The sequence below is a fragment of the Arachis hypogaea genome, chromosome 3 (genome assembly GCF_003086295.3).
Source record: "Arachis hypogaea cultivar Tifrunner chromosome 3, arahy.Tifrunner.gnm2.J5K5, whole genome shotgun sequence".
NCBI lineage: Eukaryota > Viridiplantae > Streptophyta > Magnoliopsida > Fabales > Fabaceae > Arachis > Arachis hypogaea.
The window spans coordinates 140,233,504-140,303,411 of record NC_092038.1 but is presented as its reverse complement, the minus strand read 5'-3'; the positions used below and the strand labels follow the sequence as shown (position 1 = coordinate 140,303,411).

General features: G+C 34.1%; 8 protein-coding genes and 1 long non-coding RNA gene across 14 annotated transcripts; 4 read left to right on the top strand and 5 right to left on the bottom strand.

Moving 5' to 3' along the window:
- The first annotated feature begins 15,676 nt into the window (after positions 1 to 15,676).
- Positions 15,677 to 18,521, top strand: LOC112734653 (isoflavone 3'-hydroxylase). Its single transcript, XM_025784067.3, has 2 exons — positions 15,677 to 16,653; positions 17,558 to 18,521. Exons 1-2 carry the CDS (start codon positions 15,748 to 15,750, stop codon positions 18,167 to 18,169), a joined length of 1,518 nt encoding a protein of 505 aa, XP_025639852.1. The 5' UTR covers positions 15,677 to 15,747; the 3' UTR covers positions 18,170 to 18,521.
- A 1,398-nt stretch (positions 18,522 to 19,919) lies between these two features.
- LOC112734652 (homeobox-leucine zipper protein HDG8-like) lies at positions 19,920 to 27,148 on the bottom strand. The gene is made up of 7 exons (XM_025784066.2): positions 26,522 to 27,148; positions 22,085 to 22,186; positions 21,809 to 22,006; positions 21,516 to 21,693; positions 21,169 to 21,431; positions 20,980 to 21,069; positions 19,920 to 20,496 (listed from the first exon to the last, which is right to left on the bottom strand). Exons 1-7 carry the CDS (start codon positions 27,146 to 27,148, stop codon positions 20,119 to 20,121), a joined length of 1,836 nt encoding a protein of 611 aa, XP_025639851.1. The 3' UTR covers positions 19,920 to 20,118.
- A 126-nt stretch (positions 27,149 to 27,274) lies between these two features.
- LOC112735636 (homeobox-leucine zipper protein ROC8-like) lies at positions 27,275 to 29,299 on the bottom strand. The gene is made up of 3 exons (XM_025785164.2): positions 29,144 to 29,299; positions 27,567 to 27,684; positions 27,275 to 27,484 (listed from the first exon to the last, which is right to left on the bottom strand). Exons 1-3 carry the CDS (start codon positions 29,278 to 29,280, stop codon positions 27,275 to 27,277), a joined length of 465 nt encoding a protein of 154 aa, XP_025640949.1. The 5' UTR covers positions 29,281 to 29,299.
- An 11,011-nt stretch (positions 29,300 to 40,310) lies between these two features.
- LOC112734648 (transcription factor bHLH89-like) lies at positions 40,311 to 42,572 on the top strand. Its single transcript, XM_025784058.3, has 4 exons — positions 40,311 to 40,450; positions 40,733 to 41,768; positions 41,841 to 42,236; positions 42,341 to 42,572. Exons 2-4 carry the CDS (start codon positions 40,743 to 40,745, stop codon positions 42,443 to 42,445), a joined length of 1,527 nt encoding a protein of 508 aa, XP_025639843.1. The 5' UTR covers positions 40,311 to 40,450; positions 40,733 to 40,742; the 3' UTR covers positions 42,446 to 42,572.
- A 484-nt stretch (positions 42,573 to 43,056) lies between these two features.
- Positions 43,057 to 46,943, bottom strand: LOC112734649 (uncharacterized). Of its 3 annotated transcripts, none has more exons than XM_025784059.2 (11): positions 46,507 to 46,943; positions 46,152 to 46,387; positions 45,925 to 45,981; positions 45,696 to 45,758; positions 45,484 to 45,552; positions 45,231 to 45,323; positions 44,838 to 44,942; positions 44,686 to 44,763; positions 43,978 to 44,106; positions 43,783 to 43,882; positions 43,057 to 43,547 (listed from the first exon to the last, which is right to left on the bottom strand). In XM_025784059.2, the coding sequence occupies exons 2-11, from the start codon at positions 46,266 to 46,268 to the stop codon at positions 43,357 to 43,359; spliced, it is 1,002 nt and encodes a 333-aa protein (XP_025639844.1). In that variant the 5' UTR covers positions 46,269 to 46,387; positions 46,507 to 46,943; the 3' UTR covers positions 43,057 to 43,356. The 3 variants fall into 3 exon arrangements, with proteins under 3 accessions (XP_025639844.1, XP_072089809.1, XP_072089810.1); XM_072233708.1 differs by having other exon boundaries at positions 46,152 to 46,382; positions 46,507 to 46,885; XM_072233709.1 differs by having other exon boundaries at positions 45,231 to 45,336; positions 46,152 to 46,382; positions 46,507 to 46,729.
- A 557-nt stretch (positions 46,944 to 47,500) lies between these two features.
- Positions 47,501 to 52,675, bottom strand: LOC112734647 (DNA polymerase eta). 2 transcript variants are annotated; one of them, XM_025784056.3, is made up of 16 exons: positions 52,535 to 52,675; positions 52,314 to 52,434; positions 52,074 to 52,185; positions 51,814 to 51,984; positions 51,481 to 51,645; positions 51,250 to 51,353; positions 50,952 to 51,071; positions 50,572 to 50,695; positions 50,266 to 50,379; positions 49,888 to 50,103; positions 49,530 to 49,638; positions 49,338 to 49,438; positions 48,798 to 48,867; positions 48,578 to 48,705; positions 48,087 to 48,195; positions 47,501 to 48,012 (listed from the first exon to the last, which is right to left on the bottom strand). In XM_025784056.3, the coding sequence occupies exons 1-16, from the start codon at positions 52,608 to 52,610 to the stop codon at positions 47,714 to 47,716; spliced, it is 2,139 nt and encodes a 712-aa protein (XP_025639841.1). In that variant the 5' UTR covers positions 52,611 to 52,675; the 3' UTR covers positions 47,501 to 47,713. The 2 variants fall into 2 exon arrangements, with proteins under 2 accessions (XP_025639841.1, XP_072089808.1); XM_072233707.1 differs by lacking the exon at positions 48,087 to 48,195.
- Positions 48,191 to 49,168, top strand: LOC140183908 (uncharacterized). The gene is made up of 3 exons (XR_011880457.1): positions 48,191 to 48,461; positions 48,543 to 48,660; positions 48,795 to 49,168. It is a non-coding gene; the product is annotated as an uncharacterized lncRNA (long non-coding RNA).
- Positions 52,676 to 52,804: 129 nt separating the features above from the next.
- Positions 52,805 to 53,789, top strand: LOC112734651 (uncharacterized). Of its 3 annotated transcripts, none has more exons than XM_025784062.3 (3): positions 52,805 to 52,947; positions 53,137 to 53,329; positions 53,419 to 53,789. In XM_025784062.3, exons 2-3 carry the CDS (start codon positions 53,159 to 53,161, stop codon positions 53,488 to 53,490), a joined length of 243 nt encoding a protein of 80 aa, XP_025639847.1. In that variant the 5' UTR covers positions 52,805 to 52,947; positions 53,137 to 53,158; the 3' UTR covers positions 53,491 to 53,789. The 3 variants fall into 3 exon arrangements, with proteins under 3 accessions (XP_025639847.1, XP_025639848.1, XP_025639850.1); XM_025784063.3 differs by having other exon boundaries at positions 52,808 to 52,947; positions 53,145 to 53,329; XM_025784065.3 differs by having other exon boundaries at positions 52,816 to 52,947; positions 53,142 to 53,329.
- Positions 53,790 to 55,725: 1,936 nt separating this feature from the next.
- LOC112735635 (uncharacterized) lies at positions 55,726 to 57,406 on the bottom strand. Its single transcript, XM_025785163.1, has 3 exons — positions 56,764 to 57,406; positions 56,169 to 56,683; positions 55,726 to 55,770 (listed from the first exon to the last, which is right to left on the bottom strand). The coding sequence occupies exons 1-3, from the start codon at positions 57,404 to 57,406 to the stop codon at positions 55,726 to 55,728; spliced, it is 1,203 nt and encodes a 400-aa protein (XP_025640948.1).
- Between the last annotated feature and the right edge of the window lie 12,502 nt (positions 57,407 to 69,908).

The window sequence follows — 69,908 nt, the reverse complement described above, 5'->3', positions numbered from 1 at the left end:
TATGCTCGTTAGAACTTTATTTTAACTTTATAAATTCAGACTATGACTTATTTTCTTCTTTTACATTTATATTTGAATGCAAATTTAAATGATAATAAAGTAAACGAGAAAATCTTATTGGTAAATTTGTTCACATGAGTTAACATATATAACTTATGAATCTCGCTAGGGAGCCAATGGGGTGTTTGTACAATATATACAATGGGCTAATTATTTAGCCCAATAGGAATAAATAATAAAAACCCGTCCACTCTAAATTCAAAACTTCTTATTCAGTTATTTTACATCAAATTTCAAATTTCAAATTTCAAATCCCCTAATTTTAAATTTCAAATTTTTAAAAAATCCAATTAATTATTTCAAAAAAATAACCATCCAAAATTCTAATTTACTAAAACATTTCATTTCAATACCCTCTTCTTTTTCAACCGGCGGCCACCCTCACCTTCATCAATAATCATTCCACTCCACCTTCGCTGCTTGGCTTGCCACACGCCACTCACCCTTAGTAAAAATAACCATCCACTTAAGAATAAAAATAATCATCTGCATCCCTAATGAATTGAACATCCAACATATTTTAATTATATATAACTAAATTCAATCCAGTCAAAATAATCATCTACATAAAAATTAAAATAATTACCCATATATCTACTAAAATGACCATCCTAAATTGACCATTAAATACATTAAAATATCCCATTTACATTAAAAATAAACATCTCATTTACATGAAAAATAAACATCTACATGCATATATAAAACTTCGGCTGCATACTGTTTCCCAACAAAGAATTTCTTCCGATTGGTTGCTTCAAAGGAAGTGCCACTGCAAGTAGGTTTATGTAAAGGACTTTTGAAGATACCAACATTACTTCTTGGCATTTTTCTTCTCTGGCCTTCGCTTAAAGCACCACAGCATAAAAATATAAACGCCTAACAAAATAAATATCAAAAGACCAGCACTAGCAATCTAAATGATATTCTTATCCATAAATGACTTCCTAGCATTTGCAAGCATTGATGCAGTTGGGGAAGAAGGACTATTCGCTACTCTCCATGGTGATTTCTCAGGGGATGGAGCTATATCCATATGATGTATGATCATATGTGTATTCTAATCTAAACATGCAGGAAGTATTTACTTTTCTTGCCTATTTAATTTTCTTTTTGAAATATAATTTCAATAATAATAATACCATTAGCTGTATTTCATATTCAATATACAGCACTACTAATATTCCACGGATCTATTGCCATCATGCACAGGAACATAGGTGCTTACTTATTGGGTGTCAAGGTCTCCAAAGTATTCAAGTCTCATGCTTGTACATGCAATTTAAATTTAGTCAAATAAATTCATATATCAATAAAAGATAGTCCAATAAATATCTAGTTTCATCCAGCGTCAACGCAATATGCCATGATCAATTAATACAAACCAAGGGCTTCATACATATAAGCATATCATGAATATAAAATCATCCCAGATATGGTTGAATCATGAATGTTTATGATGCATCTGGGTAAGCATAAAACATAAAACTAAACATGCCACTTGGATTGATTATAAACATCTAAATTGCTTGAAAATAACCATCCATTATCAATGCTTTCAACGTACGTTGCTCACCTTATTACATTGCTTACCCTCGACGATGGAGTGGTTGGCTACGTTTTCATGTGGATGTGATGAATTCTCATTACCTCTGGAAGATGGAACACGACACAGCGGTTCAACCAAACTAACCTCCATTAAGGAACTTCCGCAGAGTGATGAACGTGAAAGATGAAACACACTCGAGAGCCCTTTCTCTTGCGATGTCGACGTCGGGAAGAAGGCACACACCGGCTGCGATAGAGTCGCTGGACATCTGGGTTGCTGCGGTGCCGCGCATTCGGCGCACACAATATGCGAGTCCTCCCATCGCGTTAGGTGTTAGCGGATGATGGCACGAGTCAGAACAATGGCGGGGTGATGTCCGACGCCGGCTGCTGATGGTGGCGGCGCTGTACCGGTGAGATTCAAGGAGAAAGGGAGAAAGGAGGTCACACCGTATTGAGAGAGGGAGGTCGTTTATTTGTTTCCATAACTGACAGTAATCCTAATTTGATTCAAATTTCAAAATACAAACTATTCAAAATTAACTAACTACCTATAAAACACATTGTACAAAACATATATTGGCTCCTCATACTTTCTCATAACTTATATAACTTGTGAACTTTTTTTACGTAAAACGAATCTAGAAAAAGTGTTACGAGTTTAAGTAACAATTATTTAAATATATGTAGTTTAAAAAAGTAGTGTTAACTTAACTAGATTATACCCAAATGGTTATTACTAAAGAAAACATTGAAATATGTGGTTATCCGCATTTTGCGGCGGTTGGAAGAAAACTGCCACAAAATGTAAAATGATAATTCACCCGACGTTACATATAGCGGCGATTCTAGGAAAACCGCTGCTAAATACAACGCTGATTACAATCCCACTCCTAACCGCCGCGATATGCGCCACAATTATTCATTTTGTGGCAGTTTTATAAAACCGTCGCAAAATTTTTGCTGCTATCTACCGAAATTCTTGTAGTGTTTTTTTGCGGTTCGATCTAGTTTTCGATTCTGACATTGAAAACCTTGATCGAACTGAATCGAACCAGTTCACTTAAAAAACCCTAACTAAGCCATTGAACCAACTCCCCAAATTAGATAATCTAACCTAAAGTCCTAAACCTAGTGCAGTGCCATAGCCTCAGTCTCTTAGTCTCTCAAAGAAACCTCAAGCCCCAGCGCGGCAGCCCCAGACCCCAGCACCGTCGTACTCTACCGTTGCTAGTCCTAAACCTAGCGCAGCGCCGCAGCCTCACTCTCGCGAAAAAACCTCAAGCCCTAGCACCGAACCCCAGCACTGTCGTCCTCCACAATCCACAGCACCATCACTGACTCGCCATACGACACCCTCGCGAATAGCACCCAGCCACCCACAACATTGTTTTCGTCGTCGCAGTCAGCACCTACAACAGCATCTCCTCCACGCCGTCTTCTCCATCATCTTCGCGCACAGCAGCCGCCGAGTCAGATATGGAGCCTCCGGGTCAGGTATTTAATTTTTGTTCAATGTATTTTTTTTAGTGTATTTGGTCAATGTATTTGTTGTTGGTTGTTGTTCATTGTTCAATGGATTTGTTGTGCTGAAATTGCTAGTAATTTATTTTGTTATTGATGTATTGTTGTGTTGATTGTTGTTCATTGTTCAATGTATTGTTGTGCTGAAATTGATAGTAATTTATTTTGTTGTTGATGTATTTGTTAATATTTTGTTGTTGATGTATTGTTGTGCTAATTGTTGTTCATTGTTCAATGTATTTTTTGTGCAAAAATTGCTAGTAATTTATTTTGGAAAAAACTACCAAAAGTACCTATGAAATTTATAAACCCTAACAAAAAGTACCCATAAACTAAGGAAATTAATGCTGTACCTATGGAAGATGGGTTCCATACGACAAAAGTATCCAAACCCTAATTTTTTGTTGATTTTTAAATAAAATTTCTAAACTACCTCCATCCTCAACCTCAACTCACTTTTTCAACCTTCTGTAACCCAACATGCACCTTTAAAACCCTTACCATGGAATCCGAAACTACTCCTACAACAGACCAGACCAAAATCAATGGTGGTGGTAGTGGTGGAAGACCTCAACCGGTTCCTAGCAGAGAAATTCGATATGGTGAGCTCTTTTTTTTTTTTTACCACATCCCTTCACACAAAGAAAGTCCCCAAATTAAGAAAAAAAAAGAAAAAATAAATAAAATGATTAAAAATTGTTCCTTTTTATAGTTTTTTATCTGATTCTTTATCGGTATTGGTTGATTTTGTTGTTAATCTTGGCACTGTAATCTTCTATTGCATTACTGTCTAGAATTTCCATCATAAAGGTTCATTTCTTCTGTCCCCAAAAGCACAACATCACCATTCAATTTGGTGTCGGCACTGTAGCCGCGTCGGAAAGAAGGTCCTCCGTTGCCTGCCGCACGTTTTCATCCGCGTCTTGGAGCTCTTGTTCGGTCCAACGATGATGTTACCATCGAGGAGGCCTTCGATTGCTTTCACTTTGTCATCGAGACCAAAGAGGAAGATGAAGAGGTTGAGAGGGTGGGTGATGCTCTGTGGCGAGCTAGAGGTTTTCGAGGTGGTTGAGGAAGAGCATGGAGACGATAGAGTGGGAGTAGAAAATGAAGGCTGTGAGTGCGATGGGGAAGGCCATAAGAAGGAGGAATTTGAGTGCAAAGAGGAAGGAGGGATTTGAGTGCAATGGGGAAGGCCAGGGAAAGGCCGATGGAGCTAAGTAGAAAATGAGGGATTTGTGGCGGTGGAGTTGAGGTTGAGGGTGGGGGTAGTTTGGAAATTTTATTAAAAAATCAACAAAAAATTAGAGTTTGGATACTTTTGTCATACGGAACCCATTTTCCATGGCTACAATGTTAATTTTCTTAATTTATGGATACTTTTGTCAGTATTCGTAAACTTCATGAGTACTTTTGGTAGTTTTTCCTTTATTTTTTTTGTTGATGTATTTGTTAGTATTTTGTTGTTGATGTATTTGTTAGTATTTTGTTTAATTATTTGTTCAGTGTATTTATTCATTGTAGTTGTTATTGATTTTTTAAAATTGCTAGTAATTTTATTTTGTTGTTCAATGATTTTGTTTATGCAGTTTGATATTAGTTCAAGTGAGAATATGGGGCGACACTGGAGGAGCAATAGGAGCTATTGTTGCTCTTCTGAATGAATCTGCAAGCATCAAATCTCCAATTGTATTGCCTACTGCGCCAGCTCCTCTTAAAAACACAAGGAAGCTTGCTAATAGAGGCCGAGGAAAGATGCAGGTTGTTGAAGAAGCTCTTGTTGATGACACCACTGAAACTAAGACCGACGAAGGTAAGATAAAGCCTTGTAGACCTAGATCTTGGACATGGGATCACTTTACTAAATATGAAACTAGTAATCCACAGTACTCTAGAGCTGAATGCAATTGGTGTGGGGCTAGTTATGCTTGTGATACACATAAAAATGGCATCAATAATTTGACATTTTAAACTAGTGAAAAGTGAATTCCACTAAATATCCAATTCTTGGGCAGATTGTACGAGATGTCTTAGCCATTCCAGTTTCTACAGTAACTTCAGAATCGATATTTAGTAATGGAGGAAGGGTGTTGAATAATTATAGGAGTTCTCTAACTCCGATGACAGCTGAGGCATTAATTTATACACAAAATTGGCTTTGGAATTAGGTATGGTCAAGCTTGGACTAATAATTTTTTTATTACCTTTGAATAATTTTCAATCTAGTTTTTATTTATATTATTTGTTATGATTGTTACTTGTTTTGTATGTTTTGTAGAAGTTACACCCACTCCTGATCCTAATGAAGAAGATTATGGTGTTGAATTTGATTGAGTACATCTTATCATGGTATAAATTATTCCCTTTAATATTAGAATGTATAACTAGATTAGAATATTTTTCTACTGGTGCTATATTATTATTATTATTGTTCTTATTATGTAACTGCCTTTTGATTTTAGGTTAGTTTGCTTAAAGAAGTTTCACTATTTTGCTAGAGGGGACGCCAAAATGTGGCTATCTATTGCTAAAAATTTATTTTTATGTTTTGTTATGTTGACTATTGAACTTTAAACTTCTTTAATTATCGTATTTTACTTTCTTTTGTCGTTGAATTTTATTGGATCAAGACTTTTGTTAGTTATTGGCATTTGTGTTCTATGATTTCAATGTTATGACTTTGTGAAACAGTATGACAGTTTTTTATTTGAATTGATTGAAAAAACTGAACATACCGAATCAAACCAATCCAATTTCAATTGGTTTGGTTTAGTTCGGATGGTCTCCGTAAAAAATTGAACTAAACTGAACCGCAGTTTAATTAAACGATTGAATCGGATGACTTTTCTCTAAAAAATTGAACCAAACCGCACTGCAAACACCTCTAATTCTTAAGCACACAACCAAGTCAAACAGAGAAGTTGGTCTCTCAAGAATATTAGCAAGAGTCTTTATATCATGAATCATCCTACAAGCGCTAACAGCCACCATTATGGGAGTCCATTATTCATTAGGATTAAAGATATATCATGGTTCCTATGCCTCCAAATCCACCACAATCCTGTGACGATGATCATCTCATTGTTCCTCATCAACAATTGAACCTAATATCTAAAACCAATAATTGTCGTTAGAATATCAATCATGAGACAATTCCAAATCTCTCTAGCTTTTTGATAAAGAAGCAAGCAATGGGTAACCATTTCTACCTCTCTGTCACACCTAGGATAGATATCATTCTCCGCCATGACTCGCCGATGATGGAAACTCATTGTTGGAAGCACATCAAGAGCACCTAACCAGATTAAGAATTTCACCTTCTCCAAAATATTGTTACACCATAACGAGGACCAATTAGAATTATCGCTTCTCTGAACTCTCCGATTCATCAACCATTAGTAATTAACTCCCTTTCAGGTGAGATTGGCAGAGTTCAGAAAGACGAAAAGTAAGAGAAGACATTTCTGTCAAGGTGGCGCTAAATGCCACATCACCGGCGTTTAGCGCCCACACCTTAAACCTTAATATCCAATTCAGCCATGTTGACGCCAAATGCCACGACCCAGGATTTAGCGTAGAGGACTTCGTATTGCATGCAACGCTCACTGGAAGGGTGGCACTAAATGCCATCAACCGGCGTTTAGCGCCAGGTGCGCTGAATAGAGTGGTCCCCATTGCGTGCAACAAATCCCAAGGAAGCTTTGATTTGATTTTTTTAATCAAATAAACAAAATAGAAAAGATTTGTTAGGTTTTAAATTAAGTTTTGAATCAACTAAGATTAGATATAAAAGGAAAAAAGATTTTCCCTGGGGGCTCTTCTCTTCCACTTCCGCACTTCCGTTTTGCACTCTTAGGATTTTCTCTGAGCCATGAGCAACTAAACCTCCATTGTTAAGGTTAGGAGCTCTGTTTATTTTGATGAATTAATAACTATTTATTCTTCTACTTTTGATTAATGCACTAATTTAAATTCAAGGATTGGTTTCGTTCTTCATCCTAGGGATTAGAGTATATCGGAAGATAACTCTTTTCTAAATTGAATTTCTTTTGAATCTTGGAAAATTTAAATCACTAAACTTACATCTTGAAACCCTTTCCTCATAGTTCTTCATTTATCTGGATTTAATGCGATGCGTGACATATAATTGAATCATTTTTTGGGTATTTAGGAACTGTGTAGCTTATAAATCAGAATTTGGATTTAACCTTCTAACGTAATTAAGTGATCAAGGAAATGACGGTTGACTAGGTTAGAAGAGATTGAATTGCCAGGGAATTGGAATTCAATTACTTAAGGTTTGCTATGAATTAAATCTTTGCATGATCAGGGTAGTTGACAAGATTTGTTAATCCAAAAATCTGAACATCTCTAAAGCCTTAACTTTTTTCTCATACTATTTCTCACACATGCTTTTTGTTTGCTTTCCTAAATTCTCTGATTTTATACTGTTTATGCTTTTTGTGCTTGAAAATTCTCATTTCAACTTGTCTGACTAGATTAATCATTTAACTATTGCTTGTTTAGTTCGTTAATCCTCATGAGATCGACACTCACTCACCGTGAGTTTATTATTTGATACGACGCGGTGCACTTACCGGTAGTTTGTGGTTTGAAAACATGCATCAACTCTTTCAAGACTTGTCTAATCTTTGTGTTGTTCTCCTCTAATATTCTCTCTTCTTTGTCTTCCTCATTGTCTTCAATTTCAAGCACATTGTACCTTGATTGGTTGGTTTTCTTGCCTTTTTTACTGATAGCATTGCTAGGGCCAGCTCCTTCTTTTTCTCCATCTCATCTTCTCCTTCTTTGTTTCTAAACCATCATCCAAGGACCATAGTTGTCTTCCTGTTCCAGGATAGCTTTCCCTTTGTCTTTAGCTCCTTCTCTTCCTTCGTATCTTTCTACTTGTAAACCTGTTGCCTTTTGGGTGCTCTTCTTTGTCTTTTTTTTATCTCTTCCTTATTTTACTCATCACTATTTGCATGTCCTTTTCTTTTCCAGATCAAACAGTTCTTTTGCTCATGATCAACCTTCCCATAAGTGAAACAAATTTGGTGAATTCTTCCATATTCTACTTGGTAGGATTTTTCATTAACCATATATTTTCTCATGAGAGACTTTGTTAAGTCAACTTCAACACAAAGCCTAGCAAAATTATCTCTGAAGAGATATGAGGTATTATAATCCACTTTTCAAGTTTTGCCCACCAAATCTCCTATATTTCTTAGGATTTTTCGTTTTAGAGTTCAATCGGGAGGTCGAGTAGTCTAATCCATGTTGTGATTTTGTTAATGAGGGTGAAGAGAGGATTAAAAAATGGTTCCCACATTCTGACAGCCAAATAGTGGTCATAAATCTTCTAAGGACCATCATGAAGGGCATGATCCATGTCTTCTTGAGCATAGTTATCAGAATCGGACCAGATCGGCCAATTTGACCGAAAAACTAGTAAATTGGTAGTCTGGCCAGTTCGGTTGGTGATTTGGACCAAACCTGCAGTTAATCCGGTCAACGGTGAATAAATCCGTTATAATTTTAATTTTATTTTTATAATTTTATATTTTTATTTACTTATGATCGCATCAACCGGGTGAATCAGCGACTCACTAGTTGACCCAATAACCTAATGACCCAGTCGTATAATCGGATTAATTTAGCATAAAATTTAGCCAAGTAAAAGTCGTTGCCCAAATGTATGACGTCTACACCACCAAATCTCCGTTTCATATCAGCATAACCAATTTTGCGACCCAGTAGTTTAACTATAAGCGATCTCCACCACGGTTTTCTTAATTCTGTTTTCGCTGCTTCGTTGATGATAATGTTAAAATGCCCTTCCCCCACATCAACCACTGTGATGTCTGGTTTGTCGGTCCGATTTTCCTGATCTTTGTTTTTGGTGTGTTCTGTTTCAGGGATGGCTTCCTGGTTGCTGCGCATTTCCTCATCTTCTGAGGAAAAAACATCATCTTCCATCTCCGGAATGTCCCCCGTCACCATATTTAATTTGCGTATGTTCTTTCTCTGGGAGCTTCTTCATCTTGATAACGGCTAGTTTTTTATGCAGAGGCTTGGGAGAGAACGTTTCGTGTACATTTTTGGTTTTATCACCCCATTAAATGGATCCTATTTATATACACGGACTAGCTCCACATCTTACACGAAATTATTTTTCTTTTCCAGGGTTTTGTGGAACCAGGGACTTTTTATTTTGGGCCAACAACTAGATGATTTATACACTTGAGTCCTCTATACATATCGTTTTGTGTAGATGATCAATTGTAAATATAAATGGGCTGTGGTGTCTTGAACTAATTGTGTATTCAAGTTACATGGGCTATCTCAACTCCGAGTGGATTGAAAGTCGAAACCACCTTATACTTTTTAAGCATCATAACCACTATGATTGTGCTTGACCAAAAACAAAACTAACATGTATTTGTGGGTATTATTTTTCCAGTAAACAAAATTGGTGGCTCTAAAGTAATATGTAAGTTATCCTCTCTGATGTGTCATATTTTAATTGGGTGTTTATTTTAACCCGAGTTACCTTCTCCACTTTTTTTTGTCGTCGTTGCGTTTCCCAAGCATCATTGTCTCATTGGTGTTTCGTTTTCTCTTCCCAAATCATTCTTTCAGAAAAAGGTACTCCAGTTCTCTCTAATTACGTTTACTCCTCCCCATTGTACTCCTTCATCATCGTTGTAATTCAGGTTAAAATAAACACTCAATTAAAATATGACACATAAAAGAGGATAACTTACATGTTACTTTAGAGAGGATAAGATAGCATTCACCTTATACTTTTTTATTTTTTATATCATAAAATAAAAGGAAAATTTAATACTATATATATGGATTGACTTTTAAACAACTAAAAAGTCGGTTCTTGAGTGACATCCCCCTTAATTACCTTTACCCGCCATCTCCCAAATAAATAAATTTGCCCTACCAAGTGACACATCCGGTTCCTACACATGTTTGAAACGATCAAACGAGAGAGAGATTCTTATGGCGGAAAGCGAAGCTAATTTGTGAAATAATTTGAATTTGAGTAGTTAACAATTTAATAAATTAACCTAATAAGTTTGTGAGCTAAACTTGAGTTTAAATTTAGATAAACTTAATCTATTGGCTCATAAGCTACATCAAATTATTTATATTAAGCATATATAATGTGTTTTATAATTTTAATTTATAATAATAATATATAATTTCATACATATAATTATCAGTCACCAAAAAAATAATACACATATAATTATCGTATTTATATATTAATATTTTGATATAAAATGTTATAGTTAGTCCTTTTTTACATATGATTTTCGTAGAGAATATAAATTATAACTTATTTAAAAATAATACATAAAGTTTATATTTTTTATTTATAAGTTTTATAATTTATTTATATAAAATTGTAAAATATCTTTATATCATTTGAGTTCGTTTATGAACTCAAATTACATTGTAGGTTTTTAGTAAATCAAACTTAAATTTTAATTTACAAATAAGTTTGATTTTTAATAAATGGAGTTGTGAATTAAACTTAATTTTTATTATGAGTGGAATTTGAATTAGATTTAACGTGACTTAAGTTGTTTTACTTTTGGCCATCTAAAATATGTTATCTATCCATCTAATCTTCATTCTTTCGCTACCCTCTTCAAGAATATGGTTTAATTCAACTTAGTTTATCTCACTCTTTGACAGTCTAAAAATTATCATCTATTTTGATTTGTTTTTTTGTGTCACTCCTCTACGAAAATGGTATATTGTTTATGGATCGGATTTGATCTGTATATTTGCGATATTTATCCGAATCTGATATAAAAAATTATGGATATTAATCTAATCCGCAAACTATCAAATTAGATTGAATTCAATCCGCAAATTAATAATATCAAATTTTAGATTTCATATTCGCATATTCGTAAATCCGTAAAAGCTAAATAAATAAATAAGTAAATATTTATTTATGTTTTATTTCAACTAATAATTATCATATATATTATTTTATTTTTATTATTTAAGAAAAGTATGTTTAATAATGTTTTGCGGATATATCTAATATCTAATCTGATTCGCAACAAATATGCAGATCAAATTCAAACTTAAAAATCCTGAATATTGAATCCGATCTGATTTAATGATTTTAGTACAGATTGAATCGAAATTTTGGTCATATCCAATCTGATCCGACGGTTAAAAATTGCCATCTATCTAAACTTTATTTCTTAGCCGCCGCCTGCCAATAAACACCCCGTCTCCTCCACGGATATGTTCATATTTAAAATCATATATAGCAGTATTCTTTTGGCAATTAATATATGAATCTGATCAAGAATAGTAATAGACTGTCGGTGTGAGGTTCTTCAATGCAACATACCCCATGTACTGCCATTCATTAAACATTTGATGTTAACACAAACCAAACTCTAGGCTCTAGAATCCCCCCTTCTCTCTCTTTTTTTTCTTTTTTGTAACTCTTGTCGCATGCAGTAACTCTACCACGACCTTTAATACGAGAGATGAACAATGAACAAATTAAACAGTTCCATAAAAGAACAAACATACCTAGAAATCAAAACCATATTAGTTAACACCACAAAGTACATACATTTACAATCTCTTTGGCAGTATTGTTGGTAACTTGCTATATCAAGATCAAAAGTAGAACAACATAGTGGTATTTTAAATATCACCGTTAGATCCCGACTATAAGAAAAATTATATTGCCAACTGAAGCACCGTACCCCTTAATTACTACCCCCTTATGATATATGGCCACTTTAAAATTATAATTTTACTGCAAATAATATTTATACAACCATTGGAAATGTTATTTTCTTGGAAAATAGATTATGTTAGATAAATAATTAAGAGTGGATATTATGAACCGGCTTACCACTTTGACCAATCTGATGTTTTATATATATTACATGTTGTTCTGATAACCAATTTAAATGTTTAGAGTGGATAATATTAATAAAAATGTTTACCTCTAATATTTTTTTTTAATTTTTTTAGATTAATATTAGAGGGTAAATTTTTTCCATCAAAATCAACTAAAAATTTTTAAATTATTTTATTTATATTAAATTATAAATTATAAACTTTTAATCCTAAATTTTAAATTATAAATTCTGAATCTTTAAAATAAAAATTTTTAGAATTAAAAATGAAAAACTGGCTAATGTTATTATTAACTAACTAAAAATTAATTTCTTCTATTTTTTAATGTTAAATTTGAAAAATAATATTATATAATAAATAACTAATGCGAGATTAGTCGATCAAAATGGTAAATTATTTAGCCTTATTATAAATTGGTCTTAAGTTTAAATCTTAGAATAAAAAACAAATTTTAAAAGAAAAGCCAAATAATACGAGAATAAGGAAGGTCTTGCGAATGTTACGTAAAGGGCAGACAAATGTTTTTTCCTTTTACTACTTTTATAATGGATAGAAGAGTAAAGACATAAAAAGCGAAAAAAAAGGTAGAGGAAAAAAAGAGTAAAAAAGTGGTAACAATTACGTATAATAAATATGCACGCATAGGCTGATATATATTTATTGATTAACTTTTCAAACCTAAAGCAGTTACATATTAATTGTGTCTTCTAATAAAGTAACACTGCACACACGAATAATATTTAATATTTTAAAATAATATCATGTGAATATCAAAATAAGACAGACTAAAATCGTCCCTGAAATTTCAATTGCATTAATTACGTTTCTGAGATTAGAAAAATTGTACTATAGTAGTTATTCACCCGTTTTTTATTAACGGCGTGCTGACGTGGCTTGATTACGTGGACTTTTGGTGACACGTGTCACCTCATAGTTTGATCACGTGTAACGGTATGATGATGTGTTGGTCAACGACACGTGGCACACTGACGTGGATGGGTATGCCACGTGTCACAATGCTATTTTGTCACGTATCAGATTATGTCACGTGTTGCAATGCTATTTGTCCACGTGTCATCCACTATGTCATCGTTATATGTGCACCAAATTGGTCCCCTTACTTTGCATCTAATAACTCGTTTTAGTCCCTGAAATTGAATATCGTGCACCAAATTAGTCTCTTCATCAATTTTTTCTCATTTTTTTATAAACTTAAAATTCTCATTATATATTTGAATACACTAATTTTAATTTTGTCTTTTTAGAAGTTATTTAAATACAAGTATTTTTATAAAATATTTTTAAAATATTAGTTTTAATTATACAATTTTTTTCTACAATATTTTATTAAAAGAGTTATGTGACATATTGATATTGATTTAATAAATAGTGTAAGTTAAGAGTATAATAATATGGTAGCTACTCCAATAAAAATTTAATGATTATCATCATGTGAAGATACATCATTTTGACCATTGGATGATAGATTGTAGGGCTTGATTTTATTTGAAGTAAAAGTGTTACCTTTATTTAAAGTGTTGCTAAATAAATAAGTTACACTTTTTAAACAAAGATCATCATGAGAAAATGTTTTTGGCATCTTCATGGGAGTAGTTGCCTAATAATATTCCTTAATATAATTTTTTTAATATTTAACACTTTAATAAATATTTTAGGAATACTTGATAAGGCACTTATTAACTAATATAAATTTATTATTCCCATCCATTTTAAGAATGTCCGATTTCCCATATAATTAACTTTTCACTAAATTAAAAAGATAGATTTATACTGTCGATTATAATAATTCATTTTATCTATAACTTGTGAGGCGATTTTTTCATATATTACACTATTAATTAATATAAGTATTTATTATAACCATGACTTGAACAATATTAAAGCAGATACAAATAAACACAAGAGGCAATAATAAAGTTTTGGTTTTAGTTAACATGTACACTAATGATACAAGTTAACATTATTAATTAAAAAATTTATTATAAAATATGTATAATAAAAAATATAATTAAAATTAGTGTATAAAAAAATATTGAAATTTTTAAATTTATAAAAGAATGAGAAAAAACTGATAAAGGGACTAATTTGGTGCACGACATTCAATTTTAAGGACTAAAATGAGTCATTTGATGCAAAGTAAGGGACCAATTTGATGCACATGTAACGATGATATAGTGGATGACACGTGGACAAATAGCATTGCGACACGTGGCATAATCTGACACATGACTAAATAGCATTGTGACACGTGGCATACATGTCTATGTCAGCATGCCACATGCTGTTGACTGACACGTCATCATACTGTTACACGTGGCCAAACCATGAGGTGACACGTGTCACCAAATGTTCACGTCATCAAGCCACGTCAGCGCGTTGTTAACGGAAAACGGGTCAAAGACCACTATAGTATAATTTTTCCAATCTCAAGGACATAATTAATGCAATTAAAATATCAATGATGATTTTGGTGCACGACGTCAATCTCAAGAGCCCCTTCTGGAAATTTAATTGACACTGTAAGCTCTATAATCAATTATTATATATTTATATTGAAAATTTTTTCTTCATATAACATTATTAAACCAACCGTACCTATAAATCCAAAGGATTAGTCATTATATTTAATTGATCTAGTTAGGAGCTATTGTTCATTAAAAATTTTAAAATTTACACTACCAAAATTAATAAAAAGTAGTGCACATCTAAAGTCTATTTAAAAAATAATAATTTAAAATTATTTTATAAATAAAGTATATTTTTTATTTTTAAAATTTGTTAAAATTTTTTAAAATATTCTTAATTTTTATTTTGTTTTAATTTTTTTTTTGAAATTTTTTATTTACATCAAAATATACTTTTAGCAACTAAATTTTTAAAAAATTTAAAACTAATTCAGTAATAATACATGACAATTATATCTAATTTACTTGTGTTAAAAATTATTTTTGTAAAATTGTTATTGAATTAGTTCTAATTTTATTCGAAAAATTAACCATTAGAAATATATTTAATACAAATAAAAAATTTTTAGGATAAAATTAAAATAGTTCGAACCTTAGAGTTATTTTTAGAACATTTAATAAATTTTAAAAATAAAAAATATATTTTATTTTTATTTTATTTAACTTAATATTTATAATTTTATATATATAATATCTATAATTACATACTTATTATATTTAATATTATGTCTTTATTCTACTGGTAATTAATAAATACAAACAAAAATAAAATAAAATAAATAATAGCTATTTATAATTCTCAATTTGCGATTGCGATTAAGATGTACAAATATTTTAATAAATAAAAATTTTATTTATATATTAAAATTAGTCATTATATATTTATGTATAATATATGTATGATTTAATTAATTTTTAATATATATTTTATATTTTAATATGTATTTTATTTTGGTGAGTGATTTTGATGATTAATTTTAATATATATACGTGTAAAGCTATATTGAAAGAATAATCTTTTATTATAAAGTGTCCGAATTTTATTCTCCAATTAATAATTATGGCGCCCCCGAAATCTTTGTGTAGGTGTCCTTGTCTCTTATTGGATAGCTATAAAGAGCAAGGAGGCAATCCAAGCAGATTATATAAGGCTAAATTAAGAGAAAACATTAGTATACAAATTAATAATAATAGTAGTAATTAAGCAACAATGGCAGCATTGCACTTTATCTATTACTCCCTCCTCTCACTTGCTTTGTTGGTATTCACTCTCAATAAGCTCTTGTTCAGAAAAACAAGTTCCTTGAACCTTCCACCTTGTCCACCCACCATTCCGATAATCGGCAACCTCCACCACCTCAAGTCCCCATTCCACCGCTCCTTCCACGCCCTATCACAAACCTACGGCCACATTTTCTCCCTTTGGATTGGTTCACAGCTTGTTGTTGTTGTCTCCTCCCAAACCCTAGCTCAACAATGCTTCACCAAGTACGACATCGTTTTAGCCAACAGAGCCCGTAACCTCGTTGGAAAGCACCTCTTTTACGACTGCACCAGCTTGGGCTGCTCCTCCTACGGCGATCACTGGCGGAACCTTCGCCGCATTGCCACCACCGAGATCCTCTCCACGCATCGCATCAACTCCTTCGCGGAAACACGCAAAGATGAAACCCTGAGAGTGATAAAGAATTTGGTTGAGCAAACCTGCACGGAGTTCACTAGGGTTAAATTGAGGCCATGGCTTTCCAAGATCTCGTTCAACAGCATGATGAGAATGATCTCCGGGAAGAGGTACTACGGGGACGATGATAGCGGCAATGACGTGGCGGATACCGAGGAAGCCATGAAATTCAGGGAGACCATCGCGGAGATACTGTCGTTGATAGGTGCAAGCAAGGTGGTTGACTTTTTCCCGTTACTACGGTGGTTTGACTTCGACGGTTTGGAGAAAAGGCTGAAGAGGGTTAACAAGAGTGCCGATAAATTCTTGCAGGGTCTAATTGATGAGCACCGTAATGGGGAGCATAATAAGAAAACCATGATTGGGAATCTCCTAACTCAGCAAAAATTGCAGCCTCAGTACTACTCTGATATTATCATCAAAGGGCTTATTCAGGTACCATCTATATTCGTTTAGGGTTTTTCTTTCGAAAGAAAATAGTTAAAATAATCTTTTAAGTAAAGATAATATATAATTGAGATGTAGACAGGTGTTTTGTATTAGATTATTTAATAAGTTGCATTAAAAGAGATCATAAATTGTATTAATAAGTTGCGAGAGAGAGAGAGAGAGAGAGAGAGAGAGAGAGAGAGAGAACAAACGTGACTTTAATAAGTTGCATTAGATAATGTATTGTAATCAACACTCATAAATTAAAAGATATCATATGAATGTGTATATTTTCAGTCAATTTATGTGCTTAAATTTTTATTTAATGTGAATACAACGTGTATATATAGGAACGTATATATAAAATATAAAATTTAACAAAATATATCCAACTGCTTACAAACAAATTTTTAACCCTGAAATTTTTAACTGCCTTTTCTACTAAAGTATCACTAAAATATTAATACTATAGCAACTAATTTCAACTAATACTATAGTAAATTGCTAAATAAATTTAGTACAAAACACATTAAAGATGAGTTTTTAATTTGTTGAGTTTGAATTTTAAATATTTTTTAATTGAATTTTGAATGTTCTTATTTTTAAAAATTCTGAATTTTTTTTATTGTATTAAATATTGACCGTAATATTAATCATGCAATATTAACTCTTAAGATTTTTTATTTTTTATAAAAAATATTTTGATGACGATCTTTCTATTTTATTAAAATAATGATAATATTAAAAAGATAAAAAAAATAGCCAAAATTTATTTTATTTTATCATTCATTAATTATTACAATAATTAATAACTGATTTTAACTTTCTCTTGTTACCAAATATTTCTATTAAAATAAATCTTGCTAGCTAATAAGTAAATGTTAGTCAACTTGATTTGAATTGTGTGTAGGATATGCTGATTGGTGGAACGGACACAACAGCTGTGACTATGGAGTGGGCACTAGCTGCTCTATTAAATCATCCGGGAATATTCAAGAAAGCAATGAATGAATTAGATACCATGGTAGGCAGCGATCGTTTAATAGATGAGTCAGACATTCCAAATCTTCCATACCTTCAAAACATTATCTATGAGACACTTCGGTTGTACACTCCAGGCCCATTGCTATTGCCTCATGTATCTTCAGATGAGTGCAACATTGAAGGATTCACAATTCCACGTGGCACTATAGTATTGACTAGTGCATGGACTATTCATAGAGATCCTAAAATTTGGGGTGATGATGCCGAATGTTTTAACCCTGAGAGGTTTGAAAAAGATGGAGAAGCTAATAAGCTACTTGCTTTTGGATTGGGAAGGAGAGCTTGCCCTGGATTAGGGTTAGCGTATCGTACAATGGGCTTAACTTTGGGATTATTGATTCAGTGCTTTGAATGGAAAACATTAGTAGAGAATGAAGAGATTGATATGAGGGAGGATGAAGGAGCAGCCACACCAAAACTAATTCCTTTGGAGGCCATGTGTAAAGCACGACCAATCGGCAGCAGGATCAAGATATAATTAAATTTATTATTAATTATAAAGTTTTATTATTATGTGTCTTAAGTACATAAATTAAACGTATCATAAAAAAATATTTTAATGTTATTTATTACAAAAATAATTTTTTTTTATGATATGTTTAATTTATATCCTTAAGTCACATAATAACAAAATTCTTAATTATACATACCTAATACCATCTACTTCACCAATCATTCCTCTTATAGTTAATCGGACAACGCATACATAATATTAATGTTTATGTTGTAGTAGTAATGAGACACAAGAATCAATAATTAAAAGCTTAGTGTGCAAGGTTGTGAAGTGGTTAGTCGTTGTCTTTCATCAATAAATAATCCATGTGATGAGATATCTAATCGGTTGATAATATTATACTATTAATTTATTAAAATCTAAACATATTATTAGTTGTACGTACAAAATTAATCATTAAATTAAATATTATATATTTATGTATAAATATATATTATTTAATTTATTTTTAAATAAATAATTAATTTAATAACTAATTATTTTATACACATAATATAATTGATTAAAATTAATCTGAGAGTCTTGCATATATAGTTAGGTTGTATTTTGTACTTCGGTAGCTTTTAAATTTTGCAACTAAACACTACTATTCAAATTTTGATTTTTCTTTATTTCAACGGATTGATTCATGTATTTCTATTCCAACTACAAGTGTGTCTATAAAATTAAATTCTCAAAGTTTTGTATCTACTAAAAATTATTCCAATAAAAAAAATCCCCACCACACCTTGGGCAAAAGATATACGTATGCACAAGTGGTATCGCATTATAGATAGACAACCAAAGGTAATTAGATTTTAGAAAAAATATATAGGCGTATAACAACATTAATATAATGTTTCCAATGTTAGGATAATCTATACAAGAAAAATAAATAATTTTAATAGCCATTAAAAGTAATTATTTTAATAAGGTACATTTTACCATTGCTAGTTGTAAAAAAAAAATCTAAAATGATTAGAAGATGGTTTAAAAGCATTTTTGACAGGCATTTAATTATCAAAAAAAGGCTTTATTGATAATGTTTTATTGGCATGGCTGTTTTTTTACAATCAATAATAATTGGAAATTAATAAAAATATTATCAATAAGTTTGTTCTTTATAATTAAGTAACTATTAATTAAAAAGAGAGAAAATGATAAATAAGTTCCCAACCTTTTGTTCCGCGGACATTTTCGTCCTTGACCATTGAAAAATACTTTTAAGTCCTTGACATTCACAAAACTTGGACAGATCAGTCCCTCCGTCCAAATGTTCCCGTCAAGGACTGATCCGTCCAAATGTCTCCGTCAGGGACTGGTCTGTCCAAGTTTTGTGAAGGTCAGTGACTTAAAAGTATTTTTCAATGGTCAAGGACGAAAATGTTCGCGGAGCAAAAAATAAGGGACCTATTAATACACTCAAATACATTCTTTTTAACCGTTATTGACCGTTAAAACATTAGGTCTTTTTATATGATAATTAATAAATATTAAAATATATTTGAATATTTTCTTCTGACATAATTACTCTTGATAAAAAGTATTATTTTAAAATAAAAATTTAATTTTAATATATTAATAATATAAAATATTTTTACAAACATATTCAATCATAACATTACATCATCAAATAAATAATAAAAAAAATATTTTAAATTATTAATATATTAAAATTAAACTCATAAAATATTATTTTCCGTCATCCATGTGCTAGGGAATTTAAAGAAAGTAATTGATTGCAATTTCTGGTTCCACATTCATCGAACTTGGCAAGCAAATTATAAGTTCAAATGATAGCTGTCAAGAAGTTTAAATGAAAGCCACAAGTACTTGGTTTATTGGCCCAAAATTAAACAACAATAACAGTTAATTAAAAGACGAATTAAACAATGTCCAAAGAAAAAAAGACGAATTAAACCAACTCATTATCATCAGGGACATTTGAAGGCGGCTTTAATTTTCTTGACAGTGGTGGCTGCGAGTCCATTGACAGCATCAACGGTGTTCATGTTGAACTGCCCCACCGCATTTTGGTTACTAACTAGCACCTGTACGGTCACCGTTAGTATGGAGCCACCGTAATGTCTCGATTCTGGAAGCGCACAGCCAAAGAAAGCTCCTCGCGGAGGAGATCCATCTCCGCATATGGTGAAGCCGGAGGGGAGAATAGGCATCGTGGTGGTGTCCTCTCCGTTGATTGCCGCAGTTATTGTGCCAACATCAACCGGAGCATACACCACCACGCTTCCCAAGAAATCCGTGCAGCATTCTTGGAGAAGAAGCGTGTTGTTCTCCGTAGGAATATAAGGCTGCACCACATACATCATCATCATCATCATGGATCATCAATTTAGAATTTATTTTTATTGCTTATTTAGACAATAGTAATAAAAAGGTATCTAGCTAGCCCTAGTTGATATTTATATAGGTGAATGCTATGGTGACTAAAAGGTAGTGTCTATTTATTAAAAAAAAAAGTAAAAATTCAGATGAAGTCGACTTCACGTGAAGTTGACACCTGAAAGCCGTTAGATGAAAATTTAGTTAAATCATTCAACTTATTTAACGGTTCTCAAATATTAACTTCACGTGAAGTCGACTACACATGAGTTTTCACCATTAGAAAATGTTAAAAAATAATATTTAATTTAAAAGATATAACAGTAAATAATTTTTAAAAAATCAAAATTTACTATAAAAAGTAAGTTAGGCAAAATTTATTAACAAAGTTATAGTCACAATAGAATTGACGATTTATATATGAAATAAAAGCCCTAATTGAAAATACGTACCCGAAGAATTGTTGTAAAGTTATCAGAAAAAGTTCCATTTGAGATGCGCTGAATCTGAGTCACTGGATTTCCATGGCACAGAACATCCCACTACAATTTTTGTTCCCAAAGAAAAAAGGATCATTTTGGATGGCTATCAAATAAAAGAAAAGAAAAATTAAAGATTATTATTGTTTAATTTATTATTACCTGTTGTCTAGTTGATGGATCTTTGAAAAAGTTAAAGAGTGCTTGTGGCAAGAGAGGAAGCCAAAGGGAGATAGATGCAGTGACAATCAAGCCCTTAGGCACACCAGCCTCTATACTTCTTCGAATACCAACTCTTACACCATTGTTGTTCTTCCCATATTGCAACTCCATGTTACCTGACATGTCCAGAGACCCACAGAAGAGCTTTACCATCCTCTCAGAAAATTCCATCACGTTCTTTCGTCCTTCAGGTGAAGCAATCACTGTAAAGAAAAAACCACAATTGAAAAATACTTAATTATTCATTAGCTATATATATGTGGATCATCAATTATATATAAACTAACCTCCACTGTCACAACTAGGCATCATGTTCATTGAGGCGAATGCAATTCTCTCGCACATCCTTTCGAGTGTCAGAATCCATCTTTCTGCTCCAAATGCACTGTTGCTACAAACTAGGTCTCTAAAAATCGGATTCGTTTGGATACTGTCACTTATTTCCACATGTTCCACCCAAGTAATCTATGCCAATATTAATTTAATATCATTTTCAAGAGAAGTTTTCATACATAGTATAGCATAAAAAATGTGATAAATTAAATTAATATGATAGTAAGTAATAATAATTAACACTAACGGTGGAATATCCATCGTTCATGTCGTGGATTAAGCATCCAGAGGGAAGCTTCCAAGTGAGGGAATGAAGGAATCTGGAGGAATCAAATGAGACATCTGCTATGATCCATGCACCTACATCAACTTGCACACAGTACCGCAGGAAGAAGAATTCCCGAGATCTAAGTAACGGTGAAAGAATATGTATATCTGCATACATCTGCACCGTCAATATTAATGTTAATTACCTAAAGAGACTTAGGGTTTTAATTCAATGTTTTATATTCTTACTAATTACCAGTTGCAAGGCTCCACTTCGGGTCTGTGGCAAACCGGTGTTGAGTACTTCGATTGTATCTGCTTTTTTAACCATTGTTGGGAAAATGGAAACCCATTTTTCCTATTATTTAACAACAAAAACAAAGGAAAATAAAAATTAATTACAACAATAATTATTTTTTTTAAGTATTACAAAATATGATATTTAAAAACTTTGTCAAGACAATATAAGGCATACAAAATGTTGCGCTCTGATCCTTTCGATCTAATAAAGGAATACGACGCATCATGTAGTATTTAGTTGAACAATAAATACAAAAAAATAAATTTTATCTAAATTTTTCTAAAACAATGGATAAATTATTTTTTATAATATGTTTAATTATCATTAGATGAAATGTATGAATTATCATGGTTAACATTAATTTTTAATTTAAGTTATGATAACCTAACTAATTAATTAAAGTATAACTTTTTTTTAATTTATAAAGAATCATTAGAAAATTTTATTTTATAATTATGATGATGAAGAGTAATTACATAAGGCTAAAATTTTCTATTTCAATATTTTCAAGTGTAGAATCGTTTAAAATTTAATTTCAAAGTCAAAATAAAGACAAAAAATAGTGGTGAAATTCCCAAAATGAGAATATATTTTGACATCAGTAACAATTAGTTTATAAGTTATTTGATCTATTTTTGGTCATTATCACTAGAAGTTATTTTAATAATTATTTTTATGTGCATAATATTGTAAAATAAAATCATAGAAGCTTATGATTTATATTTAATACTATATCTATAATTTAAAATAAAATTTTTAACTATTAAATTAAGAGTTAATATTAATTATAATAAATTAATCTATTTTATCTAATAATAATTAGACATGTCATAAAGAATATCTTATCCCTTATTTTAGAGAGAATTAGATAGAATTTATGTACAAAAAATACTATTAAAAAATTATTAATTAACACCAGTATTTTCAAAGTAAATAGCAGAGTTAGATGTAGAATTAGATTATTTTTTATTATATTGTCTTTATTAGTGATGGTGTTAGAAGTGATAATACTACTTGAATTTGTGGGTATTAACTCCGTCTCTATCCGTGCAGTGTGGGGTGGGTTCTTGAGCGGGGTGGGACGGGATCGAATTTAGGTTAAATCCGCCTCTTAATATATCTAATATATATACTTTTAATATATAATATATATAAAATAATTAGTAAAATAATTAATAATGTTATATTTAAATTTTTACTTTAATTTATGTTATGTATACAATGATGGTTATATCAATTTTAAAATTTAATTTTATTTGTTAGATTTTAATAATTATAGGAATGGATAAGGGCGGGACGAATACCCACAAGAGCGGGTTAGGATTTAACTTTTTACTATCCGCGAATAGAAGTGAGACGGGTTCGATACAGATTATTGTAGGACGGGACGGGTTAGGTAGGGCAAAATCCCGCCCCTACCCGCCTCATTACTATCCCTAAATGGTGAAAACTCACTTATAGTTATCTTTAGGTTAATAGTTGAGAATTATTAAATAATAAGTTAGTCAAACATATCAAACAATTTAACGATTTTTAACAAGCAACTTTCTATAAAAAGAACTGCATATAAATTTTTATCGTCATTGATATATCAACTTTTGCATAATTTTAATTTTAATTGATGTAGCGATGTTATATTAATTTTAAATGATATTAGTTTTAGAGTAAAGTAACAATTAGATCTTTGAAAATGTTGACCTTGAACTAATTAGTTCTTGAAAAAAAAAGTACCAATTAGGTCTTCCAAAATAGTGACCGGTCTGTAAATAAATAGTACAAAACGAAATAGAATTGTCCATGTATTTCGTTATTTACAGTGGTGCATATCTTGTTACTATCACATGAGCATGAAAACGATTTAATTTTAAACAGTGAAGGATTTATTATCTTTTGAATTTTCATATACTCATTATCTACTATTCTCTATTTATCACATATCCTATAAAAACAAGTGAAATTTTGTTCCAAAAGTTATTATTTATATGACTATCTTTTATATATAGACATGTCATAGTAATTAACAGTATATATAAGTATCACCGTTAAGTTTTAGTTGATAAATTAATAGAAAGATATGATATGTCCACCGTTTACTATCCTGAAAGACTAAATTGGTACTTTTTTTCTTTAAAAATTAATTAGTCTAAAATCAAAATCTTCGAAGACCTAATTGTCACTTTATTCTTAATTTTATTGATGTACTATAATATTATATTATAGCACAAAAAAAATTCAAAGAAATTAAAATATGTATCTGTATTAGATTTTTTTCTATAAGTATTTTCTCCTTATTTGCAGAAAACTATTTAAAAAGTGATATATTACTTATAGACAATACAAAAAAAAATTTATTTAAACCCTACATATAACTCTATACTGTCTGACTCTAGTTACTTTTAAGAATTAAGTACAATTTTAGTTCTTAAGGTATAAATTAAAAATTTTTTTTGTTATAAATTTTTTTTTATATACAAAATATTTCCTAAAGTTTAACTTAGTTTTAAAATCGTCCTTACCTTAAGGACCAAAATTGTATAGAGGAGGCGGCGGAAGTAGAGACAGAAGTAGATTGTGAACAACTTCTTCTTCTTCCCTTCCTCCCTCTCCTTCTTTCCTCCCACTTTGCAAGAGTAGAAACACTCTTTTTATTTTATTTTATAATTTTTTTTGTTATAGGTAATTTGGTCCAAAATTTTAGTATTTAAGTAAAAATGGCTATTTTAAAACTTTGTTTTAAACCTTAGGGACGATTTTGTATGTAAAAAAAAGTTAGAGACAAAAAATTTTTTTAGCCTATACCTTAGAAATTAAAATCGTACTTAATCCTACTTTTAACATTAATATTTAATTGATATTTTTTTAATAAAACACTACGTAGGGATTAGATTCTCTCTAATGAAAAAAAAAATAGATGATGTCGAGTGTTTAATCTCATATTTCATTATTCTCTCTCTCCTATTTATTTTTGATCCCACTTATAAAATTAAAAGTGAGAGATCACACTTTATTCTCTCTAAGTATTAAAAAAATAGAGAGGATCCATTTTCACGTCCTCTTTGCATTTTGCATATTGTTGTGCTGATAATCCGACATGATGTGTATCACATTCTATCTAATCTAAGTTTTCTTAACATAATTTTAAGAAAAACTATACAAAAATACACTACACTCTTAAATTACTTACATAAATTTTAATATTAGAATAATTATTTGTACACTTAATAAATTAAACATCTAATATATTTATTATTATTCATATTATTTAATATTTTCATTTTCTACGTGTACTTTTTCTAATTATAATTGTAGACAACTCAGTTAACTCTTCTCTAATTCTGATTTTAAAATTCAAAAAATTTAGTTTTGCGCTTGTTCTGTATTCGTATCATACAATCCTAAGTCACAAACCATTCACTACATATGCCCGCCTCTTTTCTCTCCCGCTCCTCCTCTTATCAGTTGTGCATTTGACATTTGTCTCTTTCCGTCTATCCCGCCGTAGTCGTGTCTTCGATGCGCCACATTTGTCGTGCAAATCAGCTCCCGCCCTCTCCGGCCTTCCGTCGCGTGCAGCCGCCTCTCCCCGCGCGTCCTCCCTCGCAGCCGTTCCGTGTCACCAGCATCCATCGCATGGTCGTCCTCTCCATTGTGAGGTCGTAGGTGCGCGTTGATGCCGTCGTCATTCTCCCCATAGCGTCGCTGTTCACACAAAAGCGATCAAACCCACCGTGGCGCTGCCGCTGCAATGTTCGGAGTTCTCTCATACCTCACCCGTGAAATCAGTGCACGATTTGGCTCCCTTTGGCGTCCTTTCTCCCGTCATTTGCAGCCGCACATCATCGCGCGATTCCTGGCCATCGTTCTCTCTCCCACACACAGTCTTCTTCTTTTTCTTAGTTTAATTTTAGATGATTTGTTTAACTGATTTTGAATGTATCATTTTCCTAAATTTTAGATGTATTTTTATATATGTTTTTGAATGTTTCTTTGTCTTATATTTTGATGTGTCTTTTTTATTAGATTTTGAATTTTATTATAGTTTTAGATATTTTTAACATATACTTTTAAATATTTGTTTTTAGATGTTTATTTTTATTTAATTTTATTTAAATATTTTTAATGATAGTTTAAAATTTTGAATTCACGTTTTTTCTAAAAAATATATATAAATAAAAGCCATTAAAAAAAATAAAACAAATCATTCAAAAAAGAAAAAAAAAAAGTTGGCTACAACCTTGTTCGTTCCTAGCAGGATTGTAATTCTAAATGTAACACTTTCTATTATTGAAAAAAATTTGTTAATTATTATGAGTATAGAATAATAGATATAGTTGGATCGATAATGAATGAATAAATAACGCAATAAGGGTTTAATTAATTGATGTAGCGTACCGAATCTAAGAACATATCAACCAATTTCCTGCCGCTCATAGCCACCACTCGTGAATCTTTTGATGCCTCTCTGCGTGCTTCACACTTCAACCCAACATTGTGGAAAACGCCGTCGTAGCTTTGACGCTGAAGAATGAAGTTTCCATCAACTGTTGACCTAAACCAGAAAGGCTCGTTCATCCGCAGAAGCCTCGCTACTTCGTCCACGGCTTTAGTCGCCGCCTCTTTCATTCTTACTATCTCCTCCTCTGTGAAGAAGCTCACTACCTCCGCAACAGCGACGGCACTCGGAGTAGCAGCAGCAGATTGAGCAGGAATCATATCTTGATGATCACGATCGCCATTAAAAGGACGAATAATACTATTGCTACTTTGAGCTCCTTGAGGAGGAGTAGGAGTAGTGTTTTGGCGGCAGAGTGAATGGAAGCGTTGGCAGAGAGAAGTTTCAATCTGAGGATCAATCAAACATGGTATTGCAGCTGTTGGGGTAGGAGTAGGAGTAGGAGTAGGAGTAGGAGTAGTAATGCTACCACTGCTGGCCAGAGAAGATAACACTGATGATAATTGCACAGGGGACACTACTTGATCTGCACCTATGATGTTGTAACTTGCAAGAAGCTCTCCCATTTTCCTATACTGAAATTAATCCCATTCATTAATAATGAGGTGGCGTATGTATTGCAAACGAGTCGTAAGAAAACAAATATAAGATATAAACGTGACATATTAAATAAAATATGTTAAATTATCTAACTAATTAGAAGTACTAGCCTCTTGCACAAGAAAATCATTTTCCAACTTGAATTGTTCCAAGCGAATTTGGCAATCATCCTCCGTTACGGTTGGACCACCACAAGTTACGCAAACTACATTCTTCAAGGACTCTCTGAACATCAAGTTTTCTGCCATCATTCTCTCATTCTCTCGCCGAAGAGCACAGTTATTTGATCTATCAGCTTGAGCCTGAAAAGTAACTAACACAATTGTTAAACATGTTGAATGCATATAATCGTATACATATATATGATATATCTATAGATCTGACCTTTGCTTGGGTCCTCCTATTCTGAAACCAAAATTTGACTTGTCTGGGTTCAAGCCCTAGTTCTGTGCCTAGTTGTCGCCGCATGCTATCATTTGGATGTGCACATGCGTTGAACGCTCTTTATATACAAAATTAAAGTTTCTATTATTTCAGAGCTTAAGAGAGAACTAATTGAGCTGAATAATTAAACTCCAATAAGAGAAATGTATCAACTTGTAGGAAGAAGAAACAAAGGGACAAACCAATGCAAAATACTCAAATTACACATTTATTTATATCTTTATTTGAATTTATTAAATATAATAAAAAGAGCATTATTCTATACATATATTGTTACACCATGATTTTTATGTCTATCAAATTTAAGATATACTCTAGACTTATAAAAGTATTTATAAATTATTTCTAAAGTTATTTTTTTGTTGATAGAAAATTTAACCAATGACATAAAACATGAAAGAAAAAAAAATGACCTATTTTTAAAGTAGAGGATCAATTTGATTCAATTCAGGATTATGATGCATGGGATTAAAGGATTTGTGTGTCTATAAATACATGTATATATGGTAAGTGTACACTAAGTAGGTATGCACTAAAATTAAATCATCAAATAGTCATTATATATTTATATATAAATATATATTATTTTATATATTTTATATATATATATATATATATATATATATGAGTAATTTAATAGTTGATATTTTATATATAAATAGCATGATGACTTTTGAATTATTGGATCTCAATGTTAATTTTGATAGAATAATGTATATATATATACAAAAATTCAGCAACCAATACAATTAATTACGTATTTATATATAATATACGTATTGTTATATATATTTTTAATATATATTTTATATTTTAAAATATATTTTATACAAATAATTTATTTGATGATTGATTTTTAGTGTGTATATAATATAGTTGATTTAAAAACTTCGGGAGAAAAAAGGATTTCAAGGCTATTGATACGGTGATGCTTGCAAAATTTTTAAAAACCATGAAAATGAAAGATAAAAATCCAATTATTAATCCTAAGAACTTCCAAAAGATAAAGTAAAAGCTTATAATTAATTGGCTAGGTATTTAAGAATAAGAAAACATAAACCAAATAAATTAAAGATTACGCCTCAAACATTTTTTTTAAATTCTCCTTGGGATATTCACTGTCAAAGAAAGTGATTTTTCAAAGTTTTATAAATATCTTTATATTAAGACGAAAATCAAAATCTTGACAAAATTTTTCCTGTCAATTACATTATCCCAAAGGATTTACAGAAAATTCGTACCGATCATATAAGAGAAAATAAAGGATACAAAACAAACAAACCGATGAAAAAAAAAAAACGTTTTTTTATTACATAATTGAAAACCCAAAAGGTGGAAATTGAATATTGAATTTTCAGCCTCCGCGTGAGATTGAGAAAAGGTGACAACTTTCTTATCCTTAAGACTACAAAACACTGAAACAGTGAAACAGGATGAAATGATGCTGCATCGAACGAAGTCAATAAAATATATATAAATGAAAAGCTAAGGTTGTTAACAAGAGAAGAAGGTCTCACTCCTCAAGCTTTGCTATCTGATGGGGAGTGTGACGATGGTAAAACCTTCGAGAATTTTGAGGACGATTTTGCCCCTCATCATCAGTACCATCAGTAGCACCACCAGCCGTTGATGATGACCCCATTGGAGAAGCCATTACTCCCTTCAAAACCCTGCTGATACCAAATGTTATTACCTACAACAAATATATACATGTATTTATACCCTCAAGTTTGTGAAGTTATTATTATTATTATTATTATTATTATTATTATTATTATTATTATTATGTGTCACACTATACATGCGTGTTAATTTGACTCCACACGTACCAATATTCAACAAAGGTCAGAATTGAAAAGTGAAAATCATTAATGTTGTTTATTTATTTCCTTGTTTAAGAATTTTTCATTTGGACTCATATAGTGAATACTATCCTACCCTCTCTAAAGTAATATGTAAGTTATTCTCTGATGTGTCATATTATAATTGGGTATTTATTTTTTTGAGTTACTTTAATCTCATGAGAGTTAATAATATCTTCGAAGACTGTGACGGCCTGACAGAAGAAGAAAATGGAACACCCAATAAGACGGTGATACTTAGGAGGCACAACGACGGCGACAAAGGAGTGAGGAGGAGTAAACGCAATTAGAGAGAATTGGAGTACATTTTCTAGAAGAGGAAGAGAAAACAAGACACCCAATGAGACGGTGATATTTGGGAGGCGTAACAACGACGATGAAAGAGTACAATGGGAAGGAGTAAACGCAATTAGAGAGAGTTGGAATACCTTTTCTGAAAGAATAATTTGGAAAGAGAAAATAAGACACCCAATGAGACGGTGATCCTTAAGAGGCGTAATGACGACGACAAAGGAGTGGGAGGAGTAAACGCAATTAGCTAGAGAGAGTTGGAGTACATTTTCTAGAAGAATGATTTGGAAAGAGAAAACGAAACACCAATGAGACGGTGATGCTTGGGAGGCACAATGACGACGAAAGAGTGAAAAAGGTAACTCATGTTAAAATAAACACCCAATTAAAATGTGACACATCATGGAGGATAATTTATATGTTACTTTAGAGATGGTAGGATAGCATTCACCTATATATATATGCAAGGTTTTAAAAACTGGACTGGTCATCAAATCGTTCTAATAGTAACTGATTTATTGGTTTAACTAATTTAATTGTAGTCTAATCGAAAAAACTGTTTTATAATAAAATAATAAATAAAATATAAATAAACACACTAAAATATAATTATAATCTAATATAAACTATAAGGATCAAGATCTTTTAAAGTGAAAAAGTTGATAAAATGATAAAATAATAAATTAATCATTCTTAAGTTAAGACAGTGAGACACATATTTTATGGAAAGAACAAAATCAATGGTGATCGAGTAATCCTTCACTTTTACCACTTTTACTAACTTCACTTTAGAGGATCTAAATCCAAGTCTTAAAATGTCATATAAATTTAAAGCACTATATCAACCAAAATCTTATGATCTCATCAAAATAGTTATTAACCAATTTATTTCTTTTCTGGCAAAAGACTGATTATTTTGATAAAATAAAAGTTCTTACTTCGGCATAATTTTAACAAAAATTAACAACATTTTTCAACAGATCATAATTTTAACAAGGTTTCAACATAATTTTAACAAAGATCAATAAATTTTTCCAAAGATTAACAATGATTATCAAGGTTTTAAGTTTTCATCACAATTTTAGCACAATTTTTTTCAGCACAACACGAACAAAAAATAACAGAATAAAGTACAACACAGCAGAACTAATCATTCAATAATTTAATCTGAGTAGCACTAGCAGTAGCAGAATTTAGAATTGAAGAATGAAGAAACCAATTTGGGTAACACTAGCAGAATCCTAAACCCTTGTTCTGACTTCTATGCATTCTGAGCAGAAGGGCAGAAGTGTGATAGAGATGGAGGCCAAGTGACGAGCATGACTACTCGAAGGCGGTGGTTGGTTGGAAGAAGCTGCGGCTGAGAAAACAAAGAGCAAGACTGAGCTCGAGGAGGAAGTTGTGATTGGTGGATTGGAGACTTCGAGCACCATGACCAGACAAAGACGGTGGTGCCTGAACGTGACGGACGACAGTAAGAGCTCGACGGAGCAAACGAGAACCAGGGACTGATGCGGAGCTCGAGGAAAAAGGTTTAATTGCTGAATATAATAAGAAAGAAGCATGGGCGATGATGTTGGTGCCTGAGTGCGATGCATGGCACAGTCCTTGTGGCGACGGTAGAAAAACTAGGGTATCATACTCTCATGTTTATTTTGGTTTTGGTGAATTTTGAAGTTTGAAGAAGAGAAGGGGAAGAAGGAACAAAGGTTAGGTCACTCCTGCGTAAAGCTTCATTTTTCTTTCTTTTTTTTTTTTAAAAAAAAGCTCAAAATTGTGTCGTTTATGTAAATTGGATGGGTTCCAATTTGATCTAATCAACCAATTCTCAACTGATTTAACGATTCACAACTGATTTTTATAATTGCGATTTTTCATTCAGACCAAACCGCATAGGCGTCCAATTCTCGGTCAAATTGGTCCTATTTTCAAAACCATGTGATATAACGTCGGAGATACACTAGAAGAAAAATGTTGAATACCATCAGATTTAGCGTCAAATGTTAGCGTTGGGTTTGCTAACAGATTTACCCGTTAGATTTTTTGGGTAAAAAAAATTACAGTCAGATTCTGTTTTTCGACGATAAATTCGCCGGTAATATTTTGAGGAAAAAAAATATTAATTGGCGCAAGCATTATCGTTAGATTTACAGGCAGATAAATCCGAGGGTAACCTTGATTAGTGAAACGTTGCGCTTTAGGCATCTACGAAGCTTTAACATTGGATAAATTTATCGGTAAATCGATGGTAAGTGTGCCCTAAATTCGAACCGCGACCTTATTTCCCCATTTCAAATTACTATCTCTCCCTCTCTACTCACCCTCTTGCCTCCCATTCTCTCTCTAACTCTCTCATCTATCCCTCAACATTCTCTCCGGCAGCCCCTTCGACAGTCCCCTCTCGTCATCTGGCTCTCCTTCTTTGTCTCTTTGCATTGTTTCTGTCGAACCGCCATTGCTGGCGTCGCTTCTGCCGCTGCTCTTGCCACCGCTTCTCCTGCCGCTGCTCCCTCCAGGTAACACCCCTTTCTCCGATTTTTTAAATTTGGTTCTAGCTTGATATTATGAATTTCAAATGACCATTGATATTGGATGATGTTGGAAATTGAGAATAAATTCTAAATTGGTTTGTTTGTTGTGTTGTTTGAATTATATGTTTAGTAAGTAATATTGGTAATAAGAACTAAGATGATAATTTAGGATCAGTTAAAGAACTTATAAAAATTAGTTTGATGATAAACAAATTAAAACATCAACTAATTAATTAATAAAGTAAATCATATAAGTCCTAATACAATTTAAATTTAGAGGCAGTTATATATTTTCAACCTTAGCTTGAATAAGGTCTAATAATTTATATAAATTAGAATTTAAAATTTTGATTTGAATTTATAAAAGCATGTGAAGTAATAGGTTTTAGAGTGATTTAGGTCATTAGTTAAATATTTTAGTTAGAATTCAAGCTTTAAGTTTAGATAACATTTAATCTCATTCATCTAAGAGTAGAGTTAGAAAGAGAACATTATTGATATTAGACTAAAATGATTGGTAATTTGGTATTCTTGAGGTTAAGTAACAAAAGATTGAAAATGAAAATGTTCTAAATTAAAATCTTTAATGAATTTTCAATGTTTGATGATATGCATACTTTAGTAGTTCTAAAGTTTGAGAATAGATTCTCTAATGGATTAGTTAGGTTTAAATTTAAGGGTTCTAACTTCGTAAAATTTCGTGTTTATTATTGTTTGTTAAGTTATTTTTGATGTGTTATGGTTGTTTTTGAGTTTTAATTTATGATTGATTCTCTCTGGAGTTTGGTTTTATTATTGTGCGATTAATCACCGTGAATATTAGCACTGTTTTAGAGAAGGTTTTGTTAAAATATTTTTCAAATAATATAAATGTGGGAGAATTTGTATTAATTTGTATGCTTTTGCAAATATGGCAACAAATAGAGGTGTCACAGATCGGTCTCGTGGTCGTGGTAGAAGGAGGGGGAGGGTTTCTATCGGTACCCCCTAGGACTTCTTAGTCGTCCGCCTCTACTATGACTACTCCTGCGACGTCACAGGCAATGAGTGCACAGGACCCATCATGATCCCTAACCCTAACTACGTGACTTCTTCTGCTGCGCCACCCCTACAACCAGGAAGTCATTCGTCTGCTTCACCAGAGTATATTCCTCCACCACCTCCATCCGCTTAGCAGCCCACTGTTTCGACGACGACGCCTCTAGAGACACACACTACGGTGTCGGAATCCTTTCATGGGTCCCATCAGCCAGATACTCTTCCACCACCTCCCATCGTACGGATGACGATTTAGCCTGATGGTTTGACAGCGTGAGTACTATTTTAAGTCCTTTATATATATGCAAACTATTTTAAGGAGATTATTCAACATATGTGGTTGCTAATCTTAAGTTTTTCATTTTAGTTCGTTAGTTTAATTTAATTATACTCAATTTTTTAACTTTAGTGGATTTATGTTATTAAGATAGATTCTATTTAAGTTAGTAGGTTTAAATTGTTGAAAGTGTTTGAGAATTCTTGATTGTTGATGGATGTTGCTGCTTAAGTCATATAATTCTATATTGCTTTGTTTGTGAATTGTTTAGGCAAATTGTTGATGGATAAAGTCTGTGGCACATTCTAATTATAGACAAAATTCTGCCAAAATTTTTTAAATATAATTGAAGTTTATAGATTATTTCAAATAATTGTTTAGTAAACTACTAATCTTAAGTTTTCTATTGATAGGGTTGCGCCAAATAATAATGCATATACGCAGGAGTGTACTATAATGTCATTAAACTGATGTACGACCACCCATGATTGAGCTACAAGAAGATTCCTATTGAGACTAGAGAGCGATAATCTTAGAAGTGGGCGGTAAAATCTTCGACCATCGGATGGCTAGGCGGCTACAGCAAATGATGGAGGACGTATGTGAGCGGCGTGACCACCTCACTATTTGGCTCCGCCCGGACCTTAAGAAGACACTGTACGTCCATTGGGAGACTAATGAGGGATTCAAGCGCCGACGTCTCACAAATAGAGCTAATAGGGCATCGGCCAAGTCATCGAAGTATATTGGTAGGTCAGCGACTTTCATGAAGACAAAGGTCAGACTGGTATGTAACTTGTTTTAATTTGTTATTAAGTACGTTTTGTCTTTGAAATATAATGTCATTATTATTCGATTTAACATGTTGTCAACCTGCGTAGTCTAAGTCATTGAGTTGTGATGCAATGATGACAGAGACCTTCAAGTACACTCACACCTTGAAGGAGAACAAGGAGATATTTGTTGATCAACGGTCTGCGAATCATTATGTGAGTAAACATCATGTGGTATAAAGTTTTCAATTAACTGCAGTCCTAATCATAATATGTGTTATACAGGAGTCTTACACGCAGAGATTGGAGACCACAACCTAGCAATAATCTCAGTAGACTAGAGACGACGGCAACAACTTCGCTGCATCAAAAATCGATCCGGACACAGTTTGGCGCGAGACCACATCTGAACCGTACAAGAACTGCATCTACGGATTGAGATCATTCTTCGCCGACAACTTCCACACCTCCACACTGAAATATTAGAGTTGTCAGAATTTATTATTTTTAGTTATTAATTAATTATTTATATTTAAAAGTATAAAATAAAATATATTGTTAGATTACTGGACTAAAAACACCAAATTAAAAAAATTGAATTAATAACTAAATAATAACTAAAAATAATAAATTCTAATAATTCTTTAGTATTTCTTAATATATATATATATATATATATATATATATATATATATATATATATATATATATATATATCAAGATTTGACATTCTAGAATCAATATTACAATTAATACACTTTAAATGTCTTTAATATGGGTCAAACGATCTTCCAATGACTTTGAATTTGACATTCTAGAATTCAAAGGCAAAATTAATTCTTGCCCATATCAAGCACTTATTTAAATTTATTATATATTATTAATTTTATAATTAAAATAGGTTATATATTATTTTTTTTATTGTAATTAAAATTAATTTTTTTTAAATTAAAAAATTTTCTCCTCCTCTTCTTTCTTTTTATTTCTCTTATTCTTTTACTCATTCTATCTCTCTTATATATTATTATCAATGATTAGTTATAAATTTGACAAACAAAATATACATCATAATATTTTTAATTGCATTAAAATTAAAATATTAAAATTTAAATATAGCTATATTATATATTATATATTACTAACTAATTTGATAACCAAAATGTGTTATATGACACTCTCTTATTAAAATTAAAAAAAAAGTTTCTCTAAAATTAATAAACTCCCTTATATTTTCTCATCTACCTCTCTCCCTTTTTCTATTTCTCTCTATCTTTTCTACTCTATATATATAATTTATATTTTATATTAGTAATTTGACAAATCAAAATATATCACCGAATATTTTTTATTACAAGTAAGACAATTTTTTTCTTTCAAAAATCTGTTATTTATTATATATTACTAATTTTATAACCAAAATGTGTCACATGTCACTCTCTTATTATAATTGAAATTAAATCTTTTCCTCCAAAATTAAAGAGTTCTTCTCTCCTCCCTCTTTTTTTCTCTATCTCTCTTATTCCTTTACCCACTCTATCTCTGTTATATATCATTATCAATGACTAATTACAAATTTAATAATCAGAGTGTGCAATATGATATTCTCTAATTGTATTAAAATTAAACTAAAATTAAAATATTGAAAGAAATTAAAATATAGCTATATTATATATTATAACTAATCTGATAACCAAAATGTGTCACATGATACTCTCTCATTAAAATTAAGAGAAAATATTTTCTTCTAAAATTAATAAACTCTCTTCTTATATTCTCTCATCTACCTCTCTTTCTTTTTATATTTCTCTCTACCTTTCCCATTCTATATATAATTTATATTTTATATTAGTAATTTGACAAATTAAAATGTGTCACCAAAGACTTTTTCATTACAATTAAAATAATTTTTTTTAAATTAATAAACTCCCTCTCTCGTTTTTCTACTTTATCTATTTCTCTCTTTTTTCTCATTCTCAATTTTTTTACCTTTTTGTTTTATAAAAAATAAAATTAACAAAATAATATAATTTAAATAAAAATATTATTATTATATACATATTCTTTTAGTTTTTTATTTAGTTTTAAATGTTCATCACTTATCTTTCTAATCTATATTTTCACTTCTCTTCCTTCAAATATTTATTATATACAATTTAGAGAATACTAATGTTGTAACTAAAAGTTAGAATCAAGATTCAATTGTTTAAAAAAATTTGATTTGAATTAATTTTATAACTATCAATATAAATTTTTTTATGCTAATGTCTTATTATATTTTTATAAACTTAGAGAGACAAATATTATTTTTAAATAGTAAGCATAAAAATTAATTATTTTTATTTGTGTAACAAATTTAACACCTAATCAATTGTAAAAATGTACACGTTAAATTGTTTCAAATTTTAGACAACGAATATTAAAATTAATTATTAGTAAACAATTAAACTATTTCACATGAAAATAATAATTAAAAATCTTATTTTTTTATTTTTTTTATCTAGGAAGACCCTAGTCTTCTTAATTAATGAAAACTTTTGTCCCCTATGACCTTTTTGTAAAAATAGTTTAATTTTATAAATCTTTTGTACCATAATTTATAATATCAGGATAAAGCCGACATAATTTTAAAAGATTTATATTTACGTAATGTTATTACTGATAAAAATACTAGTTGAGACTTTGGGGGACTCATACCAATCAAATTGATCCTTTCAATTCTATTCATAATACTCATCATAAAAAGTATTTGCTGAGATACCTTGGCACCAATGCTCTTGTAATATATATTATCTATTATATATTATTAATTTTATAATTAAAATATATAATATATCATTTTTTAAAATTAAAGAGTTTTATATTTCTCTCTTTTTCTCTATTTTTCTATCTCTCTTATTCTTTTACCAATTCTATCTTTCTTATATATCATTATCAATAACTAATTATAAATTTGACAACTAAAATATACAACATGATATTCTCTAATTATAATTAAAATTACATTAAAGTTAAAATTGAAATTAAAATACTAAAATTAAAAATATAATTACTAATTTAACAATTAGAATATGTCACATGACACTCTCTCATTAAAATTGAGATAAAATATTTTTTTCTAAAATTAATAAATTTTCTTCATCCATCTTCTTATTTTATCTCTCTCCCATGATCTATTTCTCTCTATCATTCCCACTCTTTCCACTCTATATGTAACTTATGAATTTTTTATTTACAAAAATATACAATTTTTAGTATATTTATGCATTTTCATAAACCTTACACATCCCGGGTACAGAGCCATCAAAATCATAAAAATCACAACTCGAATACTCTGTATCCGAAATACATAAATACATTAGCACTCTCAGGTAAAATTAAGTTCCAATACACTTAAACCTGTTTTACCCTTTGCTGACTTAGGCATCGGAGTGTCTTGCAGGTACCACCCCCCATCTTCTCAAACACACAACTCGGACGACGGTTCCCTGACGTAGGACAAGTCGGAAACTACCTTCCTTGAACACTTGGGCCTCACAAACAGCCCAATCATCCGGTTTTAGACAAGCCCCATAACACATTAAATTCTTTCAAGTTTTAGATAACAAGTATAAAAGTTAATTTTTTTTATTCATACAACAGACTTAACACCAAATCAAATATAAAAATATACGCATTAAATTTTTTTAAGTTTTAAATAATAAATATTAAAATTAATTATTAATATGAAGAAACTTAATATTCTTGTAATATTATTACGAACAAAAAAACTTATATTATATATTTTTTGTACCATGACATGCACCATTAGTGATACTGATGAAGTAAACTTAATTTAATTTGTTTGTGTTATTGAGCAGCCATGATTTGAAGGTTTTTTAGTGATACAAGTGTTGATTGTTTTTTAGTGGAAGGTGTGGTGGGTGAGGAGGCTAGCTGCCAACTACAGCAGCCTGCCAGCCTATGTATTCTTTCAGAGACAATCCAGAATACTACGTTTGCAAGTGAAATCATCACACTCAGACAAACATGTTTGAATTGTGATCAAGTTTTCAGATGTGACAGCTTTGCGCTGGATCTATATCCTTTTTGTCCTTTTCTTCAGGGATGATATGCACGTTTGCTATATATCATGCTCAAGGACAATTAGGATTATTTATAATTAATATTCTTTCATGCAAAGTCCAATTTTTGTTGACAAAACTGAAGCATTCATTTGCTATGCAGCTTCTATATTGTCACTAAATTATTTATGATATGTATAGAGATAATATTATAGCAGATATATTGCCTTCTTTTGCATTTAGTTGCAAATGCTAATATCTTATATAATTACAATATGTACTTAGCCACTCATTTGTAACAAACTGATGGAACTTTCATGTGTATACGTACCAAGCTTGAAAATCAATGGAACTTTTACTTATGTTTCCATAAAATAACTATATCTTGTATTAGCTTTAATTTTCAGTGAATTCATCATGATCAAATTAAAGCCTAAGGACTGTATACAAATTGTTTGGATTTTCAATGAAGAAGTTAGACCTGAAGAGAATATTAGGGTAAGGTATTAAAAGGAAATAAAAAAGTAGTATGAGAAAACAAATTAGTAGGAAAGAGAGAAGGCAAAAGGATTGCAGTCAGTTAGTTTAACCTAACAATGTGCATGGATTGGAGTGGGATTTCTTGCCACTCTGGGGGGACCACAACATTTTTATATTCCAAACGAACGCGCTTTCTTCTACAATCACCTTTTGTGTGAACCATTTTATTCTTCTTTCTTTCTTTCTTGCATCTTCTCCTCTTCTTTCACATAATCACCCCATAACTTTATTTTAATTTTCTCTTTAAAATATCAATGGTGAACATAAACTATACAACATAAATGGTTAACATATATATTCTGAGTAACTATCAACAAGACTTGCATAAAGAGCTCAATTTTAAGGAATGACTCAGCTCAACAACAGGGAAAACAAATGGTAAATAGGAAAAATGAAAATGCTAACGGTTCCGCTACGTTACCAACAGCATATCTGCCAATTTCAGCCAACTCTTATTTATAATTGTGTTTCATGGAAGTGTGTTCGTGGATGTGTCTAATAAAAATGTCTTTTTTATAGCTGTGTTTAATAGAAGTGTCTTTATAGATATATTTTTTGGATGTGTCTCTTTATATATGTATTTAAAATATATTAATTATTAGACACATCCACGAACACACTTTCATGAAATACAATTATAAATAAGAGTTGGCAGAAGTTGGCAGATAATATATTGGTAGCCTATACTTTTCCAAATGCTAATGATGATATATTAATATCCATCTTTTTATGTGAGTAATAGAAAAATGCATTTACAAATTTTTTTGTTAATACATTATAGTTGAGAGATGGGAGACAGGAAAATGTATCTTTAAGACATGATTCTACATAGAGTAGTTCATGTCCAATGTACTTAGAATATAATTCAAAAGAGGCGGTTGCAAATCTAAAGAGAGAGAACTATTTAGCTATAACTTTGGATTTCCATTTGAAATTAAACTCCCAAACTATAATTTAGATTTTCATATTTTCATCTAAGTGTATAAATTATTAGAAATACTAGCTACATAATCAAATGATGTAATTACGTCTTGTTATATATTATTCATATCTCCGGATCAGTGATGAACAATTCAAACCAAAAAAGAAAAAATCTAAATAAATAAAGTTCCGTTTTTGCTTTAGCAAAAATCATGTATAGTTTATAGTATGCACGTGTTATGTATCTAATGGATTGCATGCAGTATTCACAGAATCATAGTACATAAGATTTGTGATAAATATGAGCATGTACGTGGACCCCTTGGTGAGGGACAGTGACTAGGTAGTAGCTTGTAACTGAACCACCTATTTTTCTCCTAATTCCTATGCCAAAAAGATTAAATTATACTTTCTGGGATATTTGCCTTTTTTAGTACCACAATCCTTCCTACCTCCCTCCCTATACCTTGTCCACCTGAAACAACTCATCTGCAATATTATCTTGGTTATTTTACCTTCTACTACTGTAGGTAAGTACTTGTTTAAAATTAACAATTTTCTTATTTCATGGCTTCAACCTCTTAGTTGGTGCTAGAACTACCTTAAGCAAAACAAGAATCAAATGATCAAATCCGAAACATTTAACAAAGGGGTGCTTTCTAGTTGTTGATTTGTGGTGTTTTATCTTCTTTTTCTATTTTCTTGGCTTGTGGGGCATTTTCCTTTGTGATATTTCTCAATTCACTCACATGGTGTGTTATGTTTCTTTAGTTGTAATATACAATTTTGTTGATGTGTGTCAACTACTGCAGACAAAAACCAATGAGTTGTGGAGACAGGCCAAATATGCATGAGCAACCTGGTTGCTTTGATCCCAACACAATGGCAGAAGGTGTCAGTACTCCAAAACTAAAAGATACCTTTCCTCAAACACTCTCAGACCCATCATCATCACCATCACCACTTATTGTTGTAGGCAACACTACAAACAGCAACAATAACCTTGAAGAGAATATCAGACTTTCTATGGAGGAGTTATCCTATCACCACCAGCAAGAAGATGTCTCCAACTATGTAAATGGAGTCACTGCCACAACCATAGATATCCCACATCCACAGCATCTTGGTTTGAATATGGGTAACTCCTACAACAACAATATCAACATGGATTCCCATTTGGTTCAGCATGAAATTGATATCCTTCCCTATCAGCAACCCACTTGGGATCCCAATGTTCAGGAAATGCAAGATATGGGTTATACTAATCACTCAGAACACCAACCACATGATCAGCAATTTCAGCAAACTGAGGCACAGAACTGCAGCCAAAGTTACAATCCCTCCTCCATTTTGGACCCGCCTTACCCTTCACAAGATCTCCTAAACCTTCTTCACTTGCCAAGATGCTCAACTTCGTCTTTGCTTGCCAACCCTGCTATCTGCATCGCAAACAAGACACAGAATTTTCAGAATCCGATGGGATTTCTTGGGGACCTTCCAATAGGATCAGACAACACAAGTGCATCCTCAGTATTGTATGATCCTCTACTCCATTTGAACCTGCCTCCACAGCCTCCAGCCCTCAGAGAGCTGTTTCAGTCTCTTCCCCGTGGCTACAGCTTGCCAACAAACTCAAGAAGTGGTTCTCTTTTCGGTGGAGGGGATGAGATTGAAGGAGATGGAAGCCAACTTGACATGGGAGTGCTCGACTTCAACAGGGTCACGGCTTCCGTGGGCAAAGGAAGGGAAGGAAAAGGCACCAAACACTTTGCAACTGAGAAACAAAGAAGAGAGCAACTGAATGGCAAATACAAAATCCTGAGGAGTCTTATCCCAAGCCCCACAAAGGTATACAGCACTTATAAACTTGTTTACCAATTTTTACAAATCAAACTAATAGGTTGAGTCTGCTATTAACAGATGGATAGAGCTTCTGTGGTGGGTGATGCCATTGAATATATAAGGGAGCTGCTCAGAACGGTCAATGAGCTCAAATTACTGGTAGAGAAGAAAAGATATGGAAGGGAGAGATGCAAAAGGCAGAAAGCGGAAGATGATGCTGCAGAGAGCTGCAACATAAAGCCTTTCAGCGATCCAGATGGATGCATAAGGACCTCATGGCTTCAAAGGAAATCAAAAGATAGTGAGGTTGATGTGCGAATTGTTGATGATGATGTTACAATCAAACTCTTCCAGAGGAAGAAGATTAACTGTCTGCTTTCAGTCGCCAAGGTTCTGGATGAACTTCAGTTGGAACTTCACCATGTTGCAGGTGGACATGTTGGCGAATATTGCAGTTTCTTGTTCAATAGCAAGGTTGGTATTTCTTTTTGACATGAAACTAACAAGGGCAATCATAAATCTTTTGAATCACATTGTTATGCTTCTGTATTTAACTATGGCCTGTTTCACTGAGGCAGATAATAGAAGGTTCTTCAGTCTATGCCAGTGCTATAGCCAACAGGGTGATCGATGTTATGGACACTCAGTATGCAGCAGCAGTTCCACATACAAGTAGCTATTAGGTTAAGGGGATAACAGTTTCAAGTTCAGGCACCAAAGTTCAAGTAGTTACATGTACGAAACAATTACATATAATAATACAATAACAGTAATAAAGTTTCCCGAGAGGACGCTCAGGAGATAGTGAAATTTACATGTTCAATAGCTTCTGTTTTACTAGTCTATAATATGATTTCTTCAACACTAATAAAGTAATTAGTAACAGAATCATTGTTTAGGATTTTCTTCTTTCTCTAATTGATATTTTAGTTTAGCAGGCAATATATAACTGAAGTAGTGAAGAGGACACGTATGCATTATCTTGTCTCCACCGGTTAGTTGAGCCACACTTCATTTTTTCTTGTTTTGGCAAGTAACTACTTCCTTCATTGCCTTGTAGCTACGACTTTTGTCGTTTCCATTGCTTAGAGAATTCCCCTTACTTCCTAGAGAAGGGACTTATCACGTATCCTTGTACTTTCTGTTCCTGAAGTTAATATTGCTGTAATTTCATTATTATTTTTTTTTATATGGATTCTGTTCACAAAACTAGACCTTTCAGAAAAGATTGCACTTCACAATGAAAACTTTTAACCACAAATTGGAGAACAGAAGAGACAAATGGGTTTGCAAATGCGAATTTAAACATGCTATTGCTATTTGCACTGATTATATTCCCTTTGCCCAACATCTCTTCTCAATATTCAATCTCCTCAAGGGCACACTTAGATCAGTCAAAAGTGCCGCTAGATTTAACAACAGAATGTATTAGTAAATCAAACTATACTCCTCTATCTGTTATTTGGTTAATAACCTCCATGATAACATGACAAAATAAGTGGGTGAAAAGGGAAGTCAGGAAATGTAACAAGATTAGTCTCTCTATAATTCCCATGCAAAAGAAGTCTATGATTTTTCCATAATACAGCAAAAATCATATCCATGACTTCCATGCTTTATTAACTTTCTTAGCAAGGTACTTGGTAGCATTTACCCCTCCAACAGCCAGCAAGCCGGAAATTGCCTGTCTTGCACTTGAAACCATAACTTTTCGCCTGAGAATTCTCTCCAGGCAATTCGCAGCCTGTTCTCTTGAGCTGATAGCAATGTCATTTACGATTTTTCCTGAAATCATAACCCTATTTTCTCAATACGACATACATACATCTATGTTTAGATGCAATTTCACCGCCAAATGACTTGAAAGGAATTAACAAAATTGACCAATCTTAGTTCATCAATAATTCCATTTATTTTGTACTTCCTATGACTCAGTCCTATCCCCCCGATTTGGACTAAAGAATATTTGGAACTGAATCAATATTTCAAAAACAATACATTATCATGGTATAATGTTTACCTGTTCCACCCAATTTCTTCTCTTGCTTCATATTGATACTACTTCTGATTGGTCGAGGAAGTGCAGAAACTAAAGAGTGAACAACTGATAAGTCACGATCCTGTTTTAAAAAGTAAAAGAAGTTTCTTTGTTGACCCCGGAAATGCAAAATTATATCTGATAATCTCTACCAATAAAAGATACCAAAATATAGACCTGAGAGACAACTGTTTGGTGATTGGCAGTGGATGAAAGTCTCAATAACTTCTTAGCTTCACATTCTTCAAGAAATGGCTGATACATAGAGTGGAATAGATCAAATTGACCAGCTACAATCTTCTTCACCTAGACAGATTGTGAATGGAAGAGCCTCAGTGAAAACACAAGACAAAAAGAATCCATATATGATTGATCTGGTTCCATTCACGGAAAAGATGAGATAATTACATACATGAAACAAATCAAGGAAGAAAGTACAGATATGCAGCATATTTACAGGAGTTCAAATCTTTATTGTAAGAATAATCTCAATAAAAATTACTCATGCATAACAAAAAAGGTAGCAATATTGAAAGAATAAGCCAAATTCTGAGTAAATTGACATACTCGTGTAGATACAGACTTCTCATATGAGAAGATATCTCATGAGCATGAAACATATAAATATATTGAAAGATGATTAACATTTTCAAACCAACCCAATTTTATGCATTGCAGAAAAAATAAGGTCACACATATATGAAAAACAATATAAACTTTGGCATATAGACCTCAGATGGGAATAACATTTTGAAAGAGAATAACATTTTGAAACCAAGAGTCCTGGGAAGGTATGTGGTGATCATGAAAAATTAATAGCATCGAAAGAGAAATAACATTTGGAAACCACAAGTCCACCGCCTCATAGTAGCAATGAAGGTCTACCTTGTTTTTATCCTCTGCAAATAACATTCGTAGGTCACCCATATATGAGAGGCTACACACTTTGGCATATAGATCTGCCTGCAATGGTATGATTTTATTGTTACAGTTATTCCAATTCCCAAAGCAACTGATTTACTAAGAAAGAAGTCAACCTCAGAGAACTCTGATGGAAGAAGGAGAAGAGCAGTTGATAATGCAGCTCTCAAGTTAACAGCATTGCAGCTGTTGATATCCAAATTATCAACAACAATATGAACCTGCATGAAATGGACCCAAAATCAATGTATCGGGAAAATTAAGAATTGAAAAAGTATATACATGCTATCTAAGCCATATACAGTAAGGAGACACGAACAGTGAGGTTACACAAGAATCCCTAAGAAGCTAGCATCATTCATCACCTTTTAAAAAAAATTAAAAATTACATCCTTTCTTCATTAATCTCATCTTTTCTCCCTATATTGGTTATACATTAGCGATCCAAAACCACTAATTAAGAATAAAATGATTTCACAGCATGAAGATTAAACGGAATAATAACATACTGGTTTCTGTAAACGGCCACACAAGTAGAATTTATCCCATTGCAGTACATCATTAATTAGGTCAAACATTCGAACAACTCCATACTTGTACATCTGCATAGATAAACTTATAGATGAAGGGACTCATCAGAAAATAATGTCAATTCAACAACTAACAACTCAGCAGGAAAGGAGGGAAAAGTGGTCTAAAAGGTAAGTTTGTAGAAATCGAACAAAGAATCTGAATCAAACACCGCTGAGTCATAAAGATTACCTTTCCATTCCAAGTAACAAAAGGGTTGAAATGTACTCCCACACCAACTCTATCTGCAACATTTGTAATCTTACACATTGCATAAACAATAGCATCAGATGTCATCATTTACAACCCAAGTGAGTGATGGGAAACCCCAAAGACAAAATTTCCGAAGGTATTTACACACACACACACACACACACAGAGAGAGAGAGAGAGATGGCAAGTACCAGCTTCCCTCCACCAAGGTGCACCATCCATGATGCATAATGATTCTTGTTCAATCTCAGATTCTAGGTTGCAGCCATTGCATCAGAATTAAAAGAAAAAAGATTCAACAATGAGTAAGAAAAATCAGAAGAAGAAAAGAAAAAAGATTTCGCAGTGAGGCAATCAGATTGCATGCAACTCACAGTAACACAACTATACAAGTGCATTGCTTGGTGAATAAGTCAATACCTCAGAATGCCACTGCTTGGGATCAGACACGCCAAGAATAAAATCTGTCATGGTCGTCTAAAAAAAACCAAAAAAAAAGAAAAACAAAAAAAGAGCAACTGGTGGGAACTTATTTATTTATTTTCTTTTATTAAAGAAAGAAAAGAAAAAGAAAAAAACAGATAGCCATAGTTGAGAAGAGAAGCAATAGGCCAATATGAGTGATGAAGTGTCAAGAAAGAAGAGACCTTATCGTGGTTGTTGGGATGAAGAGATGATCCATAGACGCAGGCAAATTCAACAGGTGGAAGAACCTCAAGAAAACCTTGAAATGGTGATTTGCTTGCATTCCCCATGGTCTTCATAGCCCAAAGCTTTCAGAGCTCACAAGAAGTGTAAGTTCAATTCCAAACCAACTTCAGTTGATCAAAGTGACTAGAAACCCTTTCCTCTTCGTCTCTATCTGGGCGTGTGGCCCTCTACTCTGATAAAACAAATAAATAAACAAAAGAACAGAGAGAGAGAGAGAGAGAGAGAGAGAGAGAGAGAGAGAGAGAGAAAGAAAACCAAAAAAAAAAAAAAAAAAACTTAAAAGAGGACTACCTCGTCGGCGGGGTGGTGCAGCTTATAGTTGGCAGCATGGAAGAGAGAGAATGCAGAATGGAGAGTGTGAGAGAAATTGGAGGGAGCGAGATAGCGGCATTGATGGCATGTCAAGGACAAACTGGGTCAAAGGCATGGAATTGAATTGACTGTGCCTTTGTGAGGTTGAATAAAACAGCTCTTTATGAGGCATTTCTTCGAACAGTTTGAGTGCAAGCACTGTGTCGTAAGTAGTTACCAACGACTACTACTTATAAACGCCCCATTGGCGGTGATATATTCATTTTCCGAAAAATTAACAACAGCGGCTTTAAAATTTACTAATTTCTGCGTATAACCCACGACGGCGTAAAAGTTACGAAAAGCGTAAAATCAACGGTCTAAGCCGCCTCGTGAAACCTATAAATAATTAAATACACACTGCAACACTTCGGATTAAAGGGCTTCATTCTGTCAAGTGTTAAGAACTTAAGATAGTGAGTGACACTGAACAGAACCAGAGCAATGATGGCAATAGCTTTTCGTGTCTTTAACATTTTGGGTAAGGGGATGGAGAAACCAAAATCAACAGTGAGTTGCTGAACGAAGGTTCAGTGTAATGCAAGAAGCTCAACAATGCCGTTTGTTTCTGTCTAACATCCAATTCCTTGTCATCAAACATCTGATTCTACAATGCGATCATTTTGAAGCATCGGATTCAAACATTGCTTCAAGGTTCAAGAAAAGACTTGTGATTGAAGGAACCTCTCGAGGTCAAGGGTGCTGTTGTTGAAGTGAGTTTCGTCACGTGAAATCAAGAACGTTGACTCGTGCAATCTTAAAGGTTAAAGCCTAACTCATCCACGTTTATGGCATAACAGTGTTATCATTAGTTATCTGCAGAACCCACCATACAAGACACAAGAAGCCATTCTCAATTCTTCAAGATAATGTTTTCAAAAAATGAAGTAAAGCTACGCCTGATTTCCACGGAATTCAATGTTAAAACCAAAAGTAAGGTGCTAGAAACCGACATTTGATATTTTACATTTTTTCATTATTTAGATAATACATTCTTTAGAAGATAACATTATGTCGAATATGCATTTACAAGAAGCATCATATAATCAACTTTCTGCCTCATGTTGAATCCATGAAATCGCCGTCAATCACAAAGCAACTGCATATTTCTAAAATATTTACACTATGCACAGCAGACCAAATCATTTCATCTACTTTTGTCTGGTAAGAAATAGTGAGTAATACTGGAACCTCTTTTACTGTTAGGTACATTAGGCCGCTTGTGAGGTCGAAGCCAGGCTTGAAACTCTTGCTGGATTTCTGGTGGTAATTCTTCAATGACAGAGTGGTCAATCTCATCAATGTTATAGTCCCAAGCTTGTCGCCGTTGTGACATATTAGGCACACTACATTCCCCAACGTTACTATCAATCTCTTCACGACATCTCTCAGCTGGCTGCTCAATTTGATTGCATGTTGAATAGCTATCCATGGTAGACGGAAGTCCTGTGTAATGTTTGTGATTAGGAACAAGAAATTGCAACAGGACTGGAAAAAAATGGAAATGGATTACAAATTACCAAAGGATGATGCTGTTTTAACATCATGGGCATTTGTCACATTCTTATGCTCCAACGAAGACTGGGAATTTTGGTAATTATTGAAGAAATCCATAATTGAATAATTCCCCTACCATGAAAAGATAAGTAAATAACTATTCACTTGTATTATAAAAAAGCTCTACGTTCACTACTGAAATGCATATCTACAAAAGTTTTTATCTCTCATTTAAATTACAACCTACAAGTTGAATGTGTTATTAACTTCTATTCTTTTCATCTCTGAGGCTTCAAAGGTAAAATTATGAACCAGGATAGCCAGATGAGGTCATTATTGGAGTGCAGAACATTACTCATCCTAGATCCCAGCTTTGCAGGATTATGACTGATTTGGAGGTTTAGTTCTTATTTGTTTATTCTTTTTGGTGCTGTGATTTGAAGGTTGTTCACAATTGAATTTCCTCATTCTCAAACCAGATAAACAACAATTAAGATGGTGTGGCAAAGCATACCTTAAGGTTATTTCCCGCAGTCTTTTTCTTCTCAACTGCTTTCAAACTGGGTGTACTAGAAAGAGGCCTATGATCTTTTGCAGGTAAATCTCTATATGGTTCACTCTTTGTTGTTCTGTGTTCACTTCCTGAATAAAAAACTTACCCCAATTATTATCTCTGAAGAAAAATAATAGAGAAAATAGGAAAATAACATGCTGAAACCAGTATGCTACAGTACCTGCAGGTGACTCAAGGGAGGATTCTTTGAGCGAGCTATCTACTTTCCTGGATAAATTACACAATGGATCCTGCATGAAGGAAGATTGATTACAGGGCCTGCTTTTCCGCTCAAAAGCATTTGAAGTAGAGAACAAAAGCCATGGACATAAACATGATCACTAATGCACATAAAGGTAGAATACTACCAAGTACCTACTGTAACACTTGCAAAGAATACCTAACTTTTTCACAAACTCGACAAGCTTCTCTAACAAATTGAGGTCTAAGCTCTCACTTTAAGAGCTGTTGGCAGGTCAGTAATCTATCTTCCACACATTATAAATGCATATCATGCTTAATAGAACAAACAGTAAGAGATCCTTTCTACCATGTTTGTCTATGAAATCCATCATAGGTGGTGTTACACAATACCATCTTTTTTTTTGGACAGGATGGTGCCAACTTAATGCATAAACATAGCATTACTAGGTTACTCCATTAAGGAAACTGACTAAAATGAGAACTAAACAAGATTATGATGTATGCTTGTTTGACAAACCTGTTCATGCAAACAAGCCTCTGAATTCTTAATTTCCGTATCTCCTTCAGGATAATTTTGCTGTAATTCATAGGAAATTAATCCTGAACAATTTTCACTACCTGCTAAGCATATAACACCCATCAAATTAGAGTAGAATCAATGTAGGAGAACAAATAATTCATAATTAATACAACTGGGATGATGGAAAACCTGACGGAGATGATGGTACAGCTTCATCAAATGCATTGCCTAGTGGTTGATTAAATGATGAGCTAGATGGAACTTGCCCACCAAAATATTTTACAATGGAATGTGTCCCCTGGAAACATACAGTTTTGATAAAAATTTCAATACCACTGTGACAGAAACAGCTATCACTTGCTAAGGAGTTACGATCAGCGAAAAGAAAAAGTTTTAAAGGGTAAGCTGGCAAGTATGCACCAAAACACTGAACATATAGCTTATTGATCAGATATATCAATGCTGTAATAAGCATTTCAAAACCTTATGATGTGCTCACTGTTCTAAGGTTGAGAGAAAATTTGTAACTGAAGCAGTTCAAACTTACAGATGGTATGGGGACTATCTTACTAGCAGAAACAGACAGTGATGTAACTCCCCAGTTGTTATTTTCATTCCCATGAGTCTTAGAGTTGCAAAAGCCCAAAAATTCACGTAATGCAGCTTGAAACAGAGTGAGGGCATCTTCTTGAATCTTTGTAGTTCCGTATCTTAAAGGACAAGATTTAGAAGGGAACTTTCTAAGTGAATCTGATTCTCCTTTCTGAAAGAAACATTAAAATAAGACAAATAGATTGATATAAAACTACTGATGAATACAGAAGATGACGAAGACAGAAGTAAATTATCAAAGATTAAAATAAATAAATAAATCATCCTTGTAGTTGTAAAGGAGAACTATGCCCAAATCAAACACATGACAAACCTTATATGCTCTAGCATGCAGTGTTAGTGTGTGCGCAATCCGTTTGTTTTGGTTCAGGTCAGACTGAAGACGTTCACTTAGCTCTTCGCACAATTCATTAAGCCAGTGCTGAACCTGAAGAGGTGCAATTAGAAATAACCAAATATGGAAGAAATTATATATCACGTTTGTGTGAGTTCTATCCAGAACAGACTCAACAAAGAAGATACTATGGAAGCAAGAAAAATATCCAATCAAAGAAGAATACAGTCAGTAGTATCCACCAAATAAAAATACAGTTTTCATCTGCTCAGAGGGAATTCTTACAGAGGCAAGTGTCTTCAAAGCTTGAGGCCCAGGAAATGTTTTGCCAGAACCATGGCTCTTGGGAAGTAGTCGCCCCTCAACTTCTTCGCCATTTATTCCTCTTGCAATATTCCACAACCAGGTACTGCAACGCTGTAAAAGCTAGAATCAGGATAGTATATCAACTATTACTATTCACAAGAAAGCAAGAAAGGCATTTGGATTGAAATAACAGTCGCTCAATCTAATGCAAAACAGTGGCACAAAAATTGCTGTTAAAGGATGAAATCATAAAAATTAAATCAGCAAATGATGGTGTTTCTGTGTTTGTGGTGGTGGTGGTGTTGGGGGGGGGGGGGGGAGTATTCCGAAGTAACGCCATGTTAAACACATAATCTCACCCAGTATTGATCCCATAACACTGCTGTAGCTTCTCCTCTGAAAACTGAAGCAAATCACCAACAGTTTTGCAACCGAGATCACTTTGTAAGGAACTGCCCAGCTTTCCCCCCAGCTGTTTCCTGAAAGCCAGATTTACTTCAACAGCATGCTTTATAAAATTTCAAAACATTTAAAGGAGATCTATACAGCTGTATGTTATCTTCGCAAACACAACAAGAATGTAACTTCAAGTAGGAAAAATTTAAAAGTCAGTGAAATAAATGATAAAAACTTCTAGTTAGTAATGAATAAACTTACATTTTCTTTATTGGCAAAGACTCAAGCAACCCTCCAACCGATGACTGTGGCACAACAGTTTGTTGTGCAGGTTTGTTCATTCCACTGGCTAGTTTCGCTAGCATCTGCCAAAAGCATCAGAGATATGTTTGTGAGCTTTTAAAATGTCACTGAAAGTTGTTCGAAACTGAGAAGATCATTATCAAAGTAGCATATAACAGATATATAGCCATACCAAGGAACTATTCTTACCTTATTATGAGCAATACCAGCAGAACAGGTGAATTCTGTATCTTTCAACACTTGCATCCTAAGGTTGGCAACAATAAAGGCCCCACAAGCTAAAAGTTTGTCTTGGTAAGTAGCATCACCCCTACGAATCCATTTCCTGACTTCTTCTTTGGCATCACTTCCCTCCTGAATGAAATTCCAATTTTAGTTACTCTCATGGCTAGAATGCTACCATGTTTTAATGGAAACTTAAGAGATATTTGTGTTATGCGCACACATATACACACACACACACACTAGTGATGAAAGAAAATACAATATCTTTTTGGCATAGCATAGCCTCTGCTATCTGACCTTAATTTCAAGTCCCAAAACATGTGACTTCAGAACTTCCTCTTCAATATCCTCTCTAGCTTCTGGAGGCATTTCCAATAACATTGTTTCAGCAGCATCAGTGAGATCAAGATACACCTCATCAATCGAAGCCCTCTCACAACGACCCTTCTTTGAAAGAATAGAAACAACCTGAAATTTTCAAAATCGATCCAGCACAATTCAATATCGCCAAACAACTCTTTCAACAATAATCGCCCTCCAAATTGATTCCCATATACCTCAGATCCTGCGTTCCTGTAGCTATTGAGATCGGCTTTACCACGCGCCACAGGGACTTGGACCAGGTGAATTTGCGGGCACACGTCCTTTGCTTCATCACCACGCATTGAACTGAAGAAAAAAAAAAACAGTGAATGAAATGAGCTTTCTCAAAAACTGATAATAGCACACAATCACACAGAATAATGCCACATTTGGCAGCATAACCAAGCACATAATAGTAGAGAGTTAGAGAATACCGTTTGACACCAAAGTTGCGAGCCTCGTAGCTAACGGCAATCAAAGCGCCACCTTTGAATGAGTTGTATTGTATGACTGCAGTGGGTAAGCCCCGTAAATTTGGCTGCTTCCTCTGCTCCACTGAATTTCAAAATTGAGAAATAAATTGTTCAGTTAGTTCGAAACCCTAAATAAATATATAAGAATATAGAGAAATGGGAAGTAGGGGAAGGGAAAGAACCTTGAACGTAGAAGCAATCCATGTCGACGTGAGCGATGACTCTGCCATCACTCGTTTCTCGCTTTGCCACCGGCATCGCCCTCTTCTCGCTGCTCCCTCTATCAGCCCTCGCAGCTAATTGCTATATTATGCTTTCCCTCCAAATATTTTTTGGTCTGCTCATTCTTTCTTTACATTTGGGCCGAAAATGCCTCACTAACAAAAAAATGCAGTAAGGGCCTTGGCCTGTTTCAAAAAAAAAAAAACAGTAGGGTTTTTTAATTATTGTCCCTCTTTCACGATCTCAGTTCCCAGTTCCCAGTTCCCACCTCTTCTGGAATCATCTGCCATCGCTCCCATCTTCGATAATCTCATCGCCGATTGCAATCTTCGTTTTCAATCGGTGGCGAAAAGCTGCAAAGTGCAAAACCAAGGTTAGACTGGTTTTGCTCTGATTTCCAATAAATGCATCTTCCATTTATTTATAGATTTCTTGTTCTTTGGTTTCTCTGTCTCTTTAGCTGGATTGATTAGTTTATCTTGATAATGTAGCACTAGACAGCAGCATCATCATCAAACTTTTGTTAGTGTTTCTAATATTTTTTTTTATCTGTGAATGAAAGAAAAGCAGTTGAAGGAGGATAAATGGGGCGAAAAGCTGGTGGACTTTTTATAAACCCTAAGAGATTTGGTACACTTCATAAACCTTGCATGAAGGAAATGATAATGTTCCTCAACTGTATGGCTACTAGCCATGACAACGCTGAAGTTTGTGCTCGCCAGAAGGAACTTTTGAACACTTGTATGGAATCTCAGGTAATTAATTTACATATTTTCCATTTAAGTATATTGCAAGAGGGAAAAAAAAATTATCTGTTCAATTAATTCATTTTGGTTTGTTTCAGAGTAAAAAGAACAGAAAGTCTTGGGGGAGTATCAACTATCATCTGCAGAGGCTTAGCAGAGGAAGGAAGTAATTTACATTTTCGGATGTCAATGAATCTTTTTTCATAATTCAAGATCATCACTTGCCATGCATTTTGTAGGCTAGACTGAAATGACTATATAGTAACTTGTACTTTCAAGCTTTGCTCTACTCTATTCATAAATTGAAAACATTGCAAGAAATATGTTGAAGATTGATATAGTTTCCTGTATCAATTATAGCTTTAATATGCTACAGCCTGCATAGAATGGTGTTTGGGATTGTTGTTGCTCCTCATATATTACTAAATTCTTTTATAATTGCTGAAATGTAGATGGTTGTTGGATCTTCTGGTGCTTTGTTTAAGTGGATTTTGTAAGATTGGAATTAGATGAATTCGAAAATTATGAATTATTTTGCAATGCTGTTCAAGTATGGGTGCCGGTTACTAGGGACTATTAATTTTATGATACAAAGATGATTAAAGTTATGAACCATATGCTTTCAAGGGATTGAGCTACCTCTCCAAAGATTTTTGAGGTCTAATCAAACTCCAAAGATTATGTGAGCATGTTTGGTTTCTACTGCAAAACTATGGAGTTGGCAAAACCGAAAAGCTATTCTCTTTATAGCACTTGTCCAAATCATGATTTTGAGGTTGTCAATGAGAAACCAAACATCCTAGCGGGGTCTGTATGACATATCTTTCGTTTTTTTCCTTCTCCGAAATGTCTAGCAGCCATTTACGTTTGTTGGTCTGGATAATCGTTTTTTGTGCTAGTTCTCTTAGTACATAATGTCATAATGTGTCCCTGCTGTCAACTAGTTTAGAATTTTTGGACCTACATTCTTAATTTCCAGCATTTGACTCTAAATAAAATAATGAGAAATAATAGTTGCAAAATTTTTTGTGTATGTGTTCTTTTATGTTACAAAATGTTTTTTTTTCTTTTTTCTTTTCTTATTTATTATTTTTAATATTAAAAATGAAAAGTGTACAAAAGAATATATAAAAAATAGTGCATATTATGATATTAAGATTCTTCTAAAATCAATAACTTTTTTTTTGGTCATGGGCTTAGCCCTACAAGGACCTGACCCGTCTAGAAATGTGGACCCTCCCAACCCACCCGCCCAAGATGCAACCCCAACCCAACTGAAGCAAACCGCACTCTTCTCCCTCACTGTTGCCGATTTGGAAGATTAATCTCCATGGATGCCCGACTCTTCCTCCTTCCTTTATTCGCGACAGTTTCATGCCCAGTCTCCTCCTGGAAGGAATCAGCTCCTTGCTCATGGACGAGGACGACTCGCTACGCCATCGCCGCCCGCATTGCCGCACTGCCAGCAACATCGTGATACCTACATCACCGCCAACTTCAATGGTTCTGCAGTCAAAGCTCGATCCTTGCTACGCACTTGGCTCTTCTCTGGATATCTTCTCCGCAGTCAAACACTCCTTTCTGTCCCTGCCATGGCCACACTTAGAATCGGATGTTGATGCCCATGGCTGATCGTCTCCGTCAGAAGGCTGACGATGACGAGAGCAACGCCTAGATTCACCAGCTATCTTTCGTTGCCCTCCCCCAATTTAGAACAGTAGCTGAGATACCTAGTTCGATATGTTCGTGTCTCCCACCGCCGATTCCGGCTTTCTGAACTTTTGTGGTCGGGTCGTGTCTCTGTTGCTGGCTGACAGCATTACCCGTTGCTACTTGCAGTTGCCTAAGCTGAATCTTGTATAGATCTCTCCTTAGCTCCACTGTGATTTCCGGTGTAGGCCTTATGCTCCAAATTCTTCCCAATTTGCCCATTAACTCCGTTAAAGCAACTTTATGAGCTACCTGACTTCCTTCTCTCGGTCCATGTGAAGCCAATTTTATCATCTTCCCCCTTCAATGCCAGGATATCTTTAAGTATTGGGTCAATTTCAGCAATTCTATTTCCTGCTTTTAGCGCTTGCACCATAGGTCGATTGTCTGATTCTATCAGTGTTTTTTCCATCCCAAGGTTATTGATTAAAATGATAGCATTTCTAGTTGCCACACTTTCTGCAGCCAGACTGAGATTTGCAATTATCCTATTGGTTGCTCCTGCTATCATTCTTCCCGTGCTGTCTTTGACTATCACTGCTGTTACCCCCTCTCCAGTTGCTGCCTTGAAAGATACATCAACATTTGCTTTTACCGATGGCTCCGGCGGAAGATTCCAGGTAGCGGCACTTCCATCCATAGTTTTTGATTGCGGATGGCGGCTCATGGCGGTGAGCAAAAATTCCGCCATAAAGTTATAGCGGATGGCGTTGCGGAAAATGGCGGAAATGGCGGATTACCTAAAAAATACACATGTATGTACAAAAAAACATGCAAAAAAATTGCAAATATAATAAACTATAAAATCTATCTATATAAGCAACTTTCTAGTCATAAAACATCCAATTAATATAGCAAATATAGTAGCAAATTTAGCAAATAAACATAACATCAAGTTCAAATCATAAGTTCATAACTCAAAAGTCATAAAATAGAAGACACAACATAAAAACTATAGAACATCTAGATTCTAGCTCTCATCAAATTCATCCAAATTAACACAATTATTATCATGTCCCTCTGCCCCCTCATCATCCTCTGATTCGGTATCATTGAATTGAATCTCCTCTTCTTGTTCTTCTTCATTTTCAGAATCCTCTTCATCTTCAAATTCTGGTTCTTCCTCTTCCACAATTACTGCCTTTCCTTTTCCTTTTTTTGAAGCCTTAGACCCACTTGGTCCACCTTTTGCACCACCTCTTGCAGTTGCAGGTTCTTTTCTTTTCCTATTTTGTTGTCTTCTAGTATTTGTTGTAGGATCATGTCCTCCCATTGCTTCAAAAACAAGGTTCCAACTCAAAGTGTTGTCATCTTGATGAACGAAATCAGCATCATCATCCACACTATCATCTCGAAAGGTGGCAGTCCCAATTTCTCCCACTAACCACTCATTACACTCATCAATATCATTGAGTGTAATAGGGTCAACTTCATCTTTGAGGTTGTACCTCTCGATGAGTTGTTGGTTATACTTTATGAAGACCAAACTTTCCATACTTTCATGATCAAGACTATTTCTTTTCTTAGTATGAATGTGCTCAAATATACTCCAATTACGCTCACATCCAGAAGCACTACAAGTCAAGCTCAAGATCTTGATAGCAAGGTCTCGCATGTTTGGAGCTTCATGCCCATATGTCCGCCACCAAAATGCTATAAAATTAAAATAAATTTGTCTAAGCCTTTAACCAAACTAAATTTATAAAGCTTTGTAAAATTTATAACAATCTTACCGGGTGAAATCTTTTTCCTTTGAGATTTTGCAAAATCTGATCCAAAAAGTCCATAGCCGGCCTTGTATAGTGCTTGCTCCTCCAATATCTTCTGTTGCACAGCTTGACTTGGCACCAATCTAGTGATGCACTCAAACCACCCCTTTGTAACTTTTAAATCCAGCTCAATCCGAGGGTTGTCATAAAACAACTCGGGATTTAGAAAATGACCGGCTGCATGCAATGGACGATGAAGTTGGCAATTCCATCTGTTGTCAATGATTTTAAAAACATCATTGTACTTGCTCTCATCATTAAGAAATGTTTTCATGATGCATTCCTTTGCCTTCTCCATTGCTTCATAAATATATCCCATTGGTGGCTTCTTCTCTCCATCAACAAGTCTAAGCACCCGAACAAGAGGGCCCATGATCTTAAGGGTGTACTTGACATGATTCCAAAAAGAGGGCATGATAACAATCTTTGTTGCCTCCCTCCCCTTTGCCTCCTTTGACAACTTATTCTTTGCCCATTCATCCGAGGTGAACATTCTTCTCAAATTTTCTTTCTCCTCATAAAGCCTTTCCAAAGAGAGAAATGAAGTGGCAAATCGGGTGACTGCATGCCTTACCAACTCCTTGCCATTTATGAAGTGTCTCAACATAGCTAACGTGCTAGAGTGACTATAGGTGAAGCTAACCAATGAAATGGCCCTTTTTATGATTTTTTAAATTAATGGTAACTTCCCAATGTCCTCAAGCATCAAATCCAAACAGTGGGCAGCACAAGGAGTCCAAAACAAATTTGGCCTTTTCTCCATTAGCAACTTACCAGCAAGAACATAATTACTCCCATTATCAGTTACAACTTGAACAACGTTGTGCTCACCAATTTCCTCGACAACATCATCAAGAAGCTCAAATAATTTCTCACCAGTCTTCACATAATCAGAAGCATCAATAGACTTCAAAAACATTGTCCCAGCTGGAGAGTTTACAAGAAAATTAATAATGCTCCTTTGCCTTTTATCCGTCCAAGCATCTGACATAATAGAGCAACCATACTTTTTCCATTGCTCTTTATGACCCTTCAACAATCCTTTGGTGTAATCCAACTCTTCATTAAGCAGTGGAACCCTTAGAGCATGATAACTGGGAGCAGGTAAATTGGGACCAAAGCTTCCAACAGCCCACAACATTTCTTGAAAACTCTTCAACTTTACCGGGTTCAATGGAATCCCAGTTTGGTAGAACCACCGTGCTATGTATCGATGAACTCTACGAACTGCTTCCTTATTACATGCTTCTTTGATGTTCTGCTGCCTCAATTTCTCTCTTTTGTTTCTTGCAATGGCAGTTTCAGGTTTTCTAACAAACAAGTCCATTGGACCTCTAGCACTACTTGCACCCCCTCTAGCACTACTTGCACCCCCTCTAGCTGCTGCCATTGGAGCTGGATTATAAGGTTCATCAATCCCTTGAGCATCTTCTTCCGACAATCCAAACCCCAAACTCTCTAAGTCAAGTTCCCTAGCATTGACACTCTGTTCTTCGGTGCTTCCCGGGGTAACACTTTGTCTTCCTCGATTTTTTTTTTATGGTAATACTCCCATAATTCAGCAATAACATCTTTTAGAACCATTTTACATCCAGCAAAGTTTCCAGGCTTGATCATTAAGTGCTCTTTTGCCCGTGTGATGCCTCCTTTCATAATTTTTCCACAAAAAGTACATACAGTGTCATTGGTATTTCCTTCTTCTACTGTACTAATATATTTCCAGCCTGGGTCAACTCTATTAGAGCGGACAGCTGCAGCGGGAGCAGGACCAACAGGGGCAGCACCAACAGTGGGACCAGCAGAGGCAGGGATAGGAGCATTAGAATCAAGGGCTTGTCTAGAAGTGGACATTGTATACTGAATGCAAAAAAAATGGAGGAAGAGAAGTTTAACACTGTCACTGATTATTGAGAAAGAATGGGTAGAAAGAATGGGCAGCAGGGAAGAGAGGAAAGAAAAAGATAGGAGCAGACTAGCAGAGAAGAAGGGGCACGAACCAGCAGTGTCAAAAGGTGATGAGCAGCAGTGTTGAGAGAACAGAGACGGGTGGCGCGTTGGGTGGCGCGTTGGGCGGCGCGACGGGCGGCGCGATGGACGGCTCGACGGACGGCGCGACTGAGGGCGGCGATGGATGAGGGCTGGTGAAGAACTCTGGTTCGCAGAGATGAGAGCACAGAGACGAAGAGAGGGAATTTTTTTTGAACAAGAGGCAGAGGAGGGAGTTATGAGTGAGGGGCTGAAAATTAGGGTTAGTGGTTAGTGGGATCTGACCTAGGTTTATTAAATTACCCTAACTACCCTCATTTTTTTCTGGAAAACCCAAAACAGCCCGCTATTTCCGCCATACGCATTGCGTCCCGCCATGGCGCCACCGCAATTGCGGCCGCCATGGCGCCCCCCGTTATAACCCCATCGCGGCGTCCGGTGAATGGCGGCAGGGTCAAAACCCGCCACGCCATACCGTTATGGCGCCGCCATAACCGCCATTTCAAAACACTGCTTCCATCATCTTCTATTTCTTTGATCTTCCATTTTTATAACTTCTTGTGAACTCTGTCTGAATTCTGGCTCGAACATTTTGGCTTTAGAAATTGCTATTTCTGGGTTGACTTCTTTCTTTTGAAATATAGCTCGATTTCTGAATTTCCATTTCTTCCAGCACACAAAAGCTATTCTACTGATCATCATTTCTTGGTCTGATTTAGCTTCCAGCCTTGGCACAGATAGATGAGGCCCGAAGGTCTGTGTTCCTTAACCATTTCTCCCGGATTCGATACTCACTGGGGGATAGGAATGGAGCTTGCTTGCTTGGGAGGGTCAACCACTTTGTGCCTCTGCAGTACGCGTGGGATTAGTCATTAGACTTCCGGCCTGATGGATACCCTGGTGCAAAGCAATCCAGCCTGTGTTTTCTGTTGGGCTCAGTTGGCATTGTGTCCCAAACCAGACAGTCCTGGTCCAATGACATAGAAGAATGGCATGTTCTGTGCTTTCTTTTCCTGCGTTGCAAATTTGACAATCCGATTTTCTAGCAATTCTCTTCTTAAACAGATTTTCATTCACTGGAATGATATTCTGGACAACCTTCCACAAAAATATCATAATCTTTTGAGGAACTTGAATTTTCCACAACTCCTTCCAGAGCTCTGTTTGATCCTCGCTGCTTGTAGCGGCACTTGAATCCTGTTCTAGTAGCTCTCTTTTTTCCACATAATATCCGGTCTTTATTATGTAGTTTTCATCTTGTTTATATGGCCAAAAGAGCTCATCTTCTCTCCCAAGGATGCTTAAAGGGGTTTTTAAAATCTTGTCGCATACCTCCTGGGAAAATATGTTAGCAATTTTTGGAACATCTCACCCCTCTCTCGGTATAATAAGATCACTCACTCTAGTAACCGAAGGGTCTCTGCTGTTATATATTTTTCTTACGCCTACCACCTAGCTATCCTCCTACACCTTTATTTTTCTTCCATCTCCTACACTCCATTTGGAATTCCTTAATAAAAAATCCCTTCCGTGCAGAAGACTCTTCCATACCCAAGATCCAAACTTGCCTTCCATAGCTTCCTAAAAAGAGCATTCTGGAAAATATAACACTTTTAGGATTTTTTCCCAAAAAGCCTTTGGATTCTGTGCTAATCTCCATGCTTGTTTAGCTAGCTCTTGCTCATAGTTAATTTATCTCAACTTTTCCAATGGATACCTTTCTCTTTTGCTGGTTCTGCACACAAGAATTTAGCAATTCTTGCACTCAACCTCTTACAGAATGTTTTAGGAAATTTTATCACGTTCATAGCGTACGATGGGATAGCCTGGACAACCGCCTTGATTAGAAACTCTTTCTCATCCTAATTTAACAATTTTTTCTTCCAACCCTCCAATTTGCTAATCACCCTTTCCTCAATCCATTCTAGCGTTTTACTTTTAGACCTTCCCCACTGAGCTGGCAGTCCAAGGTATTTACCTGGATTGTCCCATGAAGCCATTCCCAGAATCTCCTCTATGTCAACCCTCGATTTGATCGAGACATGATTTCCAAAGATTATTTCAGATTTTTCTAAATTAATCCTTTGTCCTGAAGCCTCCCTGTACTCATTTAGGATCGACACAATTTGATACACTTCCTCTTCTTTTGCCTCTACCAGAATAATGCAATCATCTGCGAACAACAAATGTGTGATTATTGGTGCATTTGGCTTGATTTTGAATCCTGAAATATTCCCTTTCTCCTGTGCTTCCTGCATAAGAATAGTAAATACTTCGGCAGTTAATATAAATAAATAGGGGGATAACGGATCCCCTTGTCTCAAGCCTCTTTGAGGAACAATTCTATTAGTCAGCTCCCCGTTAACTTTAACTCTGTAGCTCGCTCCTCTTACGCATTTTCTATTAAATCCAAAGCTTCAAGGACTCGCTCCAGGTAGTTCCATTCGATTCTATTGTAAGCTTTACTCATGTCAAGCTTGATTGCCATATTTTGTGAACACTCTCTTCCTCTTCCTTTTAGGCTATTGAAGTCTTCTTACAGAATGACAATATTATCTTGGATTAGCCTGCCACTAACAAAAGCACTCTGAATAGGAGAAGTCACTTTGTTTGACACCCTTCTCAATCTTTTCACCAAAATTTTTGTTATAATTTTGTAGATAAAGTTGCAGCAACTGATGGGTCTTAGTTGATGTAGATTTTCTGGCTGATTAACTTTAGGTATCAAAACAATAGTGGTCTCACTAATCTCCTGTGGTAGAGACTAGTTCATAAAAAAATCCTTGACAACTTCACATACCTCACCTTTTATGTCCTCCCAATGTTTTTGGAAGAACATTCCATTAAGTCCGTTAGGTCCTGGTGCTCCCATGCTCCCCATGCTGAATACCGCCTCTCTAATTTTTTCGTCGGAGACTCTTTCAATCAGCCAGTCATTCATATCCGAGGATATCCTCTTTGGGATTTTGTTAATGCAGCTCTCTAGATTAGCCGATGACGAGGCCTTGAATAATTCTGCGAAATGGTTCTCTATTAGATTAAGCACATCTTCCCTTCCTTGTACCCAATCCCCCTGTCCATTTCTTAGCTTTTCAATCCTGTTTCTATTCCTCCTTTGGATGGTAGTTGCATGGAAGAAAGCAGAGTTTTCGTACCCCCACTTTATCCACTTCAATCGTGTCCTTTGCCTCCAATATTTCTCCTCTTGCTTCTATAGTTGTCCTATTCTGATCTTAGCCTTCTGAATCTGTTCTTGCTGAATTTCTGATAGGTTGGATTCTTGGAGATGCCGAATTTTATCACTTAGTTTAGCAATCTCCTTTTCTGCCCTTGAGAATGGCTTTTTGCTCCATCTTTTTAGATCTTCCTTGCAATTTTTCATCTTCTCCATAAGCTCGTCCCATCCTTATGTCCTAATTGTCTGCTTATTCCAGCCCTTTCTAATAGTTTCGTTGCAATCCTTGTGGTCCTCCCAAAAGGCTTCTATTTAAATTTCCTTGGTTTCTTTTCTTTTGGTTCAAAAGTGAGGACAATCGGGCAATGGTCAGAGCTTATAGTTAGTCTTGCCATTAAAGATGAGTGTTGATATAATTTTTTCCATTTCCAATTTGCAAGAGTCCTATCTATTTTTTCTCTCGTTATGAGGCCATTTCTAGGGTTGCTAAACCATGTGAATCTCCCTCCCTTCAAGCCTTGAAGTCAATATCCATAAGAGCATTACAATCAACAAAATTTCTGAAGCTCTCCATTTGGCTTATTGGTTTAGGATGCAGCCCCATTTTTTCATCTTGATTCAACATGTCATTAAAATTCCCTATAAAAAGTTGAGGAATCAAACAGTCATCTTTATTTTCAGCTAATTCTTCCCACAATTTCCTTCTCTTTGCATATTTGGGTTGCCGATATATAAAATTTTCTATCCATCTTTTTTTACTAGTATCCTCTATATTGGCCTTAATAATATTATGACTCCACATATAAACATCAACTTTAAAGTTAGCATTCCATAAAAGACATAGACAACCGGACATCCCCCGGGATTCTACACAAAAGGATTCATCAAAATGTAACATCTTCTTAATTTTGTTGATACAATCTTGTTTAGCACGAGTTTCAATTAAAAATACTATTGCGGGCTTAATCTGCTTACACAGATTCTTCAACTCTGAAACTGTCGCAAATGCTGCTAACCCGCGACAGTTCCAGCTTAAGCAACTCATGGCTGAAGGTGGGGCATGGTAAGACCCGCCTCCTCAGCCATGTTTCTCTTACGCTCTACTATTGCTTTATACCTCACAATGCTCCTGTCTCTTGCTGCCCTATTCTACACTTTGATTCTGCCTCTCTTGCTTACCTCTCCCTGATGACTATCTCCCATCTCAAGTTGCAAAAGCCCATTTTCACTGTAAATGTCTGATTTCTCCTTTTTCCTTTTCAGCTTCAAGTTATAATTTATACACCATACCAATTCAAATTCCACTGCCTCTGAGATTTTGTTCTTAATTTCTTCTCCATTATCATTATCATCCTCTTCATTTGGAATCTCTACAAAATATACTTCCCTTGCATTTGTTACATGCCTCTCCTTGCCGTTGCTTGCCCTCCCTCCCTTGATTAATTCTTGAGTTTCCTTTATTTCACTTGTCTTTGTTCAGCTGTCCACAACATCTTTGTCCATTGCACTTGCTCCAGCTATGTTCTATTTTCATACTTCCTTTATGGCTTCCTTCGTTGGTGCCTTCATTCTTTACATTGGGCATCTTCTTACTTCATTACTTCCTCCTTTTCCCTCCTCCAAAATAAATGTTTTTGAACTATTTTGAATTGGGCCTCCCTCTCCTGTATATTGCTTGCTTTCTAGGACACAAGAATTAGTCTTTATATTTTTTGTTCTGTTTGCACTAGTTAATCTCAATTCCCAACTATTCACCTCCACTTCTTGTGTTGTTGGGCCTTGACTTTCCTAGCCCATTTTCTCCTTGCCCTTTTTAATTCCTGATTGATGCCTTCTATTTGCCTTGTTTCTTCTAGATTTCTCTCGTCTGATTCCTCCCCAATTAGCTGCTGATTTCCAGGGATATTGTTGACCTGCTTTTCACTCCTGATTCAGCTCCTCTCCCTGCTTTTTTGCCTCCTAATTGATGGTTCTCAGCTTGATTTTTGCTTCTTCTTTGATCATGACCTCCTTTGCACTCCTCTGAGCTCTGATTTCCTTCACATTCTTCCCCCAGCGTCTGATGTGCATGCGCTACTGCCTCCTTTTCTTTCATCCTTACTATTTCCTTCTCCAAGTTCACCTCCCGTTGAACTGTTCCAATCGGTTTTGCCTGTACCACTCCTAAATCTGGTGAGTATCTGGCTATCTGAGGATTTCTCATCGACATAGCCATCTCCTCCTTGCATTCTTTCCTGGAGTGACCTATTCTCCCACAATTTAAGCAATAACAATCAAGAAGCCTTTCATACTTGAAATCAACTTGTGCCCGAGGCAGATCCTTCCTACTAATCCAGAACCCTGTTGGTAGAGGATTATGAACATTAACTGCCACTCTTATTTTTAAGAAAGGTCTCACTATCATATTTTCTACTCTTGGGTCTTCAGCTTTTATTAAGATCCCCACCATGTTGCCTATCATTACTGCTGTTTTCTTATTGAGAAGCTCTAACGGCACCCTATATACTTGAATCCAGAACTCCATGTGCTCATGCTTCACCTCATGAACTGATTCACCTTTGGCCCATAGTTGTAAATTAAATAAACTTTCCTTCACGCACCAGGAACCATTATCCAGTACTTGTATCCCTTTGCTTTTATCTTTGAAACATATATGTATTTTGTTTTTTCTAACCTCAGTAAAGAACACCCCTATTGGATTGCCCCATATACCCATCATTACTTGCTTGCATGTTTTAAAGTTAATCTCCTTCTCTGACATGATTTTTCCCACCGGGTTAATGCAATCCTCATCGTAGTCACTGTGCTTCTCTGTGGTGAAGTTGAATACTCTGCCTTTGATGGATTCCGATCCCTTTGTAGTTGCTGGTTCTTCGCTTTGCCACTCCATGGTTGTCACGTGGTTGAATCTATCAGAGCTTACCTTGTTCTATTCAACAGTTTTGGTTTTAGATTGATGGAACTCGTTTGCTTGATAACTCTCAAAGAAGAAAATTCCTCCTTGAATAAGAAGAACCTATAGTTCTAGGCACTCTCCTTTAGAGAGAAAAGCTCTCCTTGTTGAGAGAAAAAAAGATAATTCGAGTAATGAGATTTAAACTTGCGGTAACTTCTTTCTTTCTTTTTTTTTTTATGGAAGCTAAACTTTCTCCCCTGATGGGAGGACTGGAAGAACTCTTGTCTCGTGTTGATAAGTACAATTTTCAATATTTGATTTATGTTCTTTTTAGTTATCAGACTATAAGATTGCGTTTGTTTCTCAGAACAGGATAAGACAAGACATTGAGAATAAGGCATAAAGGATAGAGAGTTAGAGACATAGAATTTAGTGTTTTTGTATTCTGTTTGATGATAAAATAGAACAAATTATAAAAATCTAATTTATTTTCAATTTTTTTTCAAAAAATTTGAGAAAAAATATAATAATAAAAAATATAATATAAAAAATTAACAAAAATAATGAAAGAAAAAATGAAAAATAAGTTGTGTCTTTTATTAGTGTCTTTATGTCCTTACTGTGACACAAAATACACTAATTAAATATCTATGGACATAATGTCTCTGTCCATGTATTTGTCAAATACGATTTTGTGTCTCAGTGTCTTGTCTCGATAAACAAACGTAGCCTAAGGTGTTTTCACAAGATTGCTTTATTGTTGTTACAATTTTGTTATATGCACTCATTTTTAGTGGTGGTAAGGTGGATACTAAACAAAATAGATAAAGAAAACATGGGAAAGAGAAGATTTTGTTTAACTAATTAAACTAACTTTGAAATACGGAAGGAAAAAAAATTCGATAGTTATTAACTTATTATTAAATCATTCTGATTAATCTAAAGCTAAAACTGGGAATACAAAATTTTTAATGTAACAGACGCCATACATAACACCACAAACCATAATTATAAATGCAATACGGATATAAAATTTGACATATTTATAATGTAACAGCTAAAAAAAATCCATCGACAATCAAGGCATTTGCATAACTAGGAGATCTGGTGAGCGTGGTAGCAGATGAAGAATGAAACATTTGCATTCCAGCTGCCTTTGAAAGTGAAACTCTTCCAGGGTCTATCTGCTTCACCTCTATTTGATGTCATTGTGTAAGGCAAAGTTCTAACAGAAATTGGGTGAGTAAATCGGATGCTTTTAAAATGTTGCGGTTTAAAAGTTGCACATGATGTTTTAATTGGTTACAATATGTACAATAGGAATATTTATTCCAATTTCAAATTCAACTCAAATAAACAGTTTATTGTACACATTGTACAGATACTTCATTGACCTCCTAGCGGAATTTATCTTGATCTTTTAAGGACCAAGCAGAAATATTCTTAATGTGTGGCTGAGATTGATTCTATACATAAGTTGTCCATAAGTTACATGTTTGTGATCCAATATTTACCCTAATCACAAACCGGTATATGGCGGTCTAGTTGGACCGAAAATATTATGACTGGTTTATTTATTTATTTATTTATTTTTTTGAGAAAAAGTGTTAATGTTTGGTTTAGTGGGTTGAGGGGCTGTTGAGCCTTAAAGAGTTTTGATAATCAAAAAGTAGTTTATTTATTTTGGACTCGTTGCATGTAAATTTATATTTGACCTTTTTTAAAATATTATTAATAATTATGAAAGACAAGTGATAAAATTTTTGTGTGAAAGTAGGTTCATTTGTGTTTCCACTTGAGCAAGAAGATTCATAGGGGCTCACTTGCATTCCATGTTGTTAAAATCATACTGCTTCATCTTTGAACTCTTTGTACCTTGAATTTACTAACCATCTAGGCGCATCTGTTACAAAGGTTTTGCATTTGACTGAATATGGAAGCTTTTGTGTTCATCTGCTCTTTTTATATAGTTTTAGAAATGAAGATGTAATTTTTCATCTTATATAGATTTTATCTACTTTCAGATCCTTAAAAGGTATAACAAAACGTGTAGGAATTATTTTAATTTGATTATCTCACTGTTCTTTTTAATAGCTATGTCACATTGTTTTCAAGAGATAAGAATATATGTAAATCATTTTTAGTGTAATTAGAACAGACTTTGCAGAAAACTAGTAGTTGATTTTTAGTGAGTACATACATTTTTGAATCACATAATCTTAGGAATTGGAAATTGTCATGCTATGTAATTTGAACTGATCAGAAACCACAATGCTCTAAAAAAATTGGGAGAAAAAACTATCATTGCATCACTACAACAATCTAAATAATTGAGTACAAACTTAGGTAGTGCTTGTTTTGAGGTATTGAAACAGAGACTGGGAGACTAGGATTCAACATTATATTTGTTGGCTCAAAGATTACTAAAATTTCAGTCTCTATCCCCAAAATTTCAATATTTTAATACCTTCAAAAAGTGGAAACACAAGAGATTGAAATTTTTGAAGACAGAGACTGAAAATTTAATAACACTTTATTACCTAAAATACCTCCATTCTAATTAATTAATTCTAACTTTACCCCTTGTGTAAATTAAATTAGAATTTTATTCTTATTTCAGGTCTCTGTCTTCCACTTTATACCAAACACAATATTAAGACTTATTTGAATTTCTGTATCTCCGTCTTTGTCTCTTTTCCAGAGGCTATCTTAGGAACTATATATACAAGCCTATTTATCCTCAGTCCCCCAGAGCTCTTACAAGAGCTTCCAAGAATGGAAACTATGTCATGCACCACAAGCCTTATCATGTTGCTTCCTGATGAAGTTAAAACATCCATGCACTCATGAAGATCTGCATCACATGATATCAAAACCCATTCATTATCATCTTCCAGATACTTTATATCAAATGCTCCAATTTCTAGTTTCAATCTCTCTGAAATTTCTTCCTACAGTTCAACAATGCCACAGTTCAAAGACACCCTAAACCTTGCGATATCTTCTTTATATATTGCCTTAATTGTCACGTTCTTCATCTCTTTCTTAGGTGCAAAAGGTATCATAGTGTTGTTGCTATTAAGGGTAGTATCCATCATGCATTGCTTGGGAGCCAAAGGGCACAAATTTCTCAAGTCTTTAGAACTACCAACTCCCTCGAGTAGCATTCTGTCAAATGGTTCTTGAGGTTTTGTTCTCTTGACGTTAAGCGCAGTGTATGCATTTGCATAATTCAGTGCATTAGTTGGCTGCATTGTTGACTCTGCCGAAACTCTTAACGGAACAGATTTCTCTTTCTTGAATGGTCTGAAATATATTTGCAGGTGAAATTTCATTTGGGGGACTACCATGACATGAATCGCAAGAATGAGGATTTGCGTTATTGATGCGCTTATTTTTTCTTAGTAATTTGCATGTGGATTTGTTGTATTATTATAAGATTTAGGTATTTTAAGCCACTATAAATACTACTTTGAGTTATTTTGTAATTTGATTTATTACAGGCAATCAAGTTTGGTAGAATTTGGAAAAGAGAAAAGATCAAGAATTGAAAACAAGTGCAAAAAGAATTCGTGGATGTTATCAATCCTGACCTCTTCATACTCCAACGAGTATAACTTGAGGTATAGAGGTCCAAATGATGCGATTCCAAAACCTAACCAAAATGCCGTTATCATCCAAATAGCAAAACCCAAGAGGCCTAAATCCACCCCCCCCCCCCCGATGAGCCGAATTCACACCCCATATAAAAATAATAAATCCGTTCTTTTGGCAAGCACACCAAAAATTATCGTCAAGTAATAACCCACAGTAGAGTGGGATCGTATCCACAGAGATTGGTAGATTTGAGCAACTTTAATTAATTGGTGAATTAGTCAAGCTAAGCAGAATAAATCGTGATTACAGAATTGTAAATGGGCAGAAACATAAATGACTCAAAAATAAATATAAGCAGTAAAGTGCAGGATTGAAAATGGCAATAATGTAAAGTGCAGAAATGTAAATGACTTAATTATAAATGGGAACGGGGATTTGCAGAATGTAAAGAAAGTTATAAAGAAGGAGAGAGATAAGAATAGGGGAAATTTATTGAGATCAGGAGATGTTGTCTCTTTGGATTAAATCGAACTCATATCCTCTTCAATCATGCAACTCATTGACCTCTTGACAATCATGATTGATTGATCCCCAATCTCGTGGTGACTCAATCTCTCATATCTTGATCAATAGCCAATTCCTTGGTCTAATTGCACATGAAGAGAGATATGCTTGGTCCCTGATTATACCACACATCATCATAGGTCCAAGTAGAGGGAGGATTATATGTCACCATATCCAAACACCAAAACTCAGATCCTACTCAAGTATGAGAAGGGATTTCTAGCATGGTTTCATGTTTCCTTTTCCAAGGTTCCCATGAAACCCATTTTGCATTCAACCCCTTTTCCAAGGTGATTGAATACTAACATTAAAATGAAATTCCTTCTAGCAAATCAAAGAGAAGATGAAGAGAAGAAGAAATTCACTATCATTAATCCATCAAGTACAACAGAGCTCCCTCTCTCAATGAGAGGAAATTTAGCTACTCATAGCTCAGAGAAAAGTACAAGAGAGATGGAAGAGATGATAAAGTGAAAAGTAAATCTAACTATAGCTAATAGCTCAACTGCTTAACCCCTTTCTCAGCACTTCCAGGGATTATTTATACTACTCCTAGCACTAGAAAATAAAGAAAATACAAAAGTGAAAAGAAAAATACAATTTGGAGGGAAAAGAAACTCAATAAACATGATCTCCCAGCTGGCGTGTGACTGGCGCTTCAGTGGCGTGCCACGCCTAGCTCTAAATCTAGCTTGGCGTGCCACGCCCAACTCTTTAAGTGGCACACCCTCCTTCATTGGTATCCCTGGCATGCCACGCCTTCGAGCCCAAGTGTCACACCCAGGGTTCTTTAAGCACTTGTGTAGCCTGGCGTGCCACGCCTTCGACCTCAATTAGTGGCACGCCCATGCCTTCTCCCTCTTTTTCTTGCTTCTGGAAAGTTGAACTAGC

Excerpts from the sequence above, each read along its gene's own strand:
- LOC112734653 (XM_025784067.3), top strand. The coding sequence starts at position 15,748 with ATGGCAGCATTGCACTTTATCTATTACTCCCTCCTCTCACTTGCTTTG. Across the intron at positions 16,654-17,557 it reads TCATCAAAGGGCTTATTCAG|GATATGCTGATTGGTGGAAC; the intron begins GTACCATCTATA and ends AATTGTGTGTAG.
- LOC112734652 (XM_025784066.2), bottom strand. The coding sequence starts at position 27,148 with ATGGGAGAGCTTCTTGCAAGTTACAACATCATAGGTGCAGATCAAGTA. Across the intron at positions 22,187-26,521 it reads TTGATATGTTCTTAGATTCG|GAAAAATGGGTTTCCATTTT; the intron begins GTACGCTACATC and ends GTTAAATAATAG. Across the intron at positions 21,432-21,515 it reads GCCTAGTTGTGACAGTGGAG|TGATTGCTTCACCTGAAGGA; the intron begins GTTAGTTTATAT and ends TTTTCTTTACAG.
- LOC112735636 (XM_025785164.2), bottom strand. The coding sequence starts at position 29,280 with ATGGCTTCTCCAATGGGGTCATCATCAACGGCTGGTGGTGCTACTGAT. Across the intron at positions 27,685-29,143 it reads CAGATAGCAAAGCTTGAGGA|AGCGTTCAACGCATGTGCAC; the intron begins GTGAGACCTTCT and ends TTGTATATAAAG. Across the intron at positions 27,485-27,566 it reads ATAGGAGGACCCAAGCAAAG|GCTCAAGCTGATAGATCAAA; the intron begins GTCAGATCTATA and ends GTTACTTTTCAG.
- LOC112734648 (XM_025784058.3), top strand. The coding sequence starts at position 40,743 with ATGAGTTGTGGAGACAGGCCAAATATGCATGAGCAACCTGGTTGCTTT. Across the intron at positions 41,769-41,840 it reads TTATCCCAAGCCCCACAAAG|ATGGATAGAGCTTCTGTGGT; the intron begins GTATACAGCACT and ends TGCTATTAACAG. Across the intron at positions 42,237-42,340 it reads GTTTCTTGTTCAATAGCAAG|ATAATAGAAGGTTCTTCAGT; the intron begins GTTGGTATTTCT and ends TCACTGAGGCAG.
- LOC112734649 (XM_025784059.2), bottom strand. The coding sequence starts at position 46,268 with ATGAAGACCATGGGGAATGCAAGCAAATCACCATTTCAAGGTTTTCTT. Across the intron at positions 44,764-44,837 it reads TTCCATCAGAGTTCTCTGAG|GCAGATCTATATGCCAAAGT; the intron begins GTTGACTTCTTT and ends ATACCATTGCAG. Across the intron at positions 44,107-44,685 it reads TTGCAGAGGATAAAAACAAG|GTGAAGAAGATTGTAGCTGG; the intron begins GTAGACCTTCAT and ends CAATCTGTCTAG.
- LOC112734647 (XM_025784056.3), bottom strand. The coding sequence starts at position 52,610 with ATGCCGGTGGCAAAGCGAGAAACGAGTGATGGCAGAGTCATCGCTCAC. Across the intron at positions 50,104-50,265 it reads TGCATGCTAGAGCATATAAG|AAAGGAGAATCAGATTCACT; the intron begins GTTTGTCATGTG and ends TGTTTCTTTCAG. Across the intron at positions 49,639-49,887 it reads AGATAGTCCCCATACCATCT|GGGACACATTCCATTGTAAA; the intron begins GTAAGTTTGAAC and ends GTATGTTTCCAG.
- LOC112734651 (XM_025784062.3), top strand. The coding sequence starts at position 53,159 with ATGGGGCGAAAAGCTGGTGGACTTTTTATAAACCCTAAGAGATTTGGT. Across the intron at positions 53,330-53,418 it reads ACACTTGTATGGAATCTCAG|AGTAAAAAGAACAGAAAGTC; the intron begins GTAATTAATTTA and ends GGTTTGTTTCAG.
- LOC112735635 (XM_025785163.1), bottom strand. The coding sequence starts at position 57,406 with ATGTTGAGACACTTCATAAATGGCAAGGAGTTGGTAAGGCATGCAGTC. Across the intron at positions 56,684-56,763 it reads AAGGAAAAAGATTTCACCCG|CATTTTGGTGGCGGACATAT; the intron begins GTAAGATTGTTA and ends TTAATTTTATAG. Across the intron at positions 55,771-56,168 it reads AAAAAGGAAAAGGAAAGGCA|GTAATCCGCCATTTCCGCCA; the intron begins GTAATTGTGGAA and ends TGTATTTTTTAG.